Source organism: Lycorma delicatula, chromosome 10 (assembly GCF_047948215.1).
Source record: "Lycorma delicatula isolate Av1 chromosome 10, ASM4794821v1, whole genome shotgun sequence".
In the NCBI taxonomy this organism is placed as follows: Eukaryota; Metazoa; Arthropoda; class Insecta; order Hemiptera; family Fulgoridae; genus Lycorma; species Lycorma delicatula.
The window spans coordinates 114,410,849-114,482,937 of NC_134464.1; the positions used below are offsets into that span (position 1 = coordinate 114,410,849).

The window sequence follows — 72,089 nt, forward strand, 5'->3', positions numbered from 1 at the left end:
CATTATTTGTTGACACTTTACTAAGTTGGTTGTCCATTTGATTTATTTTTACTTTGAATGCTTATAAAATCAAACAAACTTTATATTATTTAAAAGATTGGTAAGTTTGGTTTTGCAAAAAATATAATAAGATCAATTAATAGATTAAATTAACCAATTAATACGTTTAATAACATTTTACTTACAAGTGACAAACCCAACTGACAAACTGGCTCTTTGTTAAAGTGGCCTTGTTTGTATGAATCAGATGATATACGTGTCATAATGTTAATAAATAGGCAAACTCTGGTGTAATTACGAAAACTATTACTGTCACATTTTTTTTATAGATAACATAATGCCCTTGAAAATCTCATTGGAGACAATCTATTGTAAAGGTTAACGTCACTATTCTATAATCAGATAAATATTAAAAAAGAATTTCTTGTAGTTTAGGAAAACTAGTTTTCTTACAGGTTTTTCTGAAAAATGCGAATTGGAATCAGTTTTTTTTTATAAAAATAAAGAAACATCTTTCTGCAATTGTATTTCATAAACAATATTTTTACTTACCACAGAGACCCTTAATTTCACTCTACCAATTGGCCTTCGCAAACTGGTTCGTCACTTGAACGCGTTTCATATGGGTAAGTGCCAGGATCATTTCCTCTGGAGAAAAAAAATTATTCACTTATTTCAAAGAATAAAAAACATCTCGAACAGTTTATTTGCCACTGTATGTTTAAATATCTCAAATAACTATACTTTTGTGGATAACAATTTTTTTCCAAATTTTATCCAATTTGATCTTTAATGAATTTAGTTAAAAGATCACAAATCAAAATAAAATGTTAAGTCTGGCTAACAAATAACTGAACTTAAGTTTGAGTTGTAACTTTTAATCATCATCAGTTAGGAAAAATATAATGTAATGTAATAAATATAATATAATGTATGCAAAAGTTTTTTTTACATTAGTTTATTATGAATATATTATTTTACATTTGAGTAATGCATTATTGAGTAAATTACAGGAAGCCACCAGAAAACGAGTTACTTCTCCCTTTCTTTGGACTTGCAGTTTCAAAGCCCTATAATTTTTACAAAAATTGTGTAAAACATAATTCATACAATTTTTTTTCAATTCTGGGGATTATAAGCAAATTTTTTTCTGAGAGATAAGAATATTAAAAATTTTCCAAACATAGTAAGTAATCTTATCAAAATAATTTTTTGATGAAACATTTACATTGTACTGGCATAGTCTCTCGTGGGTTTGTTTTAAATGTTATTTTATAGTAAATTAACCACATAAATGTGACAAACTGTCGATATCATTTTACAGTAATCTGGCGTTATACAGTTTTAATTCATTCACAGTTATTATTCTGAATTTCAATTCATTGTAAATTATGAAACAGAATTCAAATTTTATTTATATAGCTTTGTGATGATTATGCCAAAATATAATATTTATCATATAAAGTTTTATTTAATTCATATTCTATATATAAAAGTGGTTGGTATTACAGGTTATTTTATTATTTTTGGTGGTTAAAGATGATTAGTAATTCAACCCTTTCACTGCTCTTGTCCATTTCGGTGCCCAGATATTTTACCAGTTGATTTTTATGTATCAATGGCTTTTTTATACTTTTAATCCAAGTAGTGCATTTCTTCTTCTGAACATATTGAGAGGTACATAGAATTTTCTAATTTTCCAAAGTAACCGACACATTCACAACATAATATAATTTTTTTTAGTTTTAAAATAATATTTTCCAATTTATAAATGGATTACTTTTTGAAGGGATGCATGCTGAAATTTATAAATTACACAAAAACTCTGTGTACATTCAAATGCCTAAGTGTAGTTAAAGGGTATTGCTACTGCAATGTAATTTTGAGGTTATGGTTATTATTATTACAGTTCTTTTGCTTATTTGTGCAGTGACCATAAGTGCTGATATCTCATTTTTTACTTGGAAATTTACTTAATTAAAGGTGAGTAATATTTCTAATTTATATTATTTATTATAAGTTATGTAAGGTAATTTATACATTGATAAAATAACCAAGTAGCCCTACATAGTAGGAAAAATATTCCTAACCTCACATAATATAACCTGTAAACATCTTTTCATTAAGTTATTTTATCTGAGCATAAGATAGTTTATGCTTCAGTTTAGTTGTTTTTAGCATTTTCATAAATTGAAAAATTACAATAACCCTGAAATTTGTGCTATATGTAGAAATTTTATTATAAGGCTGTAAAAGCAAGATGTGAATTGCTGAATTTCTAAAATAAGCATTAGGTTTATTGTCTTCTTATTATAATGAGCTAAAAATAAATTTCTAGTATCATACAGTAACCAATAGACTACTTTCTTTTTCTTTAGACTATTTTCTATCTCTATTCTTTTCTTATTTTAAATTTTAGTTAGGTGTACGAATCAAACTACATGGTATTTTATTTTATTTTTCAGACAATGGATTTTATGATTTATATGACGAAGATGATGTTGGATCTGTTCTGAATCTATTACATGGAAATTGTTCAGATTTAGAAGGTTTGGAGAATGGTGATGAGATAGAAGATGAAGCGCCATCAAAGGGACCTACAAGAATTGGTAAGTTTCATTTTTATTTATATTGAGCCTAGTTTTGGCTCATGAAACAAATATCCTACCAGTATTAAAACGGATGGATTCAGTGAATACCTGCTAAAGCTACATTTTTTTATGCTGCAGGTGCTGATGTTGTCCCACGAAATGAGGAATTAACTATTCAAGATGATACAGAAATACAAGAGCTGTTGTTGCAAACAGCACCTGTGCTGCCTGAACTCCCATCATTACAAGTAGCTCCAGTACAATCAGCACCTATTTTAAATGAAAAAAATCAAGCAGGGGAACAAGTAAATCAAAATTACGTGATAGGCCATCAACATCAGCTGGGTCAGATCCACCACTTTTATTAATTCTGCCACGGATAAAAAAGATATCCGATGGAGAAGAAGGCCTTCCAATCCACCTACAACTGGTGATTTTTCTGTAAACACAGAGAATTATTTTGATTTGGATTCTCCTATAGATTATTTTTGCAAATATATAACTGAGGAATGTATTTCATTCATGGTTGAAAAAACTAACATGTATGCCCTCTAGAAAGGTATAACATTTCAGCCCACAAATGCTCAAGAAATTCGTGCACTGATTGGGTTACACATTTATATGTCGGGTTTAAAATTTCCCAGAATAGAGATGTACTGGAGAAAATCTCTAAAAGTCATGATGTTTTCTGAAACAATGACTCATAATCGCTTTTATCAACTGAGATCAAACCTACACATAGTTAACAAGTTAGAAATGAAAGACTCAGATGACAAATTTTTTAAAGTAAGGCCAATTTTTGAGTTTGTCAGAAAAAGATGCAAGGAGTTAGAAATGGAACTAGATCTCAGTGTTGATGAGCAGATAATCCCATTTAAAGGGCATCATTCTACTAAACAGTATATGAAAAAAACCTAAGAAGTGGGGGATAAAAAATGTTTTGTGTGGGAAGAGTGGTATTGTACATGACTTCATACTATTCCAGGGCAAAACAACAGAATTTGATCAAACCAACATAAAATCATTTGGTTTAGGAGCCTCTGTAGTTTTAGAACTGACAAAACAGCTTAAAAAAGAGAACTATTGTGTTTATTTTGATAACTTCTTTAGTACTTTAAATTTATTCAAGATTTTAAAAAATAATAAAATATTTGCAGCCGGTACAGTTAGAGTTGATCGTTTTTGTAAGCCTCCGTTGTCTGACAAAGAATGCTCAAAAAAGCCAAAAGGTTTTCACTAAGAAGTGACCAGTAGAGATGGGAAGTTGTTCTTTGCAAATGGACTGATAATCGATCAATTGTTCTTGGTTCCAATTTTGTAGGTGTAGGTACACCAGATGAAAACAGGTGGGATAAGAAGAGTAAGAAATATGTTCTAACATATTCTGGTCTAGTAGTAACTAGACCAGAAATAGTTAAAAAATATAACTATGGAATGGGAGGAGGAGTAGATACTCTGAATCTACTTACTGCGATCTATAGAATATTTTAAAAGAGTCATAAGGGGACTTTAAGGATGATTTTTCATATCATTGATATAGCCTGTGTAAATTGTTGGTTAGAGTATAGGCAGGCTAAACAACTTAAAAAAAATCATTTGTTGATCTGTTGGATTTTAAATTAGATTTGGGCGAAGCTCTTGTAAAAATGGATAATCCAGTAGGGTCTTGCAGGAAAAGAGGTTGACCAAGTTCTCCTAGAGAACAAATTTTCCGCCCATTGAAAAGACATAATGTAGAAGTAAGGCCTATAGTTGAAGTTCAGAAAGATTTAGTAGACCACCTACCAGAATATGATTCCAAAAAAGATGCAACTTGATGCAAAAATATTAAGTGCACCAAGAAAACTAATGTGTACTGTACAAAATGTAAAGTCCGCCTTTGTTTTGTGAATAGCAGAAATTGTTTGATGAACATTTAAAGTAATAGATATAATGATGTACTGATATTATGTTAAAAATTCCTTTTAATTTGTAATTGTTTATTTTTTAGTATAATAATAATTTCTAAGCATTTATTATGACTTGTAAGTCATTTATTATGGTAAGATTTGCTCAGCGTTACTGTGTTTATTGTTTATAATTTTTTTGATAATAGATTCTTTTAAAGTATTTATAGACATAAGACAGAAAAAAAGTTGTGTTTTAATAATAATTTTATATGAATTTTATAAATAACTATTTTGTAAAAATTACATTTTTCATAAATAAAGATGTTCATTTGTTATTTCATAGAAACTAACTACCGTTCATTACAGATGTCCATTCCAGTGGACATGTTCATATTTTTTTGGCAAGAAAAAATGTTTGGTCTAAATGTATTTGAAGTAATAAAAATTACTTAAATAAACATGGCTGCAGAGTAAAAAATAATTCTGATGAGCGACAAAAATTTGGTAGTGAAAGGGTTAATTACAAAGTTTTACTATTGTAAAAAAAGTATCTACTATATATATAAATTTTCCATTACGTCTTTTTCAGACTTGATTCCCAATTATAATGACATAACAGAGAAAAATGAGAAATAAAAAAAACTGAATCTAATCACTTATTACATGACAAATATTGAGTGATGCCAATGTTTTGATTGAAATATTTCTGGTTTCAGGTAATTAAATATGTAATAACAAAGATAAATATAATTTTTGCTTATGAACATGTTACACAAAAATAATTTTTTTTTAATGTTGAAACAAATATGAAGTAAGAATATAGCGCTTTAAGAACCTTTTTATAAAAAATAAAATTCCATAGCTTTTTTTTTGCTAATTAAAAAATAATCATCTTAAATAAAATATTCATAAATCACACATTAAAAAAGTCTCATGTACCAATGAATATAATCATCAACATCATGGAATGAATATCAGTCCTGAGGCTTGAATTTGTTCTAATTATAAAGTATACAATTCTATACATAAAAAAAGTATATAACTGAAAATCGTAACTCAAAACCCAATATATTGATTTTAATAAAATCGAATTGCTAAAATCATGTTGGGAAGTAAAAAAAAAAAGAAAAGTGCTCATTACATCAGAAATTGTAATTTAACTCACTTAGGCAGTTTCACATTTTGAAAAACTAGCCGTTTCAAATGTCAGCCAATATTCTTTTATCACGGGCACATACTGCAATATCTGCACAGACATGTTGATCTTAAGAAATGCATTTCAGCTACCTCCAAATTTGACATCTCTCTCACCGATAGCCCCGACCCATTTGTCAAGACTGGAATGACTATTTCTAGAATTTCTTTATTGTATCTTTTTTCCCAATAGTGTTTTCTTCAAAACTTCTGATAAAATTTGATACTTGTGCAGCTTTGAAACCAAATTCTTAGAGTTAGAATAAGACTACTTGCATCAAAGAAAGTTAAAGCCCTCGATCTGTTCTATGATGCTGCAATTTACGAAATCTTTGGCTCTAACAGGGTGAGTACCCAGTGAAATTCCATAGTTTTAGTCTTTGTTGATGAAATATTAACCCATATGGGTTAGTTGAACAACACTGTGACCTCAGCTGGTTACTCTTAGGATTCATAAATAAAACACTAGATAATTAGCAAAAGCAAGTAATTCAGGTGTTATTATTGTAATTACAACATTCTCTGCTGAACAGGTACACCAAGAACTACTATTCTGCTACACCAAATACCTCATGTGTCGCAATGTCACTAGTTGTAGTACAAAACATGAAACCTAGAAAATCTTTCTGTTGGTAATTCACTTAAATTATAATCTAAGTATTTATTAATACTGTATTAATTTCAACAACCATAACTGCTGTTGTCAGTCAAATACTTATTTATTGTATAATAGCTTTTCTCTTGAAATAATTTTAAAAGATGCTTCATGAAATCATTGATGAGATCAATTTTTCTGGTACTAGTGAAAATTTACCATATTTTGAACTTGCATAACAAGCAAGTTTTTTTTTTGGCAATTTTTTGCAGTGGAAATGAAAATTCAACTCGTAGTGGATATTATAATTGTGAGTTTCCAAAAAAGATATAATTTTAAATGTATTGGATTTATAGAATATAATTACATAAAAAAATAACAGGAAATAATAGAATGTTTATATGTCTAAAGTGGGGCTTGCATGATGGCACAATTAATGGTACAACAATCTTTTTTGGATTCTGAATACTTTTTTATATTCATTGATGATCCCAGAGATTTCTCCACAAGTTAACAATGAATATAAAAATAACCATAATACACATTAATAATAAGGTAATTCTTTAATTACAAAATAGGCCTTACTCAGTATCTTCAAGCCTTATAATTTAGGCTATTATATGTCTCCCATCCTTCATCTACAATACCAAGGAGGGAAATCTCTTGTACCAAATCCAGATCTATTGGCAATCAAAAAAATTCATACCTTCATTACGATTTAAGTCAAAATCTGTTAAACTTGTTTTCTTTAAATTAATCCCAAACCGTTCTATTTAAATCATTCCTTAATATCTTTAAACTGTGTTTAAATATTTACTGTTGGCTGGATTGTGCAGACATATTCAAAAAAGACCTTCCTGGATGAATCCCAGGAAACCTCCATATTGGCTGTTGAACACGAATACAACATATTCTTCTTGTCTGGTCTCAGTCCACAAGCTTTGAAAATAATCCAATCAATGCTATTTAGATATAAGATTAAGATTCATAATATATTTCGCTTCTATTCTGAGAATCTTAAGAATTTTATAAATCTTTACTTGCAAGCCGTGAACACTGGCTTTGAAATCGTGAATTATTTTTCCCCAACCATTCTGTTTTAACCTTTCTTACTAACACTGCCTGCCATTTGTATCTTATATAATTGTCTTCTGCTTGTGATCCTAAAAACCTGATTTTTTTGTATGAAGTTAAATTTTGAAGATCTTTGTTTCAGAGAGGAGTGTTTTCCTGCTTTTCATTTCTTCCTCATGTCTGACTACAAGTAGCGTTACTTAGGATTTGTGTCATATTACAAAAATCACTATTTATATTATTATCATAAGGCAGTTTTGCACAACAAAATCAGTCCAACTTTGTATCAGGCTTATTTTACTGAAATTGTTTTATATTAACCTTAAACACTCTCTCTGGTTCTACAGTATCCTTTTCTTACCGCTATATTCATTCTTCTTGTATTCCTTGTTTTGGAAACTAAAAAAAAATGACTTGAAGGCAAGCCATAACTTTGGTTAAATACAATATTAATGGCCAAACCATATCGTTCGTATTGCATCATGCAGGTAAATAAATTGCCTGCATGCTGAAATTTTAACTTTTTTATTTTGAGGTTAAACTACTTCACAGCAGACTGAAAGATAATTAAAGTTTAACTATCACTCTTAACCAATCTCTGGCTGATTGCTCTGAAGCCATTAATTGAACACCAATAATTAATGTACACTAATAATATCAGTAAGAAAATCCAATTAATAAGTAACAATATCATTAAATTTAGTTAGAAATAAGGATTCTTCAGCTTCATAGAACAATTTTTTTTTGTTTTCAACCATGTGAAAAATGTGTTTGTATAATGTATTTTCATATTTAAAATAGAGAATGTCAACTTTTCTTTTTTTTTAATTATGTAATCGAATAATTATATTTACAGGTAAGGTAAAAATAATTGAACTTTGACTGTTAACTATTTTATTGTACTTTTAAATTCTGTACAAGACATTTTTCACTAATATTTTAACTGTGATATTGGCTAGTATGACATGGATAAATTTTTAGCTCATTTAATTGGCCAGAAGACCAATTAAACAAGCTACCTCCATAAATAAGTGTACTATACATATATATATCTATATATATATATATATATATATATACACGAGGTGCTACCCAAACGTTCGGGGAATTTTACCATAAAAATAAAATAGCTTACCATAACTTATAATTTCCACTGTCTCCTTCAAAGTAATCCCCTTGGGTATTGATACAGTGATCCCAGCATTTCTCGCATGATTCCATGCATCCCTGAAAGTCTGCAGGTGTAAGTGTTCGAAGCACGTTCTGCGTTTCTTCCTGAATCTCCTCAATTGTGTTAAAACGACGGCCTTTCAATTGAAATTTTATTTTCGGAAAGAAAAAAAGTCGCGCGGGACAAGGTCAGGCAAATAGGTGGGTGGGGAATCACTATCATCTTTTTGGAAGCCAAGAAATTCCAAATGGCTAGCGATGTGTGTGCGGGAGCGTTGCCATGGTGCAGAACCCAGCTGTTGTTAGCCTACCAATCTGAACGTTTGCACCTAATGCTTTTACGTAACCGCTTCAAAACTTCACAATAGAACATCCCATTGACAGTTTGACCAAGAGGAACAAATTCCTTATGGATAATGCCTTTGATGTCGAAAAAAAACAGTCATCATCTACTTCACGTTGCTACAAACTTAGCGTGCTTATTTGGCCGCGGTGAACTTGGCGACTCTCACTGCGACAACTGCTGCTTAGTTTCAGGATCATACCCATGTCTCATGACCGGTTATGATGTTGGAAATGAAGTTAGGGTCATCTCTTGTTGAATTTTTCAATTCAGCTATGCGATTTTATTTCTGGTCGCTGTTCAACAGTCTCGGCACGAATTTTGCAGCAATGCGTCTCATGTTCAAATTGTCCGACAAGATGTGTTGCACGGACCCATATGACATTTGTATGATTGCACAAACATCACGGATTGTTTGTCTACGATCTACAACAATAGCCTCTCGCACTTTCGCGATGTTTTCCGGTGTTGCGCTTGTTGATGGTCTTCCTGAACGCTCATCGTCATCGACTGTCGTTCGTCCATCTTTGAATCGTTGTACCTCAAAAAAGTTTTACTTTTACTCATAGCATTGTCACCAAATGCTTCCACAAGCATGCGATGGGTTTCTGCACCAGTTTTTTTAAGCATGAAGCAAAATTTTATACAGGTTTCTATGCTCTTTAAAATCTGCCATTTAGAACTTCGCTGAAGCAGTAAAACACAACGCTACACAACCACACGAAAGTCAACAATACAGCCTCTCACCATCACAGCTGTTGGAACACTGATTCACAAAGAGTACTGTTAGCCACATCTAGCGGCAGCAGGTCACACCAGCAAAGTTCGAGTGCGAATTCAAATTCCTCAAACTTTTGGGTAGCACCTCATGTATATATATGTGTGTATATATATATATATATATATATATATATATATTAATTTGGGGATTAATGGTTATTTAAAAAAAACAATTCATTAGAGTTCTGTCATGAATTTCTAGAACTCTATAATGAACCCACTGGGTTGGTCTAGTGGTGATCGAGAGTTCCAGCATTCAAATCCTAGTAATGTCATTTATTTTTACACAGATTTAAATACTAGATTGTGGATACTGGTGTTCTTTGGTGGTTGGGTTTCAATTAACCTCATATCTCAGTAATGGTCAAACTGAGATTGTACAAGACTACACTTTACACTCATTCATATCATCCTCATTCATCCTTTGAAGTATTATATGAACGGTAATTACCGGAGGCTAAACAGGAAAAAAGAAAGAAAGAATTCTGTAATGGGTGGGTTGTATGCCTGGTAGTAGGGCAGAAAGAGTCTTGGTTGTACGTCCCAGTGCAAGCTTGACTGTATGTAGTGAGTGATGTGCTCAAGTGTGTTTGGCCTTCTGTACTTTTGTTTATATGACCCATTGAATTATTGGCACATAGCCTGGGGAAAACGTATTACTACCTGTACGTGCTAACTCGGTTGAATGGCCACCGACTGCATGTTTGTCTGTCTGGATAGATTGGCCCACTGTGTATTGGACTTATTTGGTTGAATGGTCTACTGTATGCTTGGCTAACTGGTTTGATTGGCTCATTGTATGCTCAGCTGTCTGGGTGGAACTGCCCATTGTATTCTTGGGTATATGGCTTGCTGAACACTGGATAAATTTCAGGCCATTCACTGGTGGGTTTGGCCTACTATACTCTTGGCTGTCCCAAATATCCTGGTCTGGGTTGTACGGCCTCTTATATGCTTTCCTGTGTTGCCAGTACTTTGCGTAGTATTCCTAGTCATTCACTAGAATGTTTGAACTGCCGAGCTCTTGGCTATTCCACCTGTCCAGCTCTGGGCTGTTATAAACTGGATAGTATTCTTTGTCATTCACTGGACAGCTGCCTGATTGGATGTTGGTAAGTCTACAGGATATCTTTTATGCTCTAGAACTTCGTAAGGATCAATTTTTGAAAGAAAAATCAAATAAATATTAGGCATGTACGTACAGCTGCTCTCAACTATCTGTATACTGCACACAAGAGCAAGAAGATTAAAATTATATTATTTCACACATATCTAGCAGTGATATCCAGTTTTATGAATCTTGAGTTCAATTTTGCACAGAGTTATTTATGTTTACTAAAACTTCATGGTTTTTGTTAGTACCATCTTTTAACAAGCTCAAAAAACAGGAAATATGTTTAATGGTGTATTGAAATTTCTGATTAGAAGCATATTTATATTGAATACTGTGGAGATACTAAGGAGCAGTAGTTTTTTTTACTATATATTAACAGACCTTTCTATTACTCTATAGTGACTGGGTCCAAACCAAGTCATTTGGGACTTAAGAAAGAATCTAAAATCGTTTGGATTTGTGGAACAGAGGTCCAGAAAATGTGATGTACAAATAATTGCTGAAAAATAAATTCTGATTGATACATAGCGTTTCAGTTGATTTTGATTTACCAGACAAGCCAAAATATTTGTATTAAAATGTATACTGAATGAACTTACTTTTACACAATCATTTAAATAAATATGTATCACAAAAATATATTTTTCTATAAAATTTTATTATTAAAATCTAGTTTAAAAAAATATTTTTTTAAACTTTCAAAATACAAGTTGTGTATGGGCCATGTCATTTTAACAGGTTAACCATCATATGAGGGGTTCCTGAACCTGTCGCTGCATTATCTTAAATTGCTGAGAGAAATGTCGGCTGGAAGGCCAATTTTGCTAGCATTCTTTTTTTTTGCTGTTATTAAATATATTATGTTACTTTATGGGAAAGCATCCAGAATTTTACGTAACTGAACAGTAATAACTAAAAACATATGAGGGGTCAACAGACCTTTCCAGCTGTGGAGTTGACATAACACACTTTATATTTAAAAAAAGAAATAAAATTCTCTACACCATTTATAAGCCTATGAACATCATAAAATTTTGTATTTACTTTACCAGGTAACATTATCATTACAAATTTATGTCTGCTGATCAGTTCACCAACCTACAACTGGATCTACTTTTATTATATTTTAAAAGACTTTTCTTATATCCCAGTCTATAATTTCACTAACAAAATACACTATAAAACACTAAATGTAAAATTCACTAAAGCACATCACCCATTTAATTTTGTTTTCTTGTCTACTTAGGTTTTTGCAGCATGTGTTTTATTAAAGCATATTGGTAATTAATTTATCAAAATTGGTAATTATAATGTTAAAAAATTGGTAAAATACATGTTTGTTTATAATCATACTTTGTAACTACATCAAATAAACAAATCACAAACCACAACAGAAAACATACATCTTGATCTGTTACAAATCTCATAAATTAAAATTACATTGTCTATTCAACCAATGTAATAAAAAGTTATGAAAACATTATTGTTTAGTAATTTGTTCCTAGGGAATAGGTAAGATTTTATTATTTTGATTTAGTGGGTTGTAAAATTTACTAAAATCATGCTTTCCTAATTCTAAGGCACTTTCATATTCTTTGGAGTGTTTTACGCAGTTTAATATATATGTGCTGGTGCTGTATGAATATCTGAACCCACCCAATCTGTTTCTCTTATTAGCTGATATGAGGGATTGTATAACCCTTCAATGCAGTAGCGACACTTTTATCTGGGGGGTATGATAACCCCTTACAGCAATAATGGCACTAACATAACTGTCATGGCAGTCAATCTTTAAATCTCTTAGTGCTTATGACCCATTTTTTCGAAATAGCTTGGAATAGCAGTATCATTTGGAAGTAACTGTTTTGTGTCAGAACATGTATAATCATTATGTGTACATTACCTAATATACTTTAACCTTAATCATGTTATATTAAACATTTTTTATATAAATTAATCATTTAAAGATGTTTACTAGAAATCATCAAGTATTCTAATGTGCTATTGCCTTCTAATTTTCTATTTGTTTGATAATCTACTCTAAAAGTCTGAAGGCTTGTACATGGGATTGCAGTCTGTAGATTATTGCATTAAAATAATCTCAAGCATTTGAAATATATATAATGCTTGTAAATATTATACACAAATTCTCCTGAGTGGTGAGGATCTCCATCAAAGTGTACTGTAAGTGCAAGATACTTGAAGAAACTGATCCCACAATGCCCTGCTCTCGTGTGTGTTAAAGTTGCTACTTTAGATTCAGTCTTTTCCATGTCTGCACATTCTGAAATTAACTTTACTTAAATTATTGTAGTAATAAAGTCATCATTTTTCATAAAAATATGTATTTTTTATGGCTTATTAAAGTTTAGTGACTTTTCCTGACTTTTAAGTCAAAGAAATAATCTTTTTGATTGAAAAATAATATAATCTTTTTTTGTTATATATTCTACTGCAGCTAATTAGTCAGCATTACCATTTTTTTTCAAATAAATTAATTCTAACTAAAATAACTGACTATATAAATAAACAGTAGCTAATTATATAGATAGTAGAAATCTTGTGCTTGCATGACTCATCTGAGGAGAGTTGCCTTTAGAGCAGATGACTTTATCAAAGTCAACAGTCATTGACTTCATGAAGTTATTGGATTAAAAAACAAAAATTAATCTAGAAAACTTTCTTTTCAATTCTTATTGGATATTTTAACTGTGTACTAGTGTGTGTATATATATATATTATATACACGATTCCAAATATATAATATAAAATATGTAATATGCAACTGGAATTATAAGCACAGTAACTAGAAAAATATTTTGTAGGACTACAAATTAAAAAAACTTTTTTTTAAACAAAGAATACCTTAATTGATAAAAATAATTATCACCTAAATAAATTATTTCTAAAAACAACTAAGAAACAACTTTGTTTTTGCCACATATCAATTATTTTTTTGTTGTATCAACATGTAAAATCTTATCTTACAAAAGAATATATCTTTGCAAAAACTGATTAAATATAGTCACAGTAAAACATAATTTTTTATATGGTGATAACAAATTAACCTTTCATAATGAGAAGTACTTATGTTGTGACACTTTTTGTTTGTTTTCTCATCTCATAAATAATTTTTTTTAAATTTACAATATTGATTGTTTTATGTAATTAAAACATGTATATCCACATAATATGAGAGTTTAATTTAATTAAAAAAGTTTTTTTTCTGTAATGTAAAAAATTACAAGCACTAATAAAACATGCACACACATAAACAAAGAATTTATAAATAATTTAAAACTGGTTATGAACTAGTAATTATTATAAAATAAGTTAGTAATAAATAAAAATGTTATAAAACCCATTAAACCAAACAAGTGTGCATCCTTTGCACCACCACATCCTTAAAATAATAATGTGTGAAATCCTAATTTAATGTAAATAAATTCAAACCAAATTCTCAGGGATGGACTGCTATCATTATGTGGTACAGTCAGGTTGTACCTATACAAAACAAAACTTTATCAATTTTTATGTTGTCATTAAAAAATACCTGTGTACATAATTATAGTTAATATACAAAAGACTGCTTATCAGCAATTGGCTTTTGTAAATTAACTATAATTATGTACTCATAACAATGGGCCATGCTTAATAAAATTACCTGTGTGTACCAATCTCTATAAATAATGATTAAGGTTCAAATCCTAGTAAGGTAGTTATATTTATACAAATCTCAATACTAGATCATAGATACTAATGTTCTTTGGTGTTGTTTCAATTAATCACACATCTTGGGGATGGTCGACCTGAGACTACAAGACTACACTCCATTCACATTAATGATTTCCTCTAAAGTAATCTTAACAATGGTTTTGGAGGCTAAACAGAAACAGAAAGAGCTTTACTCTGAATCTTATTAAACATAAAAAAAGAGGTTTTCTTAATGACAAAAGAACATGGGAGTGGTATGCTATTACCTAGAGCTGCAGGAAGTTATATAGATATTTATTTCTTTTAATACCCGTTACATTCGATGATCATATTTCACATGTGATCAGAAGCAGTAAACTAGCGGCAATTAGGGAAATATTTTATGGCAAATATTAAAAATTATTATAATACCTGAATTTGTTACTGAAGATGAATATTACATGGATATCGTGAGAATTGTTCATCGATTCAATATACTTGCCAAATATGGCGTAAAGCTTCATCAGACTGGTCTAATGCTTAAATTACTTAACAACTGATTTTTGAATCAAAGGTTCTGAGGTTCAAATCCTAGTATAAGTAAGTTACTTTTTTTACCTATTTGAATAGTATGTAGTGTATCAGTTTACTTTAATGGTTGAATTTCGATTAACAACACATCCCAGGAATTGTTGGCCTTTTATTTTAAATTTTGCCTCATTTTACATTTCATCCATATCTCATTGGGCCATAGGAGGTTTCTCAAAAAAGATTGTAACATTCACAGTAGGAAAAATCTGATGACACCACAGGACTTGCTTGTACTTATATTAAATTATATATTTTTTTCATATTGGATTATTATTTATGACAATCTGAGTTTAATAAATCAATACATTTAAATTAAAAAAAAAAAACTGTTTCCTTGTATGATCCAAATTTTTCATTAATTAAACTGAAACCAATGAAAATAAGTACCACTTATAAGTGGTACCAATAAGTTCTTATTGAAACTTGTTGCTGCAGTTATGAAAAAGTCCAAAATCCAGATTTTTGGTACAGTTGATTGCAATCAAAAACGGGGGTGTATAACTAGATCCGAAATTTTAACATCCTACGGCTAATCGTTTTTGAGTTGTGCGAGATACAGACGTCACGCAGAAACTAGTCAAAATTAATTTTTCGCGATCGCATTACTTCGTACAAGAAAGTAAAAATAAATGACTTTGAAGAACAAACCTGAGAACCAGTTGTTAATACAAACAGAAAAGTAACTTTGACAATCGGTTTACAAGTTTGTTTCTTTCTACATTGTTGACAGACAAGAAGCTAACTTTTATTGGGATGGTAAGGAATGATTTGGAATAGAATGATGGAATAAGAGATTTGCCATTTTGGAAGAAGATACTGCAACGACTGACAAACTTCCTGCAAAGATAGCTTAATTAGATGAAAAATCTGTAGCGCTTAACGCGTCCGTTGGTTCTACGGGAATTACGCATCTGTCGATTCCACAATTTAAGACCGGTAAATTGTACTTAACCCATCATCGCTACCAATATGAAATACGCTTACGAGGTGTGCGAGAACTTACCAAAGTTATTTTTTTTCAAACAACAATATTATCCCCTTCAAAGTAGTTCCCTTGGGCAACTATGCACCGGCGGAGTCGTTGTTCCCACTCCTAGTAGCAGCGCTGGAAGGCTTCAACTGGTCGGTCACAGTCTTTGGAATATTCTCCAGAGTTCCAAAATGACGTCCTTTTAAGACACGTTTCAATTTTGGGAAAAGAAAAAAGTCATAAGGACTCAAATTAGGTGAATAGGGGGGGTTGAAGGACCGTAGGAATGCGTTTTGAGGTCAAAAATTCCTTGATGGAAATGGCCGTGTAACAGGGGCATTGTCATGATGCATCCACTCTGTAATTCTGGTCTCACGCGAATCTCTCTTTTCCTGAGCCTTTCAAGGACACCTTTGTAAATCACTTGGTTAGCATTTTGTCCTGGAGGAACAAATTCTTTATGCACGATACCCCTACTGTCAAAAAAGCAAATCTGCATGGTTTTGATCTTTGATTTGCTCTTTCGACATTTTTTCGGTCGAGGAGATGACAGAGTGTGCCATTCTTCGCTTTGTTTCAAGATCGTACTCAAATATCCAGGATTCATCACTTGTGATCGATCACAGAATTGAAGAATTCTTGTTCCTCTCAAGAAGATCAACGCACACGTTTCTTCTATTGCCCTGTTCCGTTGTGAGGTTTTTCGGCACCAATTTCGCATGTCAAAATTTGATGTACGGTAAAAGTGTTTAAATTTAACTCTCATCATCCTTATTGTTAAACGACGGTCTGATCTCACAAGAACGCTCGACGTTTTCGTCAGATTTTGAAGCTGAAGGTCTCCCTGAGCGAGGTTGGTCTTCAACGTGTTCTCGGCCTTTCAAAAATGATTTGTGCCAGCGGAAAACTTGCGCTCTTGATAAGCAATGTTCCCCGTAGGTCTGTTTCAACTTTTCAAAGGTCACACTCGCGGATTCCCCAAGTTTAACACAAAACTTGATTACACAAGGTCGCTTTAAATTCCGATGCTCCATTTTCGTAACGCACAAAAACACAACTTCACTGATGGCGCTGTCAAAAACAACGTGTTAGCGGAGTTGAAACTCGTAATGAGCATGTGGAAAGGATGAACAAACCGATAGACACAACGTTGCCAGATCGCTCGCAGTGTTGACAATCTCATTACTTTTCTCACGCACCTCGTAAGCTATTTTTATTTCATACGATAACATTTTTATTGATCATTTTACGATCGGTTTTCACTGGGAAAACGATCGTTCAGTACTTGAATGATTCAGTAAAGTAAGATTACAGGAAGTGTAAGAAAAGGGATAGACTATACTCATTCACTGTAGCAGAAGATTTACGTGTTATTGCTTATGCAAATAAGCACGGAAATTGTTCAACAGGCAGAACCTGCATTCGTGAGTAGCAAAAGTAAGAAAACTAATGTCTCGTAACTAATAAAAACAAGAAAACATTTTGGCGGAAATATCTTGAAGAAAATCTTGCAGTTCATTTAAGTAATGTTCGTCAGTTAGGATACGCGACTTCAATAGGTATGAGTCAGATGAAAGCCCTGAAAATTGCTGATGAATCCTTTCAGTATTGAAAGGATGGCATCTTTTACGTTGGAAAGTCAGCACAAAATTTGGCATCTTCATCTAAGATCTGTGTTTCTGGTGGTACTGGAATTGGAATCTCTTGGCTATGTGGCACTGGCTGCATGGCAGAGGGAATATCTGGGTATTTAACAGTACACCTTTTTATCAGTTATCCCAGATATCTTTATTACACATAAATAACTGTTTGTGGTTTGATTCTTTGGTCTCTCCAAACTTTTGGAATTGCAAATGGCATGTGACAAGATCTATTTAGCCAACTAGTCAGCAATGTTACACAAGAAGCACAGTAATTATAAGGATCCCAACTGATTTGTACTGATCACCTAATTTAATTCAAAATACAGTTTGAATGACATTTTTATCGATGGAGTTATATTTCTTTTCTGAGACTAGAATGTTAACTTACCAGAGGTAGCAAAAATTATTTGAATGATTAATGCAACTTTGAGGCATTGTTAATATAATACAATAACTAATGTATTTTAAAACGAAACACTTTGTAAACACACTAATTTAATAAAAAAACACTCAATTTAATGAACAACATATACTCGCAAATACGAAAATCAGCTACAAAACTGAATGTTACACACATGAGAACTCGCATATTATTTATACACGAAACGTGTTATTGAGTATACCTTAAATATTTACTATAGCTGATTGTAGATGCGCGGAAAATAAATTTCTCTGTGAATATTAATAGCAGTGTCTCTAAAAATATTGCGCGGTCGCGCAACCTAGAGGAAACTATGCTTATACCTAAGTACATGAAGTACGTAGAGTATGTCAACGGTTACCCGATATGTTTCTTTTCTAATCAACATAAGCAATGTCGACTATCTATAAAAACGAATGATATAAATTAAGTTTGGCTGTGCAACATTTTTCTTCCTGGATACTCTGTTTCCAGATGCTCCGGAGGGGGAAGCGGAAATCGGCGTTAGGGCGGGTGAAACACCATTCCCTGGCGTTCGGACCGTGGAACCCGAAGATATAGACCGAGTGGTTTCTCGAATGGCACTAGGGAAGGCACCGGGGATTGACCAACTTGACCCGGATATTTTCCATCATTTATTGCCTGTCATAAGAGAGCCACTGGGCAGACTGTTCACGGGATGCCTAAACTGGGGCTGCTTTCCGGCTTGCTGGAAGGTGGCTTTGGTAAGGGTAATCCTGAAACCTGGAAAGGATCCTGGTGAGGTCTGCAGTTATCGACCCATCAGCCTGTATGGCTTCATGAAAGGGGTTGGCACCGAGGATTGCATCTTAAATGCTCTTACCGAGGTGGAAAGCGCCGACTGCAAATATGTTTTGGCTATTTTTATTGATATAGAGGCAGCATTTCCTTCTTTGTGTTGGAGTTCTGTCCTCTATGCTTTGGAACGCCGCGATGTTCCCGAAGCCATACAGGCCGTGGTACGAGACTATTTGTCTAACCGTACGGCCCTGTTTAAAGATGCGCACCTAGTTGTGGAAAAATCCGTCACCAGGGGAAGCCCGCAGGGTTCCGTTCTCGGTCCCCTGCTGTGGAACCTGGTGTTCGATGGATTTCTGGGGTTGACATTCCCAGAAGGAGTCACGGCCCAGGCTTTCGCCGATGACTGTCTCCTTTTAGTTCATGGAAATTCACGACCACAGCTGGAAAGTAGAGCGCAGGCGGCCTTGTCAACCGCCGAAGGCTGGATGGACATGCAAAATTTAAAGATTTCTGTGCCCAAGACGAAGTTTATGCTTCTAAAGGGCGCAGACAAATTATCATGCAGTCGAAACCCCCACATTAAGTATAAAGGCTGTGTAATCAGCCGAGTAAGGGTTCATAAGTACCTAGGTGTTTTGTTTGATGATAAGTTGCTTTTTAGCAACCACATTAGACAAGTTGCGGCGGACGCCGTCTCTGTGATGCACAAACTTAGAAGGATTGCTCGGAAAGACTACGGGCTTTCTGGTCGCCAAATGTACTTGGTGTACCGAGGTGTCTTCGAGTCTATGATTGCATACGCGGCGCCAGTTTGGGCGCATAGGTTGGGTAGAAATAGAGCACTGCTTCTAAATTTAAGGAGTGCCCAGCGCAGAGCCTTAATTGTATGCACTGGTGTTTTTAAAACAACCTCCTACGAGGCTACTACCGTATTGGGAAAGGCTCTCCCAATCGATTTAGTGGTGAAAGTTCGAGCAGCCATGTGGAAGTTGCGAAGAGGTCGGGAAACCGAGGTATTTGGGATACGGTTTCGGGCCGGGCTAGAACCGGAACGGAACGGTGATCACAATGCACCGGGTCTAAATTTCAAACAGTTGCCCATTTCCCGCCTGCGGAAGAGGCTTTGGGGCCTCGCGATGGAGACATGGCAGCATGAATGGCACACCACGTCTAAGGGAAGACCTCTGTATAGATTTATACAGGATCTGGGGGGATGGTATGCCTCAAGTTCATTTTTAAGGGCGGCGGGTGCCCAAGTGCTCACCAACCACGTGAATTTGATGCAATATCTGTTCAGGTTTCGCCTAGCGGCTGATGAGTTGTGCGTCTGTGGGGAGGTCCAGTCGAACGAACACCTAATGTTCGACTGCCCTGCTCTTGGGGGGGCCAGAGACCGGGCCACCCTGGAACTTAGAGGTCAGGGGGAAAACTGGCCGCTCATAAACGGCGAGTCAATGTGGCGTGAGCCGCATTGTCGGACCGTGTGGGAGTTCCTCGATGAGGTTGCGATGTTCAACCGTCATCGGTAATTTAAGTTAATTTTAATGGGGAATTATTGATTCCTGTAGCGTGTCGGTGAAAACCTTCCTAGAAATAATGGCTGCCATCAGCCAATAAAGCTCCAAGTGCTTAAATGGTGGACAGACACTAGCTGGCAAACAGCGACCGAGGCGTGGCGGCTTAAATTGCCGTCTTTTAAATTGTAACTTTTATTGTTTTAATTGTAACAAGGGGTGCGCCTCCCCGATTTAGTTTTAATGTGACAAGTGAGCGGTAGGGACACATAGGCGGGTGCTGTACGGCGCCCAGCTTAACCGCTCACGCAAGATAGGAGCAATTAGGATACGAGGTCGCAAATCTGTTTCGAGGCTCAGTAGCCGTTTATTGGCACAGTACATTTGGTCTATGCTCTAGGGCGACCGAATGGGGTGGTGGCGGGAGAAATGCCAGCTAACCAAATACCTAAGTACATGAAGTACGTAGAGTATGTCAACGGTTACCCGATATGTTTCTTTTCTAATCAACATAAGCAATGTCGACTATCTATAAAAACGAATGATATAAATTAAGTTTGGCTGTGCAACATTTTTAGAAAATTAAAAATATATTAAAAAATACGTTCATTGAAACTAACAAAATTCATATGGTCATAGATATTTTATATCATTTCTTCAGAAGTAATTATAGTTTAAAAATGTGATTTTTGGCATTATAATAAATTACTTTACTAATAACTTCCCAAAGTAAATATTTTTTTTTACAATGATTTGTAAGAATAAAATACCTTAACTACTTTTGTTATATATTTTTTTTAAATTAATATTTTTAAGAAGTAGTAATTTATAACTTTATCTTTTTTTCCATAGCAGCGGCATAGTATTTGTCATTGCTTTATGTGGGTGGATAACCTGCTTTCCGTTCACCAGAGTTGAGTTTCTCGAGCTGTGAGGTTATATTGAAATCGTTACATCGTTTATTGTATAAATAATTTCAGAATGGTAAGCTTAAGTTGAATCATTTTATATTCATCCTTTTTAAATAAAATTATATGCATCTTTTAATCATTATAATTACTTATTTAATGCACTTACGACGAACATGATAAACCGGATGGTTCACATGCTTGTAACTGTAAACTAAACTTAGAAATTTGTAATAGTACACATGTTTTGTTTTAAAACATTAGTTTGTTTTTCCTTTGTGAATGTATAGTCGGTTCAGTTGTAAAAATCAAAGGTAGTTAATTATTGAGTGAGTAGTATGGTTTTTTATAAATATTTTTCATGAATTCGTACTAAATGGTTCATTTCTTCATTCGGTTTTATTTTGAAGTTAATGTACCTGCAGGACGTTTTTTTTATGATTCGGGTTGGTTCTAAAATTTGAGAGTTTGTTAAAGTAAAGAGAATATTAATTGGCTAATCCGTTGTCATTGTTATGACACTCATTTATAATCAGTTTTAAGAAATGATATAAATACGTGTGAAATATTTTTTTTTTTTTTTTTTTTTTTTTGTCTTCAGTCACTTGACTGGTTTGATGCAGCTCTCCAAGATTCCCTATCTAGTGCTAGTCGTTTCATTTCAGTATACCCTCTACATCCTACATCCCTAACAATTTGTTTTACATATTCCAAACGTGGCCTGCCTACACAAGTTTTCCCTTCTACCTTTCCTTCCAAAATTAAAGCGACTATTCCAGGATGCCTTAGTATGTGGCCTATAAGTCTGTCTCTTCTTTTAACTATATTTTTCCAGATGGTTCTTTCTTCATCTATTTGCCGCAATACCTGTGTGAAATATAATGACGCTATTTTCATTTTATATATATATAATATCTGTATCTAATATCCTCCTTAGCAGTATAAATTGCACATTTACGCTGTCACAGAAGATTGATTATAGTCTTGAATGATCTTTTATGTCATTCCCAGCTATGGTAGCAGATTCTGTTTTTTTGTATTTGATGGTTGTAAATGCCTACTCTGTATTTTGAGTATATAGAATGATTAAGTTTCATTTAGTTTTCAGTGTATAAGTCTTTATTATTATTTCAGGTATCTGATTTTATTTATTTTTTAGGTGTCATTAAATCCTGTAAGAATATTAAAAAATGAAGCAGCTGAGGAGAAAGCTGAAACAGCTCGGATGTCTTCATTTATTGGAGCAATTGTTGTTGGTGATTTAGTTAAAAGCACTCTAGGGCCTAAAGGAATGGATAAAATACTAGTATCATCAGGACGCAATGAAGGTCAGATTGAAGTTACAAATGATGGAGCAACAATTTTAAAAAATATTGGAGTGGATAATCCTGCAGCTAAGGTTTTAGTTGATATTTCTAGAGTTCAGGATGATGAAGTTGGTGATGGAACAACTTCTGTTACTGTGTTGGGTTTGTAAATTTTTATTAATTTATTTGCTTAATTCATTTAATATTTCATGATATTTTTTTTTAATGTTTATTAATTTATTTTCAAGAAAAGTTCGTTGAGCTCGGAAACTATTAATTAAAAAAAATTAACTTGCAGTGAATTTTTTGATTTTAATTAAAGAAAATTGTTTTCTAATATCTGTTAAAAATGACATTTATTGGTACTTACTGGTTATCTGCCTGCCACGTACAATCGTTTAAGTGAATGTTTTAACCAAACCACTTGCTAGTCTACTACAATACATTGCAACTTACCTCACAAGTTTTTTGCAGATGGCCAATGCTCTTAATCCCCTCAATTATAACGTCAAATGCATCGTTTTCATGAACACTTTGCTCCACATGAACTCCGCTAAGTATGACTCCGGATATAATGGTGGTCTGTGCCTCTGTGCTGCTAGTTCTGCTATTTTATGGAGCCCCGCGTGTAGTTAGATCGATGAAGTTAAGACGGCTGTTCACTTGTAAGTGCTTGAATTCTGCATCTTCGATTTTATATGTTATATATGCCCTTCACAAGTCTGTGTACAATGTTGATCCTTCCATCACATACTTTTAATTTCTTTCATCAACATTGAAAATGAACAATCGGGAACGCAAACGAGAAAGCATTCCTTGATTTCTTTACATGTACCGCCATAAATCCATTGTTATGACAAAATTCGCCTGGCATTATTTTTGCGCCTTTTAAACATGATTTCGTCCAATTCAATGGTTTTCCAACAATACCAATCTTTCGATCATCCTTTTGTAAGAGAACATCCATGCATATTTCACGTAAATAGTTAATCTAGTCAGCGGTCATTTCATCTGACATATCCAGTTCCCATTTACACCATGTAATCAATGATGTTTCTTGCTCCCACAAATAAATAAAATATACTTCACTTAAGAAAGGTAATCTGGAATTTTGGAACCAGTTTTCAGTACGTTATGCAACCTAACCCATAAGTACATGGCAGGCAGATAACAAATAAGAACCCATTTATTAAAAAGTATTACTCTAATTTAATGATCTGTTGTAAAAAATTACATTTTCAGAATTTATTACTTTATCAAAAGCAGTTAGTAGAAAAATGTAATGGAATTAAGACAACCTACATTAGCTTTCATAAATCATGTTTTGGTAATTGTGTAATGTTTGTTGTCCACCTTGGATTTTTTTTTAATCGGAATTCCTTTTTTCATTTCTAATAACTCATTTTAGTCAGAATTTTTTGCTACTTGCAGGTAATTTACAAGTGTCATATAAATTGCTATGAAATTTAGATTATTCCATTTATGTGTGCATTATTTTTTCAGAATTTTGCCTTATTCATCTACACCATTTTATAATTTTTTAACATTTGCAGGATTTTAGCTGTATCAAATGTGTGGAATGATGAAAATTTTATTTAAAACATTTAGTGTGTTATATTGTATTCTAGTATCTGAAAGTGTCAAATACTTTTTTATTAAACATTCAAAAAAATTCTGTTTACAGTTCTCAACAGTGGTGTTCAAACTAACATTTTCCATTGAATATTGTTAAATGATAGGCTAAATAATAAATGATTAAACAAATTGTATAGTTAAGAACATTTTATTAATAATTTTCTTTTTCATATACCTCAGATTCTTCAACCATTAATACTAACATTTCTTAGCCTATAATATTATATTCCAAAATTGGCTTATGTTTATTGAAAATTACTCGTGTAGATAAACTGAGTTAATTTATTCTGTTACAGATTTAGTTCTTAATGTTAGGATGGTATGACATCATTGGTACTAACATAATATTCTGAAATGAGATATCATATATTATATTAATATGTTACCAAAAATGTTGCTTTTCTTTAACTCATAATGGCTTTTTTTCATGTTTGTCCTCAAATCTTGCATTCTTAATTTAATATACTTCTGACATTGCCGATTGATGAAGTTTAGCACAATTACTAATACTAAGGTCAGGTGGTGACAAAACAATATTCCACCATTACTTTTGCAATCACCCTTTACCGGAGTAAATTAACAGTGTGGGTGTAAAGTTGCAAAATCTGCAAAATTGATGTTATGTTTTGAAATCCAAATTAACCTACTGATTAATGCAATGTATGATAATTTGATTAAAGTATGACTAAAAATTAATAAATTAAGCAAATTAATTAATATTAAGCAACTAAGCAATACTAAGCAATTAAAAAATTAATTAATATTAAGCAACTTTTTAAAAAAATTTTGTAATATTACTTATAATAATAATTTAATTAGAATATTTTGATCATAGCATGTGAGTCAAATAATGACGGAGTTTCAAACAGTGGTAGTATTGCAACAAATTATGACAGAAACATGAAGTATATGTCAAAATATGTTAAACTCTCCAAGAACCTTATCTGTTTATTAGATCTGGATATGAACTCCAGTAGTTGCCTTGCAGACATCAAGATGATTTTCAACTTCTTGGTATACAAGGCAGAGAACTGGTTGACATTAAAATAGCTCTGGTGATTCCTTCTTTTAAATGGTGCACTTTTTTTTTATTGGAATAAAGAACCGCTCTTGTTTTGCATAACTCCATAAATAGAAATTCAAAGGGATAAGATCTAGAGACTTTGCTGAGGAAATGTTTAAGATAATTCCACATGAATGTGACAAAATGTGGAGGAGCTTCATCTAACTGGAGAATGAAATTCTCTGGCATTTAGAGCACTGCATACTCTTCTGAGATATCCAGAAAGTTTCTTGCTTTCTGTTATAGTTTTTAACAAAAACAAAATGAACAGTGTCTCATTCATTCAACTGCGCATCACACATTAACTTTCTGCTATCATGTTGATGTTCTATAATGACATTTTGAGGTTCAATTTTGCATATTTTAAAAATAGTTTAATTTTATCCTGTGGATAAATTTATATAAACCTGAATTTTATATCTGGTAAAGCATAGTTCGTGGCCATTGACCTTGTAACACAACATTGTGTGCTGGTACCAAAACTTATTTCCATATTGAAAACTGAGATAGTTTCTCCTCCTTTTACTTAAACTTCATGTCCCTGTCATGTTTTATTGCCAAGTTTTGACCAGTTGGTATCCCACTACTATTACAGATGGCCTTGGATATATAATTTTGATTTGGTGTTATAAAATTCCAATTTTTTAATTTTAATTTCTTTTATAATTTTTGATATTTGTGATTTCATGGTTGAGTACAGTTCACACTACTTGTTCAGACAGCACTGCTGTCTGGCACAATGTGATGTTAAATATTAGTTTTTCCTTCTTTTCAACATAATTTGTTTGTATTTTATTAAATATATGTTTATTGTTTATTAATTATTAGTGCGTAACATGCAACCATACGATATGGCCTAGTCGCCAAGCTTGTTGGATTCAATCTTATTACATTATCGTAAGATATGTTAACTTATGGCGGGCAAAATGTTGAGACACAGCTGCTGGCAATTAACTCTGCCCCATCTACACTATATAAGCCAGCTCAATACTAGAATCTGCCAGTCTCTCCTTGTCCAGTCTCATCTTGTCTAGCAAGTCTCAATCTATCATTTGAAGACTCATATCATTCGGTCAAAATTTACACATCATAAAGTAGACATGTATATGCATTAAATTATGTATTTTTTTTCAACAATGTAATACAGATTAAATAAAATAATGAACATGTTAATATATTAGTATATCAATTTTTAATTCAAATCGGTATTTGTTTTATTTACAGTCCACTTAACATAAACAAAACACTAGCTGTTAAGAGAGCTGGACAGAATTTTATAGTATCATTTTCATGCAATTAAAACCAAGATTAATGTAAAAAAATTATATTTAAAATTACTCTCAATCGAAAGGAAACTTGGTGGTTGATTACCTGCATAAAAATTCAATCAACTTCTGTAACTTCTATGTTTGAAGTCACAGAAGAGGTTGAGTACATATTTTGCTCCAAGATTCACTGATATTCTGTCTTATTTGTGGTACATATTTATTATACTTTAGTGGTATTTAGGTACCAATCATACTTACAAATTTTAAAACACAAAGTGCCGATATGAATAAAAGATAATTTCATTTACTTAATCTACATGTCAACTATTTCACTTTACATGGCTTGAAATTCTTTTTAGTGAAATAAATAAATAATATGGGTCCGATTAATTACATTGTTTTAAAGGAGTTTGTTGTTTTTACAGAATATCATTATACTTAATGAGGTTTATCACAATAATGGGATTTTCTGTAACTGTTTATTGGGTGTACTAAAAAGGAGTATCAGGGTTTAAATTGTTATACATTCGGATGAAGTGTTAATTTAAGGCTTGAATCAAACCAAAAGAGACAGTTTTAGTTACATGCATGGCCATAGATTGATTCCCTATTTTTACACTTGACTGTCCCACTAGCAAAGATGTGACTCCTGAACAGAAAGCCGTTTGTATTTTACAGGGTTGTGAAATTTAAACCTGTAGTTACAGTTCAACTTACATCCTGGACAGTTTACAGTTATTAAAGGCTTTGAAGCCCACCATCTATGCTGTGCATGCTATTTTCACAATAAAAGTGTTGCAGCATGAAATTACGACTTTCTTGATCATATTGTGTATAGTAATGAATCAGTATTTCATCTTAGTGAAAAAGTTAACTCGTATAATGTCAATATCTGGGGGTCAGAAAATCCATGTGAACTCTTACAATATTCAAGGGATTTTCTAAAATTAATTGTTTTAGGTTCAATGTTCCAATGCAAATTTATGGGCTTTTCTTTTTTGCTGAAGCAAGAGTAATAGAAATTGCTTATTTGGAAATTCTGTATATATAGCTCTTTCCTCGGTTATAAGATGGATCAGAGAATTTCATTTGCAACATGATTGTACGCATCCTCACTGGCATAACCGTGCATGGGATTGGTTGAATGATGTTTTCCTTGCTGCTGGATTGCTTGGCATGGATATGATGACAGAGTTTGCGGCGGTCTCCAAGGTCATCCAATTTGACTCCGTGATTTTTTCCTTTGGTGTTTTATAAAGGATCTTGTGTATGTACTGATCTACCCATTTTGAGGCTAGGAATGAAACATTTGTGCATTTGTTAATTCCAGACTTGCTGTTGAAAAACAAGATGAACTCTTGTGTTGAATGGATGTATGCTGTGTAACAAAAGTTGTGCTCACATTGAACAAAATTGTGTGTGTGGAGTATTTTTCTGTAATATGTTTTTTCCCTTGAATAGCTGCTGAACTTCTTCAAGAAGCCGAAAAACTTATTGATCAAAAAATTCATCCACAGACCATAATTGCTGGTTGAAGACGTGCTACTGAAGTTGCCCGAAATGCCTTGATGAATGCTTCATTAGATCACAGGTAAGTGATGTTTGTTTATATGTTTACGTAGGTAGATTTTACCTTTATAAAGACAGGTTCTAGTATATTACTAAGTATTTTTTAGTTGGTACAATTATTAAAATCATTTATTTCTTTCATTTACAGATAGCATAATTACAACCAGGCATATTGTTTCTTCTAGGTTTAGAACCCAAATCACTTCCTTTTACTTAAATTCAATTCAATTTTATTTCCTCTTTTTAAATACATAGAAACACACATAATATTAGAATACAAGAAATAATACCTGCAAAGTAAAAACTGAGCGCTGGTATGAGTTACAAAAATTTACGTTAAGAATATACTGTTATATAATATAATTAAAGTTAAAAAAAAATATTGTGTGTACTTATATATGCACGTAAGAAGTTATATTTCTTTGGCATGAATAAAAAAAATTTTTTATACATTCAAACAAATTTGAACAGAGTCAAACGATCGATAGAAGACATTATATACCATGAATAAAAGTTTGAATAAATAACACTTAAATTAAATTAAATAATATTTATTTTATACAGTTTAAAAATTATTGAAGTATTCGTTGTCATATAAAACAAAGCTCATCGAATTTATTTTGATTAGTTTAGTTCCATTAATTCTTCGGATGACGATTGATTAGGAACAAGGTTTATCAGTGGCTTATGATATGAAAAATATGATACATGTAGTTTTATTTTATAGTAGTGTATTTTTTTCAAAAATTTTGTTTTTGGTAAATTTAAAATTATTTATGCAAAATCAAGAATTTATCTGATGTGTGCTATTATTTTCTGTCATTAAAAAATATAATTTTGCTCATAAAAATAATACTTACATAAATATAACCTCAGAGCTTGATAATACAATTTTCACAAAAAAATTATATATATATATATATATATATATATATATATGCTGCAATATGAATAAAGTTTTATGAATATGAACAACAGTATTCACAATTTAAAATATCCGTCTTCAGAAATCCGTGTTTTAAATATATGTTTATTACAACTCGGTATCTGTTATGTTTACAACACTTGCTAATCACTTAATTGAATTGAACAACTGACTGAATTAGACACTACATGCATGTGCATGCAAACTGATCCACTTGGGCTTGTGCAATCTTCATGGTGTGTTACATCGGCACGCACAACTTATTGAAAATACACGGATCAGTTTCTTCTAACCTCGCCAAAAGAAGAATAACTTCAAAAAAATAAAATTAATAAAAGATGTACTCATAAAAATACAATAGTACAAAAAACAAAACACCCGATAAATCAGAAAGTCAATACAGTATACTAGTAATAATTCACAGTAAACAATATCTATTGAAAAAAAACTATACTTTAAAAGAGCCTCTCTGTGATGCAATTCGATACAGTCCATTTTATCATATAATTATTTTTTTATTAAGATGCATATATGAAATTATTAGGGATGAAATTAATTTATTACAAATGCGGTGAATTGTCTTCTACAAATGTTTAAATTAGTATGACATACTTCAAAATATTACTTCCCTGGTGAATAATACTCCTTTCTTGGGGTACCTGGTTTTTTGGCAAATGTCTACATTTTGTGGTCCAGCTAGTTCATTTAGACCAAAACACCATGTATATGTATGTTGTATAAGGTCAAATTTTATATCTCAGGATTGACCCAACCGATTTTCTTCAAATTTAGCTCAAATATTTCTGTATATGGGATATTGATCATATTAATTTTTTCAAATTTCATTAGTGGGTGGAGGATATTGTGAAAAAAAACCAATTTTGCTCTTTTCAGACATTTTAGAGAAACTTTTATTATCCAAAAAGGATTTTTTCAAAAAAGTCAATCCTCACCTCTTAAATTTGAAATATTTTAAGAATTTTTAGTTGTTGATCTTTTACTCTATCCCCCTTCAGTTTAAATATTTTTCAAAATCTTTATTTGAAAGTTTATTCTCTTCTGTAAAACTATCGAGAAATGTCTACAAGTCTTAAATTATAGAACCAAAACCAAAAAGGCAGAAAAATGTTTTAAAAAATTTTGTTTTTCTTAGTTTAGCCTTTATTGAAGCAGATGCTAGATGAAGAGAATAAACTCTACTTAAGCAAATTTGTTAACTTTAACCTATATGAATATTTATAGAAAATTTATGGTTTTTTTAATTTTCTTCTTCATGTCTAAAAAAATATATATTTGTTTTTTGTTGTTTGGCCCCTTTTAATGTATTTTTATTATTAAAAAGATTTTGCATATTTTTCTTCATCACTTAAAGTAACATTGGCACCTACATTATATTTTGGACCCAAAATTAGTAGAAGTAATTTTTCTTTCATAAAATATTTTTTTTACTTTCATAAAAGTTATACTTTTTTCTTAATAATTTTAATCAATTCTTTTAAATTAATTTTTTTTGTTAGGAATCATGTCTTTATAAATAAATTTTTCCTGAGTTTTCCTCACAGAGTAAGGAACCCCTAAATTCAACAATTTTTTATTCAAAATTTGGGAATTTTGTCATGCTTAAATTTTATTTGGGTGATCATGGCTTGACCGACGTAGCCAGAAAAGTCATGCAATACTTTGCCACCTTTTTTTTTTAGAATTGCTGTAAAAATTTAATATGTGTGTACCAGTGTTATTTTAAACTCAAAACCCATGGTTATTGAATTGTGCGTGCGTAACAGTGATATTTTACCAACTTTTCTTTAGACCTGAAAATTGTTGTTAGGTTTAAATTTATCTAGATAACTCTGTTATAGGATGAGATGTAAAGCTTAACATGTTGAGTGCCACTTGATCTGACAAACCAGATTTTTAATTTTTTTTAATAGTAATAATTTGGATAAAACAGGAGGTGGTTTATTAACATTTGTACATTGTATCATACATAAAGCCATAAGTGTGTTCAGTGCCATTGGCCTCCTGAATGAGAATGTCTGTTCCATAGGGCCACACACACCATTTGGTGCTGACTGGATTTAATGGTTTTGAAGTAATCGATGTTAGTTTATGTGTAATGTAATTTACTTTATTATGAATATTGCTAGCATACCCCATTGTGACTTTGCCTACAATATAGATGTAGCTTCACTCGCAATGCTTTTTTAATAATAGCAAACTTATTTTTTTATAAATAAAAAAATATTTATTCAACATATCATATTCAGATTTTCATTAAATCCTGATAAAACTGTAAATAAAAATTTTTAAGGAAAAATACTGAAGGATTATACGATAAACAATGAATTGTTGCCCAAAACTTAAATAAAGGAAAACAAAAAAAGGAAGATAAGAGAATTGAACAATATTTGTTAGACCAATACATTTTATGAATGAATTAAAATAGTTCAATATAAAAGTCCAATAAAGATAAACAAAAAATTTATTACAAGCCCAAATCTAGCATCCCCATCACGACTTCACACGTGCTCTATGGTTACTTGCGCTTGCTGTCACAAATCAGAGGGTCATGCCTTGCTTTGCTCTCCCTTTCCATTTTCTCTTGTTTCCCTTTCCTTCTCCCGCTTACTTCCCTTTCTCCTTCCTTTCCACCCATTTCCCTTTCATCCTTCCTCTTCTTTTTTCCATTTCCTTTTCCTCATTTTCCCCTTTTTTCAATTTTTTCCTTCTTCCCTTTTTACCCTCTTCCTTTATACATTTTTTGATTTTTCCCTTTCTCCCTTCTTCCTCGTGTGTAAATCAGTCCAGTAGTTTTTTAGTCTATAGCGAACATAAATATCAGAAACATTGCAATGGAATCGTAAAATATTTGGTATAGCGTTTGTTGCTTTTACGACCAACAGATATAGTGCTGTTATTAAAAAAAACATGTTTTTTTTATCAATTTAGTTTTTTATCAGTTTGAACCCTTAAAATCAAAATTTTGCAAAATCCTTTCTTAGTGCATGCCCACTTAAATATCTAAGTAATATCAGGGTTCTAAGGTACCCTGAAAATTTCAAGTCTATTTTAATACCAAATCATTTTCAGTTTCAACCAAGTTACCAATTTCGTTAATTCCAAGTTACCATTTTCAGTTACCAAGTCATTTTCAGTTTCATTGTGTACAGTTTGCACAGTTAAGTGTCAGTAAGATTTTCTTTTATCTTCACATCATTTTCACTATATGATGTGACATCACTGTCATCTAAATATTTATATTCACTTTCGACACTAAATTCACTGTTACTGCTCTCATTTTCCAAAATATATTTTAGTTCGTCTGCGGATAATTTGTTTTTAACATTAAATTGTTGTCTCTTTTGACAGAGACAAATCCAGAATTTCACAATTGGTCATTACGAAAATAATGAAAAAACCTGGGGACCACAAGCAATTTTATAGCACTAAGTATTTAACTTGCACACCACATAAATCTTAACAGCTGAACTGAAAGGCTAGCATAAGTAAAATGCATTCCATATTACTTATGCATAGACTGCTAGATGGTGCCGACAGCCCCTGATATAACTGTCTTAACAGCCATGGGGCTCAACGTTAAACAGTGTGTCATATTTTAAAGCATTATTTTTCTGTATAAAATTAGCCACACAGTTCCCAAGAGTTAAATTTGGAAAAAAATTCTGTTTACTTTGCTGTTTCATTTATCAGAAGTAGATAAACTATTTTTTAGGTATTGCTCATTTAATAAAATTCATTTATCACCTAATGATCTTCCTCTTCCTGATTTTACAGTAATTTCTACATTTGTAAATAATAATTTCAAAAGATGTATTTTATATTTTAGTTCCTTATTAAACTATTACAAAGGAGTTTCTGCTTCAGTGATTTTGTTTATTACTTCAATTTTATAATGTTTTATTGCTTATACAGGAATAAGCATGAGTGATGTAAATTGTTTTAATGAACTTTCAGTATTTTAACTAATCAGTGATTCTATATGATGAAATCATAGCAGTCTATTTCTTCTTAATTTGAAACAATAATCAGTGGGCCAAATCCCTCGTAATGAAACCTATATTTTTAGCTGTTACTCATGCTGGATAGAATTTTAAAAAACGTAATAGGATGTAAATAATTCTTCTTAAAAAGTAAAATAGATTACATGCATCGAAATGAAAAAAATAATCGTTTTTTAATTACCTAAATTTTGACTTAATTACCTAAATTTTTAATTACCTAAATTTTGATGTCAGCTCTCAATTAAAAACAAACAATACCAACATTGCATTGCTCCCTTAATTTAGGAGTCAAAATTTAGAGTGATAAAGTATTTTGGTAGAATTTTTTTACATCTTTAAAGTTTATTGCATAGTTTGCATATTTAATTTTGTTTTTATATAAAATTTGGTTAGACGTGTAAAAACTGTGTGACAAAACTGTGTTCTTAGTGTCACAAAAGTTTTGTGACGTTAAGAAAAGGAGTACTGAGAACTGATATGAAGAGACTTGTATCAAGTTCAAGTAAGGTTCTCTGGAATCTAGGAATATCAAGCATTATTTCACTACATTTTGATAGAAATAAGAAATTCAGATAAATTAAGTTAAGAGACTGCTAATGAACATGAGCTAAGACTGACTAGAATGTGAGAATATGAATTGTTGATTTACTCTTAGTTTTTTCACCAGTTTTGTTGAATTTTCAAAATATTTTGAACTGCGAGTCATATTTGTTGTATTATTAGGAAATGAGCAATAAATTTTATAAGTAATGATGACCGAAGAAACAATTGTTAAAAAATACCTTAAAAAAATAACAATATTGGTATTAAAATTTATTTTTTAATAAAAAAGGATCTTTGAATTATTGAGATTTAAAAATATTATCCTTAGTCCTTAGTTAACATAGTCAAAATTTACATCAGAATCACAAAAGGAATTAATTACACAGGTCAATAAAGGTTAAGGTTCACTTAATTTAAAAACTGTTACAACAGGTCATATGCTAAACGTATTAGGAAGTAAAAAGTGTTGTCTAAATTATTTTTCCTTTAGTTGATATCAAATTTAACTTCATTTATGCTGCATTCTCTTTGTACAAATGGTTTTTTTCATAATACTGTTTATGTTGATTGAATTATGTAACTTTCTAAATTGATTATTATTAAGGTTTAGTGTAATGTAAGTTTCTTTGTTATGGAAGTAAAATTTAAAGCTTGCTTTCATATAATTTTCCTATTAGAAAAGATTTTTTTTTATAAGTAGTTATTTGTTTAATGTACTTTTACAGTTTTCCCTTATATATTTAAGAAATTTACTTTATAATGAGAAAAGTATTTCCAGTTCAGAATTTACTCCTTGGATATATTTTTATCAATGAAATATTGACTATTGGTGCCTCATGGTGATACTGATGAAAAAAAATTGTGGCATAAGGGTCACCATTAACAGAAAAAAATTGTATCTAAATGAGCTAAAGTAAGATGTTAATAATTTCAATAATATGATTTTTTTATACGTAAAAATATATTTTAAATAAGTTCATTTTTTTCTAGTGGTGATGAAGCAACTTTCCGTGAAGATTTACTTAATATTGCTCGTACGACATTAAGTTCAAAAATTTTATCACAGTATAAAGAACATTTTTCAAAATTAGCAGTAGATGCTGTTCTTCGCCTTATAGGATCCGGTAATCTTTCAGCTATTCAAATTATACGTAAAAAAGGTGGAACTTTAGAAGATTCATTTTTGGATGATGGTAATTTTTTACAGTTTTATTAACAATTTATATATATTTATAGAATTACATTGAAAAAACACTTTGGTGTGCTATTAATGCAGCATTCTGTTCCTAATAAAATAGATTAAAAAAAGTCCACAAGTTAATCATTACAGGATTAAAAATGTCAGTTGTTTTTTTTCCTTGAATAAATTGAGGAATTTTTAAAGACAAAATCTTAAATATTCTCATTTCTCAAATAAATAAATGTTTTATATTTATATAAAAAAACTGAAAGCATACATTTTGGTAAAGATAAAGAAGTGTAAAAAAAAAGGAATAGAAATTTTAAACATAAAATTGGGAATCAATAAAAAATTAAAAGAAATCTGTGAAAGGAGGGATTTCTATGAAGAATAAGCTTCAAAACAAAACAGAGTAATGAGAGAAGAATTCAGGAAACAAACTAGTGGGAAAGGAAAAAGGGGATTGGTAAAATGGAACTTTGTGGTTCATTAACTTTCTTATAAATTACTATTCTGTTTTTGCAGTTCCAGTTACCATTAATATGGCAAAGAGACTTCTTATCAACTGTGATGATACCAATTGAGAAAAAATATTTATATAATCAAGTGTGAGGAATTCAGAATCCTAAAGTTTGTTGTTTCATACAACTAAAGTGCTTCTGAGGGTTTTGAACAGAAGGATATGCAGCAGACTTTTCAAATCTGGTGTTGAAGAACAGTTTGCTTTTCAGGGGGGAAGGGATACATGAGATACATTGGATTACTGAAAACTGTTGGTGAAAGGTACATTGTGAAAGGAAGAGATGTAAATATAGTTTTTGTAGGCTCTTGAAAATTTTTTCGACAGAGTAGAATGGATAAACTAGTGACCATTATAAAAAATAAAGATGTTGACTGGAAGGAAAAACCTTTACCTTGAACAAAAAGTGAAAGATCAAGTAGGAAATGACTTAGGGAAGAAGACAAGTTTGGAAGAGGTGTTAGACAGGGGTGTTGTTTTTCATCTGTTGTACCCTGTTAACATTTACGTTGAGGAGATCATAGGAAAGTGCAAGAAAGGAAAGGGTGTATGTTTTTGTGGGAAGAGTAGATTTGCTGATGACATAGTATGCTAGCAGAAAATATCAAGACATTTGCAGGATTGCTGGAGAACTTCGATAGAACGGGTAAGGACTTTGGTATGAAAATCAGTAATAAGAAAACTAAATCTATGATGATCGATAAAGAAAAAAAAAGAATGTTAGTTAACCTAGAAGGAGAGAGATTGAACAGGTGGAGTTCTTTAAATATCTTGGAAGCATTGTCTGTGATGATGTGAGATACACAAAGGAAATAAAAACTAGAATTACAGTGGGAAATGAAGCTTTCAATAGGAAGTGTTGCTTGTTGTGTAGCTTGATAAACATCTGAGAAAAAGACTTGCCAAATATTTTGTATGGAGTATAGCATTATATGGGGCTGAGAAAGGGACTTTTTGCAACGAAGAGGAAAGTGCTTGATATTAAGGTAGAAAGAAGTTATGTTCATACAAAAAGGATAGCTGAAAATAGAAAAGAACAGCGAGCTAATGCTGTGTAAGGACCTACTTAATAGTAGAACACTGATGATGATGATGATTTTAATGATATATATAATATTTTGTCCTTATGAAGTAGCTCTGATATCATATCATGTTAGATTAAATACTCATGTAATATGAATTAAATTTTCTCTGTTTTTGAAATTTATTTTGACAAAATTTTTGAATTTTTTCAAAATATGATGTCTGTGTATTACTAATATAAAATAATAATTGATAATGCTAATGCTACAGTGGTCATTTATTTCTACTTTTTTGTTTTATTTAGGATTTTTATTGGATAAGAAAGTTGGTCAGCATCAGCCAAAACGTGTTGAAAATGCAAAAATATTAATTGCCAACACACCTATGGATACTGATAAGATTAAGGTGTTTGGTTCTCGTGTACGTGTTGATTCTATGGCTAAAATTGCTGAATTAGAAGTGGCTGAAAAGGAGAAGATGAAAGATAAAGTGGAAAAGATTCTTAAGCATAATGCTAATGTTTTCATTAACAGGTACATTGCTGTTGTTTCTTACTAGTAATTAGTTTCATTGATATTCATATAATTGCATTTATTGATAAATTTAATTATTTTTTTTTACTATTATTACTTTATTTAATGTTCATTTGTAGGCAACTTATATACAATTATCCTGAACAACTGTGCTGATGCTGGTGTAATGGCTATTGAGCATGCTGATTTTGATGGTATTGAACGCCTTGCATTAGTCACTGGTGGTGAAATTGTTTCTACTTTTGATTTCCCAGATAAAGTTAAATTAGGTCATTGTGATGTTATTGAAGAGGTATGTTGTTTAGTGATAACATTTTATTTTATATTTTCTAACAAATTTTACTGCATAAATATCATTAATATATGTACTGTATTAATTATAATGTTTATAAATTATTAGATCATTTTTAAATTACTAAAAAAAATAGATTAAAGAATTTGTGAAATATTGCTGAATTTTAAACAAATATAAATGGATGTATGATAAAAAATAGAGAAAAATCTAGAATTATTAGAAATAAATAATAGTAATGAAATTTAATGTTAGGGAAAACATTATTCTTGATGAATATATTTGAGGGCAAGGTTTTGGGTTAAAAACCTAGAGGTAGACCGAGAGCAACCATCATCAATATTGTTAAAGAAGAGATGGGTCTTGGTTCATATAATGACTTGAAGAGAGAAGTGGAGATGAGAGTGACGTGGCTAAATCGAGAAGGCGTAGCCTTTATTGAATGATGATGACTGTGTTCTTGGTTCATAGTGGTTTTTCAGCATCCCACGTGTTCATCATCTTGAATATTCAACAGTGTTTAAATTCAGCAACCAACTTTTTTGCTGTTGAAAATGAAGGAGGAAAATATCAAAACTTGTTTATATTGTTTGATTGCCATAAATGAGCAATTATATACAAGCATCTGAAACTTAATAGCATGCCACCTTAAAATCTTATTCTTAACATATATCAAAGTCATTTTGTCATACTTGCTCCATTTCTGTGTCAGGCCGAGAACTTTCTGAACATCCCTATTATAAGCGTATCTGTGACTCAACATGATCTGTACCTTCTCATTACTTTTTTGCTGATCATGGAATAGAAATATTGTTAAACACCTGATTCCCTGGTGTTTGAAGATGACTTGATGGTAGACTAATGATACTATTTCATTCAATAGGCAGACATATGCTTGATCTTGGCAACATGACGTTGTTGGTACTATAGTTCATTGCATTACAGTTACCTGTATTTTTAGTCGCTACTGAAATAACAAATATATTGTGGCATTTCTACCCAGGATTTATTTCTACCCTGTGACAAATTCAATAATCCAAATTTTCAATTTATGAAAAGAACCTATACTGCAATATAATTAGTAATATTCATATAAGGTTTTATTTTAGATTTAAAGAATGACTTTAGATTCTAAAGATTTTCAGATGTACAGATTTTGTACATTTTTAAACATGTATCCATTCAAATACACCTACTTAAACAAATTTTTTTTAAATTTGAATTATGTCTGTTTTGTAATATGAATGTGTAAATTAAAAAAAATATCAATTAAGCAGAATATTAAATATGCAGAAGATACTAATGTATAATTAAAATGCTGTATGTGGGTTTTTTCTTTCAGATAATGATTGGTGAAGATACTTTGTTGAGATTTGGTGGTGTACCTTTGGGTGAAGCTTGCAGTATTGTAATACGTGGTGCTACTAAGCAAATCATCGATGAAGCTGACAGATCATTGCATGATGCTTTATGTGTTTTAGCAGCAACTGTACGTGAAACAAGAGTTGTTTATGGAGGAGGTCAGCATTATTTTTACATTAACAGAAAATATATTTCGTAAAATACTTTTATGATAGTGATGCATGTTTGTGATATGAACATGATATTATGCTTTTATGATTGGTGTCAATGTAAGAAATGAGCACCAAGTTTGTTTAGATACACTGTTTTGTTGCTGTCACTTAGTGTAGTACTATCTGAGTGTGGCTGGTGTTGCTTTTCACATTTGTTACTTTTTATGATTATACTTTGAACGATGTTGTAAAACTGTTTGTTACGACTTCAGCTGGAATTACATTATTAAAAAAAAAAAACAGCAGTTGATGAAAGCTATATACGTTTAACTTAAAACATCTTGATGTTTGTTACATTAAAAGATTTGGTTCAATCCCTCTTAAAACTAATCATTCTGTATATTATCTAACTTTAAGTTTTCTTAATATTGTTTAATGTATTTTAACTTTTTGCAGGTTGTAGTGAAATGTTAATGGCTTGTGCTGTACAGAGTGAGGCTACCCAAACACCCGGCAAAGAAGCTGTTGCTATGGAAGCATTCGCAAGAGCATTACAGATGTTACCTATTATTATTGCTGATAATGCTGGTTATGATTCTGCACAATTAATAAGCGAGTTGCGTGCTGCACATACACAAGGAAATGAAACATATGGATTAAGTAAGATACTTAATAATGTTGCAATTACAATATTTATAAATTAACAATAATCATGAACATTTGTTAAAGAAAAGGAACAGAATTATTTATTTCAATATTTAAAAAAAAGTTCTATAACAGAAACTTCAATCTTGATACCAAGAAAGTTCCGTAGCATTAAGAATCGTAGGAAAGTCTAAAATTCCAAAAAAAACCTCCTAGAGAGCTGACAAGGGTGATTTGAAAAAGGGACTTGAAAATAAAGAAACAGTTACCATTTGTCAATCAATTCACAATATCTCCTGATTAAATTGTTTGATTATAGTCGGCTACAGAGCGTAGCCAGCAGTTTATTTCAAAGAAGGCAGGCCTTCTTACCTCCGGGCGTATGCGGGAAACTGAAGACCAAGGTTTTGATTCTTGGCAAGCTAGGTGGGCTGATTCTTCTACTGGCCAACGGGCATGGTTATCCTTGTCCCGGGGGGGGTGCGGTCGCGCTTCGACGGGAGCATTTTGTGAGCTAACAACATTGTCGGCGAGGCGTCTCTGGGTGCTGCTTCAGTGGTATGCAGCGACGTTTTGAAGGCGGTTTACGATAGATGGTGAATGTCACGCAGGACTGCGCGATGGAGCTGTGTGGGAGTAGGTGTTCATTCTCCTCTCCCGGGCAGACTGGAGCGGAGTCAGTTAGGAAACTCATACGAGTAGTAAGCGGGGTTCTTTAAGGGAACTAGGTCTAAATTTCACTGTGTTAAGCTTTTTAGTGGGAAAGTTTTGTTATAGTGGTTGTTGCTTGGATCTGAGACATTCAATAAATTGGCTCATTAATAGTTAGTGCTAGGCGCGTGGTCTTCGTTCCACGGTTAGGCTTCTAGCTTAGTTCTTGAGGGCGACGTGGTAGCTGCAGGTGTCCGTTGTCTTCTTTCTGAAGGCATAAACACTAAAACTATCTCGGGGTGAATTTTACTGATGCAGATGTCCCTCGGGGCATCTGCATCGGTGGCATCTCTGCGGGGCCTGACCAGAAAGCTGTGGTGCGCAATCAGTTTGAGGGCGAGAAGATGTCCTCCGTTAAAGCCACTACTGGCTAGGAGAACGGAAGGGGTGGTGTAGCGACCGGACACGCTACGAGGTGGGATCTTCTCCCCTCGGGGGAACTCGAGATGTTTGATTATAGTGAAATAAAAACCTAATATAGGATTTGGGTCATTGACCTGGGTTGTATATGTTACTCTATAGCATAGAGTATACAAATTTCCACCAAATTTTGTTAATGAAATTGTAATTAAGTACTGCATTTGATGTACACCATAGGTCTATATTTTTTATGATGTTGTTCACCAAAAGAAAAGAAAAATTTATGGGTAATGTAATTTAAGGTATTACAGATCTGAATTATTACTTGACTCTCCAAAGTATTAAAAGGATAACTTTTAAGTAATAAACAAGTAATCACTATTAGAAAAAGAATTTCAAAAATTCATGAATGGAAAAAATAGAAAAAATGGCAAATAGAAAAAATATTTACTCTGTTGGTATTGTCATTATATATAACCCATCAAACATACCATCAACACACCAATGGTATGTTGAATATCTACATATCGTGTCCTTATTAAAACTATGTGTATGAGTAATAACATGTACTAATTTACTCTCAAACTCCTGTAAATATATTTCTGACATAATTGCTGATAGTAGAAATCTCATACATAAGATATTCTTTTAATAGTAAAATCACTTATAAAGATATGATTAATAGAACAAATACAAACATACGAGAGATATCTCTAAAGTAAAGACTGCTGGGAAATTCTCTCCTTAAATTTGGTGAATTTGTGTCGTTCATGGCTATGCGTAATGTACACACTGCATTGTTGTCTATAAGATGTAGCGTTTTAGTATCTTTGATTAGTGAATCTTTGATTGTGAATAGGAAAATCGATATTGCCACTGACTGTGAAATTTGTGGAGTCATATGTTTTTTAAACCATCAAAACGTTAAGCTGGCTGAAATTCATAGGCAGTTAGTTGGTTGCTGTGTACAGTGATAATGTATTCAATGAAAGAAACGTCCAAAAATGGTGTGAAAGGTTTAGAAATAACAGAATTAATGTGTATGATGAAGAACGTTCAGGGAGACCCCCTATAATCACTGAGGACTTTTTGAAACGTGTTGATGATGAAATCAGAAAAGATCATTACTCAATGATTTCCGACCTGGCTTTTCTTTTTCCTGATGTTTCAAGAGCTATTACTGGTCGCATTGTTCGTGACCTTTTAGGCTTCAGAAAGGTGGTGAAAGGTTAATCAGTGGCTAAACGAATTGGTGGCAGAAGAATATGATGAGGGTATATTGAAGCTGGCTTATCACTATGTCTTAATTCATGTGGCGATTTTATTGAGAAATAGTTTGTAGTTTAAGAGGAAAAAAATATTTATAAAGTTTTCAGGATAATTTTTTTTACAATGAAATGGTCTTTACGTTAACTTTTTAGGTTATCTTTAAAATAACCTCTCATAATAACAAAAAAAAGTTAAATAATGAAATAAACATCATAAAATAATATAGAGGTTGAAAATGGATATGATACTACTGTAATTAATAATATTTATAAACAACTATCTAAACAATAAAAAAAATAAACTATCTTCAACCGATACATAAGACACAAAAGAGTGAAGAAATGTACATCAGGTATTTTTATATTTAAATAATATCATTGAAAACATTACTAAAACTTTTAATAAGAAACATTAAAACTAACATACAAATCTTAATAACCACATAATAAAATATCTACAAAACAAAAATAATGATTGTATGGTATTTATATAGGAAAAACAAATAAATCTTTTAAAACTAGATTTCTTAAATATGATAGAAATTACAAAAATAATAAATTACATTTATCTGATACGGAAGACAATCTAGTAAATAATAAAGATTCTATTTGTGATATTAATTCAGATTTAGAAATACAGTAGACTCGCAGTTATCAGAGGTAATTGGGACTGAGACCACTTCAGATACAGAAAAACGAAATGGAGGTTAAGTATGCTGTTGGGCTAAAAATAACGAAAAAACTAGTTAAAAATATACAGAATTAGTGTATTGTAAGAAAAAATGTAAAATAAACAATTACAGACCTGTAAGCATGTAGAAACGTAAGATTATTTTTTTTGTAAAAAGTCAGATTGATTTTTGATTCAGCCTCTGTGCTGTTAGATGATGTGCAGTTATGCCAACACTGTAGAGACAGTATATCATGTGGTGTGCACTCTTCAATAATTGTCTTATCGTTGGTCTTCATTGTACCAATCACGAATATCTTCGCTGTTGATTTGATCTTCAACAGGTAGCTCATTGGCTAGTTGCACTAGTTCATTTACATTATCCTGTTCTGGCACTTTTGGTGGGGGGGGGGTCCTTCTAAGCCAAATAAATTCTTCCAAGATTTTTGAATGGAAGTGGTTTTCATCTCATCCCACGCTGAACCAATCCAGTATGCTACATCTTTTAAGGTGACTTTCTTTAAGGCCTCCCTAACAGTCATTCCTTCATCTAATTTTGCGATCAACGTCTGGAATAGCCTTTGCCAGTAATTTCTCTTTTCTACTAACCCCTGGTCTAGAGATTTTATATAAGTGATGTCACATTAGGGGGCTTTACTATCACCACTACACAATTCTTTGGCATCTGGGTGAGATAGCGCATTTTCCAATAATAAAATAGCTTTCCTGGGGAGCTTACTTTTCTTTAAAAATGCTTCAGTGACAGGAACAAATTCATTAAAGTACTAGTCACTAATCCATTCATGCACTTCTTTGATTGCGGTACATTGTTGGTAGTCAGTCAGTTGACTTTGTATTTTTAAAGGCTCTTGGGTTTTTAGATTTTCCAATAAGCAGAGGACTTTTGAAATCAAAGAACCAGAAACGTTGCAGGTACTCAGAATAGTGACTTGCTCTATTTTCTTTAAATCCACAAGCAGTTTTTTAAGGTTTTACTGCTAAGGTTTTTAAAGGTAGCATTCAAAAGTTAAGACCAGTCTCATCAGAGTTAAAAATTTCTTCTGATGTTAATCTTTCCTTGAAATTTCTTCCATTTTAGACTGAAATTCCACAACTGTAGATGAGTCAACTGACACTTTCTCCCCACTAGTATTCAGCTGCCTTATGCCATATTTCTTCTTCCATCTGTCCAGCCACACATCACTTGCAGTGAATGTTTCCTCGCTGTCTTTAAACACCTGGTGGAACTCAAGCGTTTTAGCTTGAAGCAATGACCCACTTACAGGACTGCCCATCCTTCGTAGCTGCGAAAACCACAGAAAAAGTGCTTCAGACATCTGCTCATAGTTGTCCTTCTTCAGTATTTTGACTCAAACTGTTGCCTCTACTCGCACTTTTGTTTACAAATTTTTCAATCTCTTTCCAGTTATGTCTCCAATCCTCAACAGTCGCTTTCCCAACTCCCAAACCAACAGTGACCTTTTTAATTGACTCGCCATTGTCCAACCGTTTTATTGCATTAAATTTCATTTCAAGGGAAACTACAACTCTTGTTTTCTACTCATAACGCAACACAGAATTCAGTAAAAGTACAGGCTTCAACACACTAACACAACCACATTTAGTGCAACCGCAGAGATTTCTGAAACTGACAGGTGACTGTGACTATGCAAAGATTGATGGGTGAACCCGATGATTTCTGAACTCAGTTGGAGAGGAGACATTGCATGTGAAGCATATGAATGTCGCTTCCCGCCTTGATTATCTTGCTTTATATTTATGTTTTATCTTCCTGTAACTAGCTCGGTTAACCAGAATTTGGATAATCACGAGTGCACTGTATTACAAATTTATAAAGATTACATAAAATTAATATATTATAAAAATATTACATATATAAATGTGAACAAAATTTCAGTTTGATAAACCATCAAACAGTGTTTGAGGGAGACAGCCTTATAAAAATTGTAACAGACAGCAGCACTTGTGTACATATGCAATCTTCATTATTTTAGTATTTTTATTACTCGATAACAGAATTATTTCAATCATGAGTGAGGATACAGGATCCCATAAAAGTACATACATGAAAAATTAAAATAATATTCTGCACTATGTGGCTTAATTAGTAGAATTGAAATTTATACATTATTATAAATTAATAAGAAATTGATCTCCAGTAGTCGTATCTTTAATTGTGCTTTTTTCTTGTCAGCCAGTGATATAAATTTATTAATTGTTGTTACAGATATGGATATTGGAAAGATCGGTTGTATGAAAGAACTAGGAATTACTGAATCATTTGTGGTTAAAAGACAATTACTTTTGTCTGCTGCTGAAATGATACTTAGGGTTGATAGCATTATTAAAGCTGCACCTCGTAAACGTGTACAGGATCGTGGTCATTGTTAAACCAATAATAATAATTATTATTACATTAATAATTTCTTATTAATTATATATTTGAAATTTTTCTTTGTAATTATCTTCTAAGAATATACAATGTATTTATTTCATTTTTCCGTGCTAATTAAAACTAATTAATTGCTTAATTATATATACATTACTGATTTTGTATTATTATTATTAAGTGTAGTTTATTACTTTCACTAAATATTTAATTATATTAATAAAATTAAAACATCAAATTTATAAGTATTATCATTCAAAAGATGATTATGGTTTTTAATAATTTGGTAATAATTAATTAAGAATATACATTTTTTATTATAATAAACTATTCAGCGTAACAAAATTGCATTAATTGTATTTATTTTTGCTTCATTATATTATCTAATATAAAGGAAATTTTATAAAATAAAATTAAAGTCCACTCCATTTAAATTTTTAAATGTAAATCTGTGATAGCTTATAAAATTTCATTTGTTTTGATTAAAATTAGTAACTCAAAAACTTCATACTGACTACTAATGTAGTTTTCCATTATTAACTGGAAAATTTTTTTATCAAAGGAAATTTTTAGAGTAGTTTGTATTTATAAATATATCTTGAGCAGGTAAGTGAAATAATAATGCTATCACTGAAAGTCATGAATTTTACAACCAGGAGTTGGAAAAATTATTTTAAAAAATAGGAAATTTATAATGCAGTTGCTAAAAATAGTATTTTTGTCAAAAGATTGTTGAAGTACATGTTGGATGTAGGTTCTTAAATTTGTTATAAACTTTCTTCTTCGTGTATTTTTAATATTTCCCATTAAATTTTAAAGACAGACAAGTTAAATTGTTGCCATCTAATAAGTCTACAAATGTAAAGATTTGTAGAATCTTTTGTGTGTCCTTTGTTATAAATTTAATAAGTACAGTGTGATTTAATGGTCTCATTTCCTACATACATTTTGTGTGAAGTTAGGAAACGCAATGTGTGTGGTTTCATGCCAAATAGATTAGATAACGCAGTGGATTTCATTTTGGCCATTGGTTTTCTGGCGGAAAAAAATTAAGAATGTTTTACATAAAGTTGGTTGTTGATATAATTTAGAGAACATTTTATGATTGTTTGAGTAGGAAAAAGTACTAGAAAAAAATGACTAAATTGAAATTGGTATCATATTATTGAGAAAGAATGCAGATAAATGATTAAGGAACTCCGTAGATTAGAGTAAGAACTCTTCATCTGTAATGATGGAAGTTTTCTATCTATTGTTCAGCATTGCAATGAAAGGAGTGAATAATTAAGCAAAAAGAATTAAGTAAAATTTTAGAAGGTTTATAAAAATTAACTCTTTAAGGATTTTATAACTTAATTTTATTTTATCATCATTATGTGAAGTGAAGATAAAATGTCTTTTGCTGATGTTATGATAACAGCAGAAAAAGTAGAAAATGTAAAAAATTGGCTTAGTGTTTTGATTGATGTGATGAAATTGCAGTCATAAAATAAATATAGAGAACAAACTGAATATTTTTGGAAGAGATATGATAATAGAAAAAGAGAGTGCTGTGCAGGAATGGCAAACTGTGTGAGTGTTCAAAAGTTTTACACGTTCAGGTAGTTAGATTTTTTAAAAGGGGAAAAATTGTAAATTTAGATGACTGCAAAATGTGTTTGTGCTTAAATCATTTTTCATGGAAACAGAAGGTACTGGAAAAAAGCCAACATTCTCCAGTGATGTAGAGAATGAACAACTATAAAGTCAGAGAAATGAAATCCTTGAGAGCACTAAAAGGGATACAAGAAGATATGGAGTGAGAAACATTGATGTAAGAAGTGATATTTAGCAACAGAAAATTTAGGGGTAAGGTAAAGGTTATGATAAGATTGGTGTGTTATGAAAATGGACACAGAAAGGTTATTTTCCATTAAATTATGTTCTGCGAGTTATAACTAAATGTTATGCAGAAGTGAAATTTTGAGAAAACTAAATCTTATTTTAGTATTGTTATCAAAATTGGTTCAACTATATTATTGGTATATTAGCTATATTAGATTTAAATTTTTACTTACATTTTTATAAGGTAGACAATTGAGATAATATTTCACAACTGGTGCTATCTATTTAGCGTAATATATAATTAAAATTTTATATGTTTAAGTTATTCCCAGTTTGTGTGTTTTATTTTCATGTTATCTACACATTGCAAACAAAACTGAGGCTAAAGAAAGGGCTTTTACCAGATTTTTTTTTGACATGAAAGGTCTTTAAAATCACACTGAAACATACCAGAACAGAAATTTGTAGCGTAACGAAAAGGTCTATATCATCCTGTCTTAATAACTCCCTAACTATTAGTCTCAAAGACATAAATGCGGCATCATTTTACAACTTACATGGTCAGCTTGCCGATACATCTGAGTTTGCATCAGTGGTTAGCAGGTTGGTGGGGAGGGGGCACAGTGCAGATCATCCAAAACTGGCACTCTCGCTCATTACTTTCAGTGTAGCTCACAACTTAAACATGATAGCACATGGTGATTAGTGTGTTTGAGTTTAGTTTGTCGAGTTAGATTAATTTAAGTAATAATAAGTGTTTTTTTTTTTATTTTAATTTGGTTTCTATCTCAATTTGTGACTGTTCTATTGTATGTACAAGATTATGCATGAATAACAAAACTTGTTTTATGTGAACATGTGAAAAATGAACTTATTTAAATTAGATATTGGTAGTCTACAAGATTAAAAATTTTAGCAGTGTCTGGTATTTTTTCACTGGTGTAAAAATAGATTTTTGTTATTTAATTTCTTTACAGAATAAAAAAACCCTTATGTAAAATCTTAATCTCAGGATGAATTTTGAATTTGCAAAAAAGTTCTAAAGACCATTGGAATTGTGTATTTAATTTTAATGGTAATTCTTGAAATTTCAATGGAGGGAAATGCATTTGTCATTTATATGTTATAAATAGATGTAAAGATTTTAGGTAATAAAAATTAAAGGAAATAAAATTTGAAAAAGATTTTGGGATTAACTGAAGGGGATAGCTTTTGGATAACAAAAAATTCTGGTACGTAAAGGAATTGAGGTTATTTTTCACAAAATTTAATTGAATCTGCTAAAATAAAGCTTACATTTTAAAAATATTTCTTTCTCAAGTATATTTTGATTTTTTTAAATCTGCTACAAAATCAATATATTATATTTTCTTAGTATTCTTTATTATGTTAGTAGTTACGAAGTTACAATTTATTTGACCTATATTAAAAATATATAAATATACATTATAGAAAAGCAAAATTCAGCACATACTAGTGAATAAAAAACACTGTATTTGTAAATAAATAATGGAGCAATTCATCATTGGTGGTTCACTTAAAATGCAAATTTCAGGCTAGTATTCAATATATACTTTGTTCTGTACATGGGGTATTTATTCTAATGAGATTTCATGATTTTTCCGAAAAGTAAAAGAGTAATAGTTTTATTTACTATTTATATTGACTTTTAAACTTAGTAAAAAGTATCTATCGTATTAAAACCTTTATTTTGATTAGAACTTAAACAACTTTAATTGACAAATCACAGGCAAAAGATTACAAAAGAGGGTGAAATGAGTAACAAAAATTAACTTAGAATAAAAGTATAATTTTTCTAACAATAACAGATATGGTAATTCAAAATAATAGAATTGGAAAGTTTGGTAGCAGTAGTACATCTTTTATATTTTGCTCCAGATTAAAAACTTGTAGAAGTTCAATCAAACAAAGGATATTTTATTAAGATTTACTTTACCTCTTAAAAGTAAAAAAGTTATAAGTAAAAAAGTAAAAGGTAAGTTATCTTAATGTCATTAAGATAACTTAGAAGAAAAAAGCAAAAGGTTTTTAAGTGTTAAAAAACTAGAACTGACAAAAGAAATTATAAGGCAATTTGTTTTTGAATAAAATTAAAAAGAAATAAAAAAACAGTTTTATTATTAAAACATCAGGAAGGAAATAAAAAGAAAAAAAAGCACCAAAACTAGTAAGAACAGAGAAAACATCTGATAGATATATGTTAAAATGTATTTATAGAAACTAAAGTAAAATAAAAGAAAGATAAAATTGTAGAACCATAACATTATTTTATGATATTGGTAAGGGTTCAAGTCAGAGTGGGATGGAGGCCTATCTCAAAAATCATGCTTTTATTTAGCATAATTATTATTTAAAAATTTATATAAACTGCAAAATGACATGTTCTAAAAAAAAAAAAAAAATATTTTGTTTTTAATAAATATTACAGTATGCAGTGAGCTATAATGATAGCCATTAATGCATGAGTGTGAAGTAAGTTATGATATAATCCTTAGCGAGTGTAGCTATTTAATCTGATTAAACTCATCTGATTAATCTAAGTAAAAAAACAGTAAGTAAAAATTGGTCAGTGGTTGAAAAGAGTAGGCTTTTGATTAGTTAAACACCTTTATTATAATGAAAATCTATTTCAGTATGATACAGGTTCCAGCCACCTAATTCAGACTTTATAATACAACTGTAGAAAAATATTTTTAAAAAACTATTTTTTTTGTAATATAAATAATAATAAGTTTGTTATATAATTTATAGTTAGCTAAAATAAAATGCATCGATGAACAGTATCATTACCAAGTAAATATAATTTTTCCCCAAAAAGGAATACTTCAGTTTGTTGCTTCACACTATATACCACATTCTTTCCTATGTGTGTGGCATATGAAAAGCAGCTGTACAATCCTATTACTAAAAATTTATCCCACAAAGAACTAGCTGTCCTAAAAAAAAAATAGTAACTGAACAAATTTTAATTGAAATTGCACTATCAGTTCTAAGTTTGATGAAGGTTATAAACCAAGTGACAATATCCTACATTATTGATGTTGTCAAAAACTTGTTTAAAAAATTACCCATGTAAATCAGTGAAATTATAAATTTGTTCTATTAAAAGTAAATGATTACTTACTTAAATGTATATGCGTATGACAGTTTTGTGCGAAATGGCGAATCCGTAACTGCTGTTCAGCGAGATTTCCGCCGTCAGTTTAATATCTATCGTAATGCAAGTGTCCCAATATTACGATGGGTAAACAACCTTCGAACAAGTGATTCAATATTGAAGAAAAAACCACCGGGTCCCTGACGAACTGCTAGCACTCCGGAGAACATCGAACGAGTAAGGGAAGCCATTGTCAGAAGCCCACGCCGCTCTATTCAGAGGCATTCAGCAGCGCTTCAAATGAGCACAAGTACGGTAAGACGAATTCCGCATACAGACCTGCATTTCCATCCTTACAAGATAGCCGTCGTGCAGCAGTTAAACGAGCAAAATTTCACGCAGCGATTACAATTTTGTCGACAAATGCTTACCGTTTTTGAAGAAAATGAAAATTTGTTATTGTTAATGAGTGACGAAGACCATTTTCATCTGAATGGCTTCATCAACAAACAGAATTGCCAGTATCGGGCAGAAAGAAACCCGCATCAGCTTCACGAGAGACCTCTTCATAGCCCAAAGGTCACTGTCTGGTGTGCAATAGAAAAGGTCGGTGTTATTGGACCATATTTTTTTGAAGAAAATGACGCTGCCATAACTGTAACAGCCGATCATTACATTACGATGTTGAATATGTTTTTCATCCCTGAGTTACAAAACTGGGGAATCGATTTTCAAAATGTGTTATTCCAGCAGGATGGAGCTACAGCACACACAGCAAGGGCAACGATGGCTATTCTCCATAACTTGTTTCCAGGACGGATCATTTCCAGATTCGGCAACATTCCTTGGCCCCCTCGGTCCCCTGACTTGAGTAGTTGTGATTTTTTTCTGTGGTGGGTTTCTGAAATCGCATGTGTTTGACAATAAACCGCGTACATTAGAGGACCTAAAGATCGCAATTTGTCATCACGTCACCCAGATTGATGTAGACATGCTGCAAAGAATTGAGGCCAGTTACCGTGAAAGGCTGCAACAATGTATTGCCCAAAATGGACATCACTTGCTGGACATAATTTTTCGTTCATGAGTAAGTAACAAATACTTTGATTTAACAAGTGTTTCAGTACCAATAAAACTTTTTTAAAGTAAATATTCAATTTTTTATGATTATTTTAAAAACATCCGGTTCCCGTGAATGACCCTGTACAATATATTGGTTAAACCACTTAAAACTGAACCAAGGTAGCTCGAATTACAGTTATTGAGTATCGCCTTTAATGCTGCTGCTATACTAGTGCCATTTTTGATTGTGTATATTATTTCTCTCATCTGTTGTCAGTTGTAAGCTGTTCGTGCTTCAGTGCAATATATTTTTGTTTTTCTAAAATGCCTTAATTCAGTTGAGTTAAAGGATTGCTACAGTAGAAGAATATATACATTCTAGATTTTTTCAAGGAATGTGTCTAATATTTACAAAAAATATTCAGGATTCCAACAAAGAATAGCATATACAATTTGGTTAAAAATTGATTACAACAGGGTCTACACCTATGTAGAATAGCGTACACCTTCCATTAGGACTACAGAGATTGTAGCCAATATATAAAGAAAAATCTCTGCTAGTTTGAAAAAATCAATACATAAGTTAACATAACAAAGTGATGTAAAATGTGTATCTTACCATAAGATTCTTCATGACTTAAATTAATAACCATATCATGTGACAATGTTAGAAAATAAACTGTCTGGAACATCTTATTGTTTGTGACTGGCTTCTCAATAATATTGTTGATGGACAGACAGACCCATTGCTTATTTCATATCAGATGAGGCATAGTTTCATTTATCTGGGCATGTTAATTTACACAACACCAGGAATTGGATGACTGAAAATCCTCACTGGATGTTTGAGCATTCACTTCATGGTGAAAAAATTAGTGTATGGTGTGCTGTTTCAGATAATCACAGTGGGATCAATATTTTTTCAGTACAGAAGTGTACCATATAATTTTAAAAGAATTCTACTGTTCAGTTAACAAATTGAGGAAAAGAGTACAGCTTCTTTCAAGACTGAATTCTTTGAACAAGTTGAAACAGTGTGTCATACATCAAACAATTCACTACCTGCATTCATTTGGCTTTTACATTAGAACAAACCGTCGGCAGAGGGTGGCCTTCATGTTCCCCAGGATTCTTTCCTTTGAAGCATGTAATTTGTGGGAATCCCCTTAGTATTGATGAACTGAAGACAAACATTCATCAAGAAATCAATGGTATTGACTGCAATGATTTACATCAATAGGGTCATTTGAGCACAAAAGGGCATTACTGCTCACTTCAAACATCTTTTGTAAAAATATGAAAAATTTGCTAATGTAAATACAAGAGCGGATCAACAAGTAACCTGTGCTGGGAATGAAAATGTAAGTTTTTGACAAAACTTTTATTTTTTCAACATAATCTCCTTTTAACAGAATACACTTTTCCCATTTTCCCTGCCATTTTTTAAGCCCTCAAAAAAATACGATTTGTCAAACTCTTCAAAACAGGCTTCTGTCTCAACAACAATCTCTTTGTTTGAGGCGAATTTTTTTCCTGCAAGCTACAGTTTCATGTTGGAGAACAGAAAGAAGTCATACGGAGCCAGGTTGGGCATGTACGGTGGGTGGAGCAGCAATTTATAGTGTGATTCATGCAATTTGGCTGCAACAATTCTGGATGAGTGAACTAGTAGGTTGTGGTGATGAAACAGCACTTTTTTCTTTGCCATGTCTGTTTCAATTTCTTGTTTTATCGGTCTAATAATTCACTGTAGTAAAATAAGCAAATTATGGATTGATATTGTTCTTTTTCCATTGTATTAAAAAACACCAAATAGAAATGGCTGCCAAATAAAAACTAACCTAAGAATTAGTTTGAAATTGTAAATTGCATAGTTTGATAGATTGTAGTAATGCTAACTTTCCTCAGCAACCTCATCTGTCTTCAAACATGTGTGCTTATTGATCCACCTTTGTATAGAATTTTTTTTAATTTACATTTTCATTTCATTCGTAAAATGTTACATATTGCAACTGTGTTTAGTTTGTAGCAATTTGGTTTTAAGTTAATTACCAGATATAATAGGCCTGATCATTATGCAAATTAAATATACTGTTAATGTATTCATGGTGTGATTTGAGTAATTTTACACGTGTACATTTAATAGATGTAGCAAGAAGGGGATCCAATTTCTAATTTACTAAACCAATGCTGCCATTCCCACACTTAAAACATACTCTGCTAAAACTTTAGTAGCTCTCTCACCTTGCAGTTGCACAGGAAAAATTGTAGAGAATTAATTTACATGTGACTGCCCACTATTTTGGTAAAAAAAATGATTGCAAACATTGTAGGGTTGGTAATAAGATTCAAAATTACTGTACCTTCATCAGAAATGAAATTAATCTTATTAGAAGATAAAAGAAAACTGTTGTAAAGTCAAAAAGTAACATCTCATACTTTTAAATAATTAAAGTTGAAAATAAGATTATGGTTTTGGTGTTTTTTTCTTTAATGACTATTTTAATTTTCAAAAGTTTTTTTTATGAAGAAAATATTAAATTTCAAGTGATACAGTTTTTGTTTTAGGTAAAATAATTTAGTTTTAAGAAAAAAATATTGGAAACCAAAAAACCTGGCAAAGTATTCCATGACTGCTGGTCAAAGAGTAGTGTTGTAAGTCATAAAGAATTGTACAATAAAAAACAAAATTCTAAAAAATTGTTAAATAAAAGAACCTTAAAAAGGTCATATGTTCTTGCATGATTTTTCTAAATTAAAAAGACATTATAACACTAATTCTCACCAAAATTAAATAAACTTTGAGATCCAAAATGTTTGGACCTCAAACTTTTGGGGCCCTAATATCAAGAGGTTCTTTTATTGATTGTGTTGATTATTACCAAATAAGATTTAAACATCTAAATTCCCAAATTTTAAATATAACAATATTTGATTTATGGCTTCTTTATTCTGTGGGAAAAATTAAAGAAAAAATGAATTATAAAGAAGTGATCCCTAACAAGAAAAAATTAATTTAATTGAGAATTGTGTAAAAGTATTGAAAAATGAAGTATAATTTTTTTCAAAAAAATTGCTTCTCATTTTGGGTCTGAAATATAGGTACCAAAGCTAATTCAGTTTTAATATCCCTTTAAGTGGCGAAGAAAAAATAATTAATAAAATTAAGTCAGAATTAAAATGATGTCAAAATTTCTATGCATAGCTAAACATTCTAGAAGAATTATGAACTTCTAGAAGAAAAAGAAGTTACATGAAATGATATTTGTGTAGTCCTGGAAGGCTTATCCACACAAAAAACAAAAATAGAAACATATTTTAGAGGTGGAAATAAATTTTAAGAAATGTTTTTCAAAAAATATTCATATATAGTTTAAGTAAGCTTAACAAATTTGTTTAAGTAAAGTAATAAAAATTGTTACAATAAAATGGTTATTCTTAGGTTTTTATTATTATTTTAATATAGTTTATCTTTTATAGTATTTATCATGTTAAATTTTGCATATGAGTACATGTTTTAAATAATCCAGTGAATGTTCCTGCTTGATAATTAGCTGTGAAGAAAATATTGATCACTGAATACAAACATTAGATATACAGTTATTATGAGATAAGCAATGATTAAAATAGAATAGTGTAGTGAAATTTTGTTCATTAATTGTCAACAATTCAAAAAAAACATTTTGTATTAGAAATTTAATGAGTTTAATATACCAGGTATTTATTCATAGTTCAATCACATTTTTTAACTAAAAGTAGTTGTGTATGATTTATGCAAGGAAAAATAAAATGAAAAAAATTTCACTTAATGCATCATTTAACCATGAGTTTTAAAAGTAAGATTCTATAATTTTAGATTAATCAAGATAAATTACTCGACAGATAGTTGATTGAATTTTGCAGTGTGTAACATTTGTGTATCAATAGACATCATAACTAAAGTTAATTTAAAATATATGGTCATTCACTATGTTAACCAGTTTGGTGAAAATGTTTTCTTAAATATTCATTGGTTTTTTTTTAATGCATATCTACAAAACATGCATGTGTGCTTGATAGTATCCCAAACAGTATAGCTTTCCTCTGGGCTCTTGTTCCAAGCATTAACTGAAAACTTCTTGTTAATTCAATATTACTTAAGTAGAAAATGATATTTACATTTCTGCAGAGAATTTCCTCCCCTTTTGATTCGCAGTAAAAAAAAAATGTTAGGTTAATTATAAAAAGTAAGGTGTTTAATCTGGTAAACCTGTTTTAGACATTTAATCTTACAAATATATAAGTATTTTAGAACATTAGAAAATATCAAATATAGCTTTTAACTGATACAACTGTATCAGGAATTATACTTTTTTTTGTCTTCAGTCATTTGACTGGTTTGATGCAGCTCTCCAAGATTCCCTATCTAGTGCTAGTCGTTTCATTTCAGTATACCCTCTACATCCTACATCCCTAAAAATTTGTTTTACATATTCCAAACGTGGCCTGCCTACACGATTTTTCCCTTCTACCTGTCCTTCCAATATTAAAGCGACTATTCCAGGATGCCTTAGTATGTGGCCTATAAGTCTGTCTCTTCTTTTAACTATATTTTTCCAAATGCTTCTTTCTTCATCTAATTGCCGCAATACCTCTTCATTTGTCACTTTATCCACCCGTCTGATTTTTAACATTCTCCTATAGCACCGCATTTCAAATGCTTCTAATCTTTTCTTCTCAGATACTCCGATCGTCCAAGTTTCACTTCCATATAAAGTGACGCTCCAAACATACACGTTCAAAAATCTTTTCCTGACATTTAAATTAATTTTTGATGTAAACAAATTATATTTCTTACTGAAGGCTCGTTTCGCTTGTGCTATTCGGCATTTTATGTCGCCCCTGCTTCGTCCATCTTTAGTAATTCTACTTCCCAAATAACAAAATTCTTCTACCTCCGTAATCTTTTCTCCTCCTATTTTCACATTCAGTGGTCCATCTTTGTTATTTCTACTACATTTCATTACTTTTTTTGTTCTTGTTTATTTTCACGCGATAGTTCTTGCGTAGGACTTCATCTATGCCGTTCATTGTTTCTTTTAAATCCTTTTTACTCTCGGCTAGAATTACTATATCATCAGCAAATCGTAGCATCTTTATCTTTTCACCTTGTACTGTTACTCCGAATCTAAATTGTTCTTTTACATCATTAACTGCTAGATCCATGTAAAGATTAAAAAGTAACGGAGATAGGGAACATCCTTGTCAGACTCCCATTCTTATTACGGCTTCTTTCTTATGTTCTTACATAATTATTACTGTTGCTGTTTGGTTCCTGTACATGTTAACAATTGTTATTTTATCTCTGTATTTGAACCCTAATTTTTTTTAAATGCTGAACATTTTATTCCAGTCTACGTTATCAAATGCCTTTTCTAGCTCTATAAACGCCAAGTATGTCGGTTTGTTTTTCTTTAATCTTCCTTCTACTATTAATCTGAGGCCTAAAATTGCTCTTTTCCCTAATTTTCTCTTGTCTCTATACTTTTCCTGAAACCAAATTGGTCTTCTCCTAACACTTCTTCCGCTCTCCTCTCAATTCTTCTGTATAGAATTCTAGTTAAGATTTTTGATACATGACTAGTTAAACTAGTCATGTAAATAGTCAAACTATTTATCTGCCCCTGCTTTCTTTGGTATCATGACTATAACACTATTTTTGAAGTCTGATGGAAATTCCCCTTTTTCATAAATATTGCACACCAGTTTGTATAATCTATCAATCGCTTCCTCACCTGCACTGCGCAGTAATTCTACAGATATTCCGTCTATCCCAGGAGCCTTTCTGCCATTGAAATCTTTTAATGCTGCCTTGAATTCAGATCTCAGTATTGTTTCTCCCATTTCATCCTCCTAAACTTACTCTATAACACCATTTTCTAATTCATTTCCTCCGTATAACTCTTCAATATATTCCACCCATCTATCGACTTTACCTTTCGTATTATATATTGGTGTACGATCTTTGTTTAACACATTATTAGATTTTACTTTATGTACCCCAAAATTTTTCTTAACTTTCCTGTATGCTCCGTCTATTTTACCAATGTTCATTTCTCTTTCCACTTCTGAACACTTTTCTTTAATCCACTCTTCTTTCACCAGTTTGCACTTCCTGTTTACAGCATTTCTTAATTGCCGATAGTTCCTTTTACTTTCTTCATCACTAGCATTCTTATATTTTCTACGTTCATCCATCAGCTGCAATATATCGTCTGAAACCCAAGGTTTTCTACCAGTTCTCTTTATTCCGCCTAAGTTTGCTTCTGCTGATTTAAGAATTTCCTTTTTAACATTCTCCCATTCTTCTACATTTTCTACCTTATCTTTTTTACTCAGACCTCTTGCGATGTCCTCAAAAATCTTCTTTACCTCCTCTTCCTCAAGCTTCTCTAAATTCCACCGATTCATCTGACACCTTTTATTCAGGTTTTTAAACCCCAATCTACATTTCATCATCACCAAATTATGGTCGCAAGAATTATACAGACAGAATAAAAATACTGAACTTATCTAATGACCAGTTATGTAAATAGGTTGTGATGCATGAAATGTGTTGTGATGCATGAAATGTGTTGTTCATTTCAAACGTTCATTTACACAAATTTTTCCAGAAAATGGAATGGGTTTTGAGGTAATATTTTATGTTGGAAGTGTCACTTATGAATATATAGTAGTATTTTGTTGTTAAGATATAAATGTAACTATAGTTTTTAATTTAAAAATTGAAATTAATAAAAATTTTAATTAAGTGCTGGTATAGCATGTTTGCTTTTCTAAGTCTTTCTCTGCCAGGGTCTGGAAAATGTACAACTCATTCCTAACTAGTTAGTAATGAACTTAATAATTCATACAACTTAAAATTAAGAAATAGAAGCTTAGTTAGTTATTAAATTATGCATTTACATTTAATGCTTAAATTGCCTTTTAAAATAAGTTGCATGCATTATAAACATGCTGATATTCAATTAGATAGGCTCATTTTGTACCCATATAACAGATCAGATTATAATTGTATTAACCACAGTTAAAAACTGTGAGTGAGTTTAACAATCAGTGAATACTAAATTTTATACTGCAAAATCACTGCTTACATTAACTTTGGTTGATAAATATGATATTTAATTTAAATAACTGATTTTTGCCATTTACAACCTTACAGGTAAATGAGCAAAAAATGTTTAGGCAGGTTGGGTGATGTTCAGTGTTCTCATATGAGTGAATATCCAACCAGCAAAACATTTACTTTTGCTAATAATAAGAATGGCCAACTACAACAACCAAATATAGTGTGCAATTTTTTTTCAAGCACAAATTTTATTCAAAAGAATGCAAGGCAACAGTAGCTTATTGTTGTTGAATAAGCCAGGGAAATGTTAATGTTTCACAGGTTGTTGAAAAAGTACTTATATTATAAATAGAAATGTGAGTACATGTTTTTAATGTAGGTATCTTCCTTGATTTGGTTACTTTGCATGAGTTTGTTGGATGTTTTTGCGTTTTAAAATGCATATTAATAATGGGTAATGATCAGTAATTGTATTATCATTAAAAAGTATTAATTCTTTTTATTATCTCTAATAACACTGATATAAAAAAAAAACTTTTTTTTTAATGTTTCTCTAAGTGTGATACTATTTCTTGAATTGATTTTCTGCGTAGTTTACAGATCTGCAAATACAATTTTTCAATCACCCTTAGACTTAGAGGTTAGATCACGGTTCTTTGAACCGTGATCTCAGACATTATAAGTAAGTTTTAGTGGCGTGAATAGTTCGTTCTAGAACTGACAAGATGACTTATTTGTTTGTTTTTTTAATTTGTTAAATTAAGAATTTTCTAACCCACTGGGATGTTCTAGTGGTAAAATGACTGTAAATCAGGTGATTTTGAAGTTGAGAGTTCTCAGGTTAAAATCCTAATAAAGGTAGTTAGTTGCTTTTATTTGAATTTGAATATTAGATCGTGGATACTGAACACATCGGGTTGGTCTAGTGCTGAAAGTGTCTCCTCAAATCGACTGATTTGGTAGTCGAGAGTTCCAGCGTTCAAATCTTAGTGAAGTCAGTTATTTTTACACAAATTTAAATACTAGATTGTGGATACCGGTGTTCTTTGGTTGTTAGTTTTCAATTAACCACACATCTCTGGAATGGTTGAACTGAGACTGTACAAGACTACACTTCATTTACACCCATACATATCATCCTCTAAAGCATTATCTGAATGGTAATTTTCAGAGGCTAAACAGGAAAAAGAAAGAAGATCATATATATACTGGTGTTCTTTGGTGGTTGAGTTTCAATTAACCATTCCTCTCGGAAATGGTTGGCCTGATTTTGATAAAGACTACACTTTTACTAGTACAGTTACATTACACTGATTAGTCGCTAATGACTAATTGTTGTACGACTATAAAAAAAAAAATTGTTGAGATTAGAAAATATAATACCAGTCATTTTACATATTCCTCATATTAACATATAAAATAACATGATCTTGGGTTAAGCTGAGAGCGGTAGTGCAACCAAATGACCAGTCAGGCCTGACTCGGGACTCCCCTTAACGTAAGACATCATTGAATTCTAAACTCAAACAGATAGGTAAAATAGATCATCCATAATCTAAATATTAGGTCTTTACAATGAAATACTCAATAATAATGTTTACTTACATCAAAGTGGTCTTCACGGAAGGAAACAGTTGCATTTTCTACTAGATCAACAGGATCTCTGAGAGCAAGTTGTAACCACTTTTTGCGCATTTTTTGGAACACTTATAGTTTTTCTGGTGTTTTTGTTGACATATTTGTGCACGCTGGCACTACACACTATTTTTAACTCATTTTCTTGGGCAAATCACAGTAAAAAATAACACAATTGGTAGAATGCTAACTCAGATTGTGACTTTTGATGTTTATTTATTGACATGTGATGTCTCTGAAGCCAGTGCGACGCCATATTGCTTAAACAGCCGTTTGGCGGGTTATTTAAATAGTGAATTTTTATTTGCTATTTTTTTAAGAAATACATAAAAGAATTAAAGTAACCACTTTTTGTGGGCTTAATAAACACCACTGAATAATCTGTGATGGTTTCCAGAAACTATTCAAATAGCCTGTTAATACTGACTGTCTGGTCCGCGTGCCAACTCAGGACAATAAATTTATTGTCCTATTAGGAATAATGTCTAACACTGGTTTTACCAAGTGCTGAAGAATCTATTAAATATCTAAAAAAACAGCATTGGATGTAAATCTGATTTTGTATGAATATCATTAAACATTTACTGCTGCAGAAGGACATCTTGCTCACAAAACATTCTGTATATGATTTATAAACATCCTGTCATCCGCTTCAAGGACAGTGCCATTACCACCTATTTTACTAACCTTCCTGGGTGAGCAAAAAAATAAAGTGTAAATATTTCAGGCAGCCTCTGTACAGTTGCTTACATTAAACTGACAGCTGCAGAAATTGAGTGAAGTGGCCCACAAACAGGAAGTGAAGTGTGTACTAAGGTCAATATCAGAAGCCTTTGAGGCAATTTTTTACTTGTGTTTTGTTAGTCTACAGCATACATTTACATTATACTTCCATTGTCTAAGTATAATTTAATTTTGTTATTTTAATATTTTCTAGTAGGTAGAGCGCTATCACCCCGGTTTGTGAAAACTTCAGTGCTGCTTCTTCAATCGCACCACTATTGTTTTTCTTTTGAAAACCAGTAGACTCATTTTTTAAAATTAGTTTATTATTAGAGTTGCACTGAAGTACTGAATAAGCAGACCTAAAGGAAGGAAAATTTATACCAGAATTTTTTTAAGATGAATGGACTTTTTTTAAAGGTAGTGGAGTACAATAACATAATATGGAAACAAAGAGACATAAATATAGTCAAATTAGTGAAAAATGTCACGGAAATACAATAATATTAAAATGAATTTAAGAGAAGAAAACTGGGCTCTGGTTAATTTTAAATTAGAGTGATTTTTACTAGGTTTGATAGAAGTGGTGATTTAAATTTTGTTGTTCAAGGTTATTCTGAGATTGGATAAAGATGGTTAGCAAATATATTAAATTGTGTGGATATCTAATATTTGTAAATTTACTGGCAATATTTATATTGTTGTCCTGTAAAGAATATTTTTTTTCAGTTGGTTGTAATCCACAGTCAGCTGTAGAATATTTTATTTATATGTAGTAGAGTTAATGCCACGATTTAGGTTTTTGTTCGGTTATTAGGGGCCCTATTTATATGAATTCATAATTATTGATATTATTACTAATGTACAATTGTAGTTTTAGAGAATTAGATGAATAATTGAACTGAATAAAAATTTGGTGATTAAATTTTGATCCTTGCCACAACTCATGTATCGTGCAATTAATTGTTAAAAGGTAAAGAAAATAGATTGTATCTGATGAGGAGAAACAAATGTTGAAGATTATTTGTTATAAAATCGATTAAAATAAATGTTAAGTGTAATTCTACAGTTTTGTAATATATTATACTCATTTTGATGCAAGATCAAAACATGTGCAGTTAATGCACAAGTAAACATATAACTTTGCTTTTTCCAAATTCTAGATCTTTCTTTTTGGATTATACTTGTTTTTATACTGATTTATACTTTTTTCATTGTTACGGTGCAATTCTTGTTGAATGCTGTACAGTTGAAAAAGTTTTGAAATGAATTGATATGAAACAAACTAGGTTAGATTTTGCCTGAAAACCCAATGGTATATTTAAATTTATGTTATTACTTGTAAACAATAGTAATCTTAAATTATCTATATTTAAATTAATTGAGATGAAGTAGTAACTAACTTATTTAAACTTGAGACTTTTTTAATTCTTATTTATACGTATGATTTAATTTATAATAAAAATATAGGTGCTGGTGCATATTGTAGGAGAGGGACAAACCCAAATTTACACATATGTGAGTTGGGTCCATTGTGCAGGTTTTGGTAGGAAGCAATCCCCTGAACAGGCCAAGCTCCTAATCCACTGAGTTATACTGGCTACTTCCATTTTCAGACTATTAGATGACAGTATAGTACCTTGACCCTGTTTCAGTGGTTTCTTCTAATGAAGAAGGAATGAAGGATAAATAAATTTGAGGAAGGGAATTTTATAATCTGAATACTAGATTTTTTAATTTGTAAATATATCTTATTACATAGTTATATTATGATTAGCTAACACTACGGAAGTGTTACAAAATAAATATAATTGTTTTACTTTGCAAAATAATAGTTGTTTCAAGTACAAGAACTAGAAAACTCATTTTATGAATAATGGACTCTAAAACGTTTGTCAGGTAAAATGTAACCCCACTATAACACTGTTATCAGGGAACTTATGTGTTTGCCCATATTTTGAGAAGAAAATTTTAAATCACAAAGGGTATCGACTAAAAAAATAAGCAAAAAATAAAACAATAATATTTTAATAGAAAAAGCCAATACAGTATAATGTCTACTTACATAGAAACAAGTTATGATATTTTTTCTGTGAATGTAAATTATTTTATGAAATAAATGACGATCATCACTATCACTTTGTTGATCCATCCATGTTATTACACTATGTATATTTTCCAGAACGGCTTTTGTTGAGGGTATAAACCTCTGCAATACCTTCCCCTTGTTCCTCCAAAAAATTATCGTTAGGTTGTAGAACAGAGTTTACTATTTCTTTGTTGGTCATGTCATGGGCAATGGGTGTTTGATTGTCTTCTTGAACTTTCTCGTTGAGATCACTTGCAGATAATTCATGCCCAGTTGAATTTGACAATTCCAGTGCACGTTCATCAGTAAAAATATGAACATTTCCTGTTTCAATGTCTTCTGTATTACCCTGTGCCAATACTGATCAGCAATTGTTAATTGTAATAGAATTTACATTACTCCATGCTGTTCCAGCGCTGTTTACAACACTTTTTAATGACACAGTTTTAATAAATTCTGTTACTTGTAATTCTGAGTTAACGATAGCAGTCAGTAGCTCTCATCGGTAATAAGCTTTAAATGCCTGAATAACTCCTCAGTCTAATGGTTGGATTAAAGATATGATGGCCTTGGGTAAAAACATTGCAATTATTTTCCCAACTTTAGATTTCAGCAAGACAATAGGTGGATGAGCAGGGCAATTGTCAAGTAAAAGCTTTTTCTTACAATTTTTGAACTCGTAAATAATTTTTAATACAAGGCACAAATTCGTCGTTAAACCACGTTAAGAAATATTACACGTCATCCAAGCATTTTTACTATTATTAAAAATAACCGGTAATGAATTCATATTAACGTGTTTGAAGCAACATGGGATGGCATATTTGCCAATGACAAACAGCTTTAATTTATGATTTCCTGACTTATTGGCACACAAAAGAAAAGTTACCCCTTTCTTTGTTTTCATACCAGACTTATTTGGTGTCTGTTTTGCATCTAATGTTTTTTTATTTGCAATAGTTTATAATACAAAGCAGTTTTATCACAGTTCTACAACTGTTCATCACTAAAGTTATTCTCTTCTATAACTGATTGTAATATTGTTTGTGAAAAATGTTTGGCTGCCGTTGCATGAGCTGAATGAGATTTTCCTTTTATATTTATTTACTTACTTGACCTATGCCGTGATAGATTTTCTATTGGTATAACCAACTGCTAGAAGCACTCAATTCTTCTCCATTGTTAATTTATTCATGAAAATTTAGTGCCTGAGCTTTTGAAGTATTGGCCTCCTTCTCTCAGTTTTTACAAAAACCAAAGGTTACATACAATCATCTACAACGCTGTTTCATCTACTGAATCAATAAAAGAATGCAGTTCATTTTCTTCTTTTTCCCAACCACATATAGTACCTTCAGGCATACTGAATTGTCGGGATAAACTGGTTTTCGAACAACCTGTTGTAACCTTTTCAATAATTTCTTTTATAGAATACGTTTTTTGTTTAGACAACATGTTAGGTAAATATGAATGAAAACAAACACTACAAAATCTATTAAATTAACCAACCTAATAAAACTTAATGATACTGAAAACACAGTAAAAGCAGCTTGGAATAGGTCACAATATGTAATAACATTCAACTATCTTATACTGTGTCTTGTACAGGCAGTATTTTGATGGTCTTTTCACTGTTACAGGAAATGAATCATGTGCAGTATATCTTAAGAATTTCTCCTATTACTGTATTAGAACCGTAGTTTAGTTTTATTGAATCAAGTTTTTGGGAATTCCAAGGCTTTAAAATTGGTCGTGACTAATTGGTAGATGTGTTATTAGAAGTTTATTGTTGACAATTTCAAAAGATTTATGGTGGGCGTTGCACAATATTGATTACAGTAGTAGGGTGATAAGCATTTCTTCATCCTATATTATTTTTTTCAGATATTCAAGTATTGTTTGGGGGACAGGTTATCCGTGTTATATCCGTATCTACAGTATATCAAGCTGTGTTATAGCAGAGATGTACTGTATTTTTTAATTTTTAATTAAAGTTGGATCAAAATATTAATTTTTTTCCTTACAATCACTTTAAAATTGTTGTACCTGATGGTTCTGTACTAGCTGGAATGATAGTGTTATCCTGAAAAAGCCACATTCAATGAACCATTTCTCATTTAGATCACTAAAGTTAAGAACACTGGTTGGAGTTCACTGCTTGCTGGTTTACATTTTCAAATGGCTTATAAGCACCTAGCAGTCAATGGCACTTTTCATTGCGAGCTTGTGAACTAATAGTAACGCTTATTAAATAGCAGCAAATTTTGTATCATTGATATTAATAATTCACAATTTGCTGCTATAGTAGTTACACACATGTGTGTGAAGTGAATGATTGCAGTAAGGATGTTCTTCACTTTGTGTGTTAGCAATCATAGTAGGTATGATGCATTTTAAACTGCAATTTGTTGTAGTTGAAATTTTATTTTAAAATGTGTACATAACATCATGTTGATAGTTTATAAAATTCTATATATTTTTAGTTCAGTGAAAGATTTTTTCAAGCACTTATTTTAAAGGGAAGTAACTTTAATCCTTTGTATAGTGTTTAGTGAATTAAATTGTAAGAAAAATAAAATAGCTGGTGTTTACTGTAGTCAGTTACATGTTTAGATCAACCAAACTGTACTTTTTGCTTAAAAAATATTGAGTTATGTTATTAATAGTTAACGTCATTAAAAAAATAAGTTTCTATTATTTCTGAAATTAAGTTTCCACTTACCAACAATTTAAACTGTAAATCCTAGTACTTTCAGAACTGTTATTCCATCTTAAGGGATTTTCTAAAAGATGTTGATTTAATTCAAACCAATAGTCATTTTTAAATTAAACTATTATGTTCATAATAGTCTATTATGTAATATATTACTATTATCTATAATAGTAACAAAGATGACGTTATTGTCTTGTTGACATACAAATTAATTTTATTCTTGATGACCAACTATTATGAACATAAAAGTTTAATTTAAAAATGATATTATTGATTTTAATTTCAATTAACATATTTTAGAAAATCCCTGAAGATGGAGTAACAGCTCTGAAAGTACTAGGATTTTCACTTTTAAATTCTTGGTAACTGTGCCAAATGCTTAGTAAATTAAATGCTATTATTTTATTGTGTTTTTACAAGTATAGATTTTTCTGTATCAGGCTGTGATTGGATAAAAATATTTAATTTAAAGTTAATTTCTCTCGTTTTGATTTTGTCTTCCACTCTTCCAAGGAATTTGAAATTGATTGAGAGAATATAGATTGTGCGTAAACTTAAATTGTAAATATTGAAATTTACTTAAAATTTCAATATTTGTATCTAATTTAGCAGATATTGCACTCTTAATATTAAATCATTATTAAGAATTGAAATCATGTTACGGATTGATACTAGTAGACATATTCTAAAATTCTGAAAGTGTTATGCCGGCTATTATTTTTGTATAATTTACATAAAGTATACAAAAATGTACTCTGCTTGTTTGTTTTCCCATTTTTGTCATTGTATAATGATTTTGGTTAGTGTGTAGTAGTAAACTGAAATTACTCATTTTTTATGTTTTTCATAATTTGATATTGTGGCGTGGTTCGTGGCTTGATCAGGATATTGAGAGGTTGAAAATTTAGAATGTTTATATAATTACAGTTTATTGGTTTAAAATGTTCATAATTACAACCAGACAAATTAATAATAATAACAATGGTGGATAAATAAAATAATGATAATAATAAGTGACAATAATAAAACAATTAATGAAAACAAATATTAATATAGCAGTTACAGCCACAATAATAATCAGGATAATTGTAGCAAATCATAATAATATTACATGTCAATAACAACAAATCAAACAATTAATACATAAAACATAGTACATGACATAATACAGAACATAATCCATACCATAACATATAATCAAAATGGTAAACATGATGTAAAAACAGAGCATAATACATAACTTAATCAACAAAGAGTAACAATCAAATTATTACACATCAAATAGTGATAGTAAATAATAAATACAGATTACACACAAGACAGAGTTCAAAATAAATATCATTCAGAATTTATTATAAGTAGATAAATAGAAAACTAGAATTCAGACCCATTAAAAAAAGTAACTGCTAGTCTTAACCCTTTTTAACCACTAGTCTTGTATTAACAAACAATCGTATAGCGTTCACTTGCAAATACCTTTGCTATCTACCCTAACAATTTGTGAATGAAGTTTATTGCATTATTTCTTTCATTTGTACTCCTATAGTTTTACTGTAACTCACTGATAGTATTTCTTGTTTACTGGAATTACTCATGGCGTCATCTTACTCGTATCGAACTGGATTCAAGACTCTCCTCGCTGGACTGATGTCTCGCACACTTGTCTTGGAGACTCACACCTGTCACTTTCCTTGCTGGACCGTTGTTGTAATGTCTCACTGGATTGGTTCACAGAACTCTGCTGAACCCACACAACTCGCAGCCTTTTTTTGCAGAACTGCCCTTGTGGGACTGATGCCATAACATCTTGCAGACTAGTTCTAATAGAACTCCTCTTTAGCTGGTGTTGCTGGACTATTTATACTGCTAGGCTCTTTACCTGTCAGACCGGACCCAAGTCAAAGCGCGAGAACAGTTGACCGAGGCTTTTGTTTCCATGAATTCCAAACCTGATCTCTTCTCATCATATAATACGTGTGTTAGTGGGCAGTATAACAAAAGACGATCATAAAACAGACCTATTCTTTATAAAAAGGGTTCTCCTTTTTGTCCCTTTCTGGATTCCACCAATTATATTTGCTACTACTTTCATAATAATTAGTAGAAATCTGTTACTCAGGCCCGCTATACAAGTCTTGTTACAATATTGTATCTGCAAATGGTATTATTTTATAACCTGATGTTATTCCAACTTACAGTTGGTTACATCTTAACATAATTACTGTGTTATGCAAGTACTATAAACATAAGAGAAATTACAACTCAACAAGGAGAAGTTCACATTTATGGTAGACAACAGCACTGTTGTTTTGTTTGGCTATAGACAGAGAGGAATTATATCACAACAGTACAGTATGTGTGTATTCCTACTGAACAAAGTGACATGCTTGTCAAACCATTGTAAACAAGAAATGTTATGTATTTAAAATAGGTTACTGTATTTTTTAGAACCTGTAATTTTTTTATGGTTATGGTAATAATACAATGAAAAATATTAATTTACATTACTGTATTCATAAATGAAGTAGATTTAACCTGTAATTAATTACAATATTTTAATTAAGTGATTGTTTTCACTAAAAGTGTATCATAGTTAAAAGGTGAAAATAATAATTTGGACATAAAGGCCAATGGAATCGAAAAAAGTTGGATATAGCCTCAGAGTAAACAAAATATTTTTGTATTAATTTATTAAATGATCAATACTACCTTAATATAGTCAGTCCTTAACCAGTTTCGTCTGCAGTTTTCATAGAAGTGTCTTCTGTGATAGACCAACAATCCTTGATTTCTCTGAGCTTGACTCAGTTTCACTTTCACTGGATTAACCTTTACCACCTGATATCTCATCATTGTCCATCCCTGTATAAGTATGCTTTCAATGGCATCTTCCACTAACACATATGTTTTCTATTAAGATCTTTTCTAGTCTTCTGTAGTAATTGATGAAACTGCATCTAATGTAACTGCTCTTGGTTTTGTTAATGACATGTGGGACATATTGTGGTCTCAATTTTTTTTAAATTAGATTCCAAATAAATTTAATTGGGTTAAAATATGGGTGGCAAGGTGACAATCTAAGCACTGTAATTCCTTTGTTATTAGTATTTTGTCTTAATTCATATTGTGGTTCTGAAAGGTGTAGTTTTGACAGTTTCCAAAAGTTCTTTTTTTGTTATATCTGGGTCGTAGTTAGGTTCTATTTTTTTTGTCATTCTTGAATATTTTTTTGTTTATTATGGTAAGGTGCATTATCTATGATTAAAATACAAGTTGTCTGTAGTCCTGGGATTACTCGCTTTTCAATATACTTGAAAAATTTTCATTGTTCGTCTGTTTATGATGATAATCTTCTGTTTTACTCTTGGAATTTTTAACATTATAAACTATCATCTATGAATCCCATGTCCCCACCCGCATGAGCCACAATTAACCAGTCCCTGGCACCAATAACAAAAAACCTGGTATCATCACTTTGCCAGTACTTTTTTGCCATATATTGTGTGTGCGCCCAAGTTTCAAATAAATATATGACTGGTCTCTTTTGCTCAGAAGTCGCATTTTTTCTCAGATATGTAAGGCAAAATGCTCGTTTCACAATTACATCATTTCAGTCACACAAAATCAGTTTGTTTTTACACTTCTGAATTGAAAACCCGAAGTTTTGTAGTTTTCCCATTCTTTTGAGTTTCCCTATTAGTTTCCCTCATAACAAATTGTGCAATTTTCATATAGTTTATATTTTCTTATAGAATTTAAAATATTTAAGAAATACTCTTCTAAAAACACACTTGTCAAAATTATCTATTTCATATTTATTATGAAAGTATATTTACTTTTTTCTTTGGCGTTTGAATTTGAGAACCACCAAAACTGTAGACCAGCTTAAGTTTAGCATTCTACAAGCATGTTCCATTGGTTTCACAAGAGGTGTTGATAATCCATATAATGCTTTTTTTATTTCATTTTTTTAATATGTCTACAAATTATGTAATGCTTATAAACTACATGCCTATTTTAAACTTTTAACCCATAATTGTCTGACTCGCGTGTCTGTTCATTATAATATCATTACTTAAACCAAAACAATTGATTTTAGAAATTTATATGCGATTTTTACTTTTATTTTTTTTTTTTAATATGATGTATTTTCATCGTGCTTGAGTTTTAAAGTACATTGATGTAGAAAACAATTGCTTTTATTACAAAATAACTGGGCAAAAGAAAAAATCATTTATACAAAAAATAGCTGAAATTAAGCAGAAGAAAAACTGATGTTTTATTATTAAGCTTTGAAATTAGAATGACATTAATATGAATAAAACTTAATAAGTAATATAATGTTATGTAACACTATCATGATATGCGCATGCGTCCAACGATAATGTTTAAAACAGAAGTCTAATTTCTTGGCAGAAATCACATTACTTTACTATTACCACTGGAATGTGACTACACAGCAATAGTTGATATGTGCCTCGCTTTATCAGCTAGTAGATGTGGTTCTGTTACTGCTTTTTGTTGTTTTACTAAAAGATTTAAATAATATTTTGTTTATATTAAGTAGTAATGTAAATATTGTGTTTGCGTGAACTAACTTCTTGTAATCTGACAAAACATTTAATCAATAATTATTTGAAAAAAAATTTTTTATTTGTTATATTACTCCAAAACATCTTTTGAATGAGAAGACATTTGTATGTTTTAATATTACAGAAATTAGTTTCTTTTAATTAAACAAATGTATGAAACAGCAGTGGTACTTACTTTTTTAGATTCCTAACTAATCTTTTCATAGGTAATCAAATGGTTAAAAATAAAAGTTATTTCCAATATTTCCCATAGACTTGATCATATTTTTGTTGTGATAGACTCGCTCATTCTATTCAAAATTTGTTATGAAAACAAGGAAAACCAAAAAAGTGTAAAATTTACCTATAAAGTGATCAGTCAAATTAATTAATTTATTTATTTATTTTTTCTGGGTTTGTAACCTAATGATAAGATAGTAGTAAGAACCAAGTTGCATCTGTTAATTGATAACAACTAACAGCAATTTTGGATTGTTAGATCAGACTAAAAGAAAGATTGAGATTAGCTTTAAGAAGGAAAAATACTCTAATATAAATAAATATAATAACTAGTTTGCTTGTTCTGCAGTCCGCACAGCAGTAATGTTTTCTTCCATTTTTTGAGAGTTCAGTAGTTCTGATGATACATTACTGTCTGTGTAGTCTTGGTATGTAGACACATGTTTTTGTTTGTAATTTATTATATTTGCTTTTGTAGTTAAATTCTGTTCAGTCCAAAACATTGAATTCATATATTCAATTTGTTCATTTCTGTGCATTGAGGTTCAGATTATGTAGGATTTTACATTTGTTTTGACCGGTGTTAGGTAGTTGTACTCTAGGTAAAGTTTGTTTAAGTTTTGTATATTTTTTTGATGTGCAACATTTAAAGAGTATGTGTGGTAAATATTTGTGGTTGTAAATTAAACTGTATATCAGTTGTTTCAGTGAATTATTTTGTCAGAATATGAATATTAAAGATATTAAGATGTTGAGTTATTACGCTAGAGATTAAACATTTTTAAATAGTAATTTTTTTGTGTTAATTTATGTTAGCTTGTTTTAAGTTTTTTGATTCTCATGATCTCCTTAGTGCGTGAAGAGAAATATAATCTTTTCTAATGGAAAACACAGTATAAAAAATAAATTTAAGTGTTTTGCTGTGGAATTTGCTTAGATTTAGCAAGTGAGAACAATAAGTAATGTTTAGGTACTCACAGTTTTTCTAGAAATTTTATTATTAGGTTTCTACCGTATAAAAATGTTAGCTGATAATACATAATTTTGCTTTGTAGGTACAGTAATCAGTGTTTTTTTTTTTTTTTTTTATTTCTTCAGATCTTTTAATTTCTTTCAGGTTTTTTTGAACCACTGATATTCACTGATTTCCATTCCTTTTTTTTCAAATGTACATGTGTTGTAATAGTTTTTCTCAAAGGATTTTGCTAGAATTTTGCACTTGTGTTTGTTTTTAAGATGTAATTTTCCTTTTTTATCTTTGAAGCAGAGGTTGGGTGGTTTTATGTTTGGTAAGTTTTCCTTGAATGTTTTGTGTAAATTTTTCTTTTTTTTTTGAAGTTCTGTTCTATTTGTTCCAGTTGATTCTCCTCATATTTTCTTATATTCGTTCTGATTATTTTGTGTGGTTTTTTGCAGATTGATGTAAATTTTAAATAGTTTTTGTTTTTCTTGGAAGAGTACTTTATTATCCTGTCTTTTATTCTTTCGCTTCCTCTTTTTAGAGGACATATCTTTGGTTATTACTCTTAGTTTCGCTTACTGTTTTTCAATCTTTTGCTTTACTGTTTGTTAGATTTTTTGAATTTGAAATAGTTTCTAGATTATTTATTAAATTTTCAATATCAAATCTGATTCTTTTAGGTGACCATTTGTTAATTTTGTTTGTGGATAAGTCTTATCTGGAGTGTTAGGTGGTAGTGATCGGTTTCAATGTTTCCATTCTTTCTCTCTTTTTGACTAAAAATTTTGGATTGTTCATAATTTTTAAAGGAAGTATTAACATCGTCAGTTCAGAATTTTTTGGGTTAGGGGATTGTCATGTTTACTGTTGAGCTTCTTAAATAAAGTGGATGTTAATTTCATGCTGAGTGCTTTACATTACTCAATTCATTTTTGTTTGATCTTTTATGGTCGGTTTTATTTGCCAGTTTGTGCGTTAAAACTTCCTGTAAAATTATGATATGGTCTTTTAGTATTTATAGATTTTGTTTTCAACAGTTTCTAAAATTTTTGTTTGTGTTCCATTTATTATCTTCAGAGTATGGGTATTGATTAATGTGTAATTTTTATAATCCCATCTTATTGTTGAAAAGGCTAAACATACATAGGTCAAAAAGAAGTTTATTTGCAGATTTGGCTATTGGTGATGTATAAAAAAACCTTTTTGTGGGTGTTTTACAAGCAATTGAGCAATACATTTTTGAAAAAAAATATTGGTAATTGATACACACACAAAGGTCTATCAAGCGATCTGAGAGATTTTCTGCCACAATTAAAAAAAAATCTGTTTGTTGGT

At 31.1% G+C, this 72,089-nt stretch overlaps 1 pseudogene; it reads left to right on the top strand.

Moving 5' to 3' along the window:
* Nucleotides 1–2,561: 2,561 nt before the first annotated feature.
* Nucleotides 2,562–45,060, top strand: LOC142331091 (T-complex protein 1 subunit beta-like; annotated as a pseudogene).
* The last annotated feature ends 27,029 nt before the right edge of the window (nt 45,061–72,089 follow it).